At 41.8% G+C, this 71472-nt stretch overlaps 6 protein-coding genes across 6 annotated transcripts in view; 3 read left to right on the plus strand and 3 right to left on the minus strand.

Annotated features, from left to right (window-relative positions):
• scaf4a (SR-related CTD-associated factor 4a) overlaps window positions 1–10713 on the minus strand; it is a gene marked incomplete at its 3' end in the record, with an annotated part of 21178 nt that extends 10465 nt beyond the window's left edge. The window contains exons 1-6 of the mRNA XM_083793856.1: window positions 10578–10713; window positions 5439–5522; window positions 5224–5268; window positions 2323–2484; window positions 2078–2216; window positions 1773–1909 (exon numbers count right to left, since the gene is read on the minus strand). Coding sequence (XP_083649982.1) covers window positions 1773–1909; window positions 2078–2216; window positions 2323–2484; window positions 5224–5268; window positions 5439–5522; window positions 10578–10607 — 597 coding nt within the window. The 5' untranslated portion in view covers window positions 10608–10713. The remainder of the gene's footprint in view (window positions 1–1772; window positions 1910–2077; window positions 2217–2322; window positions 2485–5223; window positions 5269–5438; window positions 5523–10577) is intronic.
• A 3558-nt stretch (window positions 10714–14271) lies between these two features.
• hunk (hormonally up-regulated Neu-associated kinase) lies at window positions 14272–29134 on the plus strand. The gene is made up of 9 exons (XM_083769196.1): window positions 14272–14851; window positions 17737–18029; window positions 19597–19652; window positions 20191–20326; window positions 20812–20939; window positions 22876–23002; window positions 23814–23982; window positions 24575–24728; window positions 26845–29134. Exons 1-9 carry the CDS (start codon window positions 14630–14632, stop codon window positions 27627–27629), a joined length of 2070 nt encoding a protein of 689 aa, XP_083625322.1. The 5' UTR covers window positions 14272–14629; the 3' UTR covers window positions 27630–29134.
• Window positions 29135–34793: 5659 nt separating this feature from the next.
• mis18a (MIS18 kinetochore protein A) lies at window positions 34794–47853 on the minus strand. Its single transcript, XM_083773072.1, has 5 exons — window positions 47434–47853; window positions 45028–45094; window positions 43911–44033; window positions 43338–43437; window positions 34794–35382 (listed from the first exon to the last, which is right to left on the minus strand). The coding sequence occupies exons 1-5, from the start codon at window positions 47675–47677 to the stop codon at window positions 35320–35322; spliced, it is 597 nt and encodes a 198-aa protein (XP_083629198.1). The 5' UTR covers window positions 47678–47853; the 3' UTR covers window positions 34794–35319.
• Window positions 47854–48214: 361 nt separating this feature from the next.
• haus1 (HAUS augmin-like complex, subunit 1) lies at window positions 48215–53114 on the plus strand. Its single transcript, XM_083763166.1, has 9 exons — window positions 48215–48331; window positions 48533–48707; window positions 49799–49934; window positions 50463–50597; window positions 50921–51044; window positions 51457–51522; window positions 51733–51804; window positions 51893–51940; window positions 52668–53114. Exons 1-9 carry the CDS (start codon window positions 48311–48313, stop codon window positions 52716–52718), a joined length of 828 nt encoding a protein of 275 aa, XP_083619292.1. The 5' UTR covers window positions 48215–48310; the 3' UTR covers window positions 52719–53114.
• Window positions 53115–54966: 1852 nt separating this feature from the next.
• Window positions 54967–62061, plus strand: eva1c (eva-1 homolog C (C. elegans)). Its single transcript, XM_083771839.1, has 8 exons — window positions 54967–55564; window positions 56058–56260; window positions 56792–56915; window positions 57593–57739; window positions 58757–58900; window positions 59791–59868; window positions 60051–60155; window positions 60532–62061. Exons 1-8 carry the CDS (start codon window positions 55447–55449, stop codon window positions 60924–60926), a joined length of 1314 nt encoding a protein of 437 aa, XP_083627965.1. The 5' UTR covers window positions 54967–55446; the 3' UTR covers window positions 60927–62061.
• A 1146-nt stretch (window positions 62062–63207) lies between these two features.
• cfap298 (cilia and flagella associated protein 298) lies at window positions 63208–66785 on the minus strand. Its single transcript, XM_083771862.1, has 8 exons — window positions 66647–66785; window positions 66103–66270; window positions 65489–65656; window positions 65108–65175; window positions 64829–64987; window positions 64176–64307; window positions 63938–64033; window positions 63208–63788 (listed from the first exon to the last, which is right to left on the minus strand). The coding sequence occupies exons 2-8, from the start codon at window positions 66239–66241 to the stop codon at window positions 63678–63680; spliced, it is 873 nt and encodes a 290-aa protein (XP_083627988.1). The 5' UTR covers window positions 66242–66270; window positions 66647–66785; the 3' UTR covers window positions 63208–63677.
• Window positions 66786–71472: the final 4687 nt, after the last annotated feature.

Below are 71472 nucleotides of genomic sequence, written 5' to 3' on the forward strand. Positions count from 1 at the left end.
CCTGGTTCAAGCCCTGGCTTTGTGTCCTTGAGCCAGACAATGAACCTCTAACTGCTTCTGATGACAGTGGTACCTTATGGGAACCCCTCTTTCATTGGTGTTGCCCAGGTTGCGCCTTAACAACCTGAAATTGACAAAAACTATGCCTAACCCTAACCTCACAGAAATTATGCCTATTGCCTAACCCCAACCACAAAACCCTGTCCAACAGGAAAAGATACTGTCCCGGTACCATATATGGTTTGCTCCACCATCGGTGTTTAAATGTGTGAGTGAATGGGTGAATGTAACTCACATTGTAAAGCACTTTGGATAAGGCAACAACGCTGAAATGCGATGAAGTCCAATATTGGCATAATGAACATTGATGTGGTAATAAATCAAAAGGACACAGCATTTGTGGTATGAGAGTAAGGATATTTTATTAGCCCTCTATAGTATCACTGTCACTGATGTTTGCGTTTGTTATTATGAACCCTGTGCATTCTAGCAACATTTGAACAGCATATTTATTACTACAATTAATACATAGTTTCTACATACCAAAACAAAAATGTAAAAAAGAAATCCAAAATAAGGCTATGTACTATGTGGCCTAGGTGTATCCCCTTAATCATATTTTAAAGAGTTGAGTATTGAAGATGCATGTTTTTGAATATACATCTAAGACAGATTACATACAGTATGTCATGATACGTCAGGCCTGTGGCTGTGCCTAAATCAAATCAAATCTGCCATTTATTTTATAATGAACTGTTTAACTGATGAGACTGAACAGTCAACCACTGAGAACCACTAAGAACCACTAAGAATACACTAGCGTCGTCCACAGGCTTAATTAGGATCATATTGCAAATCCAAGCAGGCATGTTGGGTTCAAATGTCAAATGTGGACAGACGTGGATAAATCTAATCATTTTGTTGAAAAAGTGCAACAACACTCTTGGATGCACTTACCATAATACGCAAGGTAAAGAACATCCTGACACACTTCTATATTTGAAATTTCATTAACATTATGGCCTACAAATTGCATGTCCAAAATAGGGGTTGTCAAGGTGAAAGTTAAAGTTAAAAATACCACATTTTTAAGCTATCTTCGTCATATCAAATGGGGGACCATGGCTTAATGCATATAAAACTGTGAGTCCTTGAAATGAAAAAGGTTGAGTATTACTGCTTCAAGTCCCAGGGATCCACAGGTGTGGTGCGATTTATTACAAGTATATTCACACACAGTATGCATAGCCTTTTGCGTTCAGTGTTTTCTTTTTTTTATATTTAAGTTTTTATATTTTATTTCATAATGATGTGATCACCTGAATGATTTTAGTCACCAACTGCGCCTCTGAAGCGTGATTTGCATTTAGAGGTTTTTTCCAGCAATTATGTCAGCTTTTAATAGGGCATAGCAGTGGCTATCCTGGTGAATCATGACCATAAAACATTTGATTCTGTGAAAACTAAAATTAATATCTAGTACTTTTATGATAAACTATATTTAATAAATACCCTTTGTTTTGTGTTTTTTCCACATAATTAAATGTTTTAGTCCTGATTCACCAGGATCCTGGATTGCTTGATTCTAGGCTTAAAATAATTGATATAAATATTTTTGGAAATCTTTTGGAAATGATGGAACTGCTATGCCCTAAATTACTAAAGAAATAACTGAACAATAACATTTCAACAGATTCAAACACAGCATGCAGAGAAATTGATATAAACATGAGTCCAAATACGTGTGTGCACGCACACACACACAAACACACCTGCTGTCCCTGTGAGGACTGGAAGAGTTGAGCCACCGCAGCAAAGGCCTCAGAGGTCTCCAGCTGAGGGACGGCAGAGACTGTAGAGTTTGCCGTTACCGCAGCAACTGGCTCTTTGTCTGGAGATGTGGGAGAACCTGACAGGACAAGGACACAGCCGTTAACAGCCCCGACTATAACCCTGGCCACTAGCATATACCTCGACCTACTCCCCAAACCTAACCTTTACCCGTTCCTAAACATAACCCTAAACTAAATATCTGACAGTAAGACAGACCCTTGTAGGGAAATACAGAAAACTTTACCTGGCTCATCTGTGGGTTCGTAGGGTGCAGATTCAGAAGCACTGCTGGAGGCTGCGGCCATGTCCAGAAGAGGCTGAATCACTTCAATCTTGAACACACCATTCTTCTGCCATAGGTTCAAAACCCGCACAATCTTACTCTACAGAGAGGAAAGGGGAGAGACAGAGAGAGATACTGTATAGAAACTATAGACTAGAGGTAGACAGACGGATACAGTATTCGTCCTTACTGACACTTTCTCTTACCCGGTCTTCCATGGGACAAAGACAGAGATTTTCAAAGGTTCCAGTGATGTTTTTGGTGAACCTCGGGCCAAACACATCCTTGTCGGATCCAAACTGGTGTCGGGACTGTCGGACGATGGAGTCGACAACATAGAGGCCTGCCACCTTGTACTCAGGCTTACACTGGAGAGACCAGGAGGAGAGAGGGCAGGGCACCACATCAGCTATTAGAGCTCAGAGCTAGGATGCCATGCCTGACATGAGTGACATCACAACATCTTACTTAGTGGATATCTTAACTAGTGATCGACCGATAATCGGCCACGGCCGATTATCGGCTTCGATATTCATGATTTTAATTAATATCGGTATCGGTGCTAAAAACAAATAATCGAAAAAAAACGGCCGATTATTATATTTCTCATAAATGCGCAAACATGGTGAAACAACCACTTTCATTGAAAATCCGGTAGAGTACGGTTGTAAGGAAATGTATAGCTGCGTGTCCTCTCCCAGTGCTCCATCCCCGGAGGAGTAGACACGGCTTAGCTCCACTCTACACTCTACAGACTGACGTCTCCTCTCTCTCTCACAGTCTCACACACACACACACACACACACACACACACACACACACGGAGTCAGAGAGAGAAAGGATTATAGGCTACTAACCTTGTAACCATAAAAAGCTTTGCTGTTTTCATCTTCAATTAACCAAAATAAAATCCACACGTGAGAGGACAGTCACAGAGAGCAGTGGTAGAACTACGTTAGCCAAGCTAGCTGCTGCCTGCTAACGCTGCAAAACAACAGCTGTAACAAGTTTTATTGATTGCCTGTTGTGTGTGTGTCCGTGTCCGTGTGTGTGTGTCCGTGTCCGTGTGTCCATGTCCGTGTCCGTGTGTGCGTGTGTGTGTGTCCGTGTGCGTGTGCGTGTGTGTGTGCGCGCGCGCGCGCGCGTGTGTGCGCGCGCGTCAGCCAACTGAAGGACAACGTTTTTTTCCCCCATCCTGACCAGCCTAATATGATTATTGCATGTTGGCTATAATTAGTTGCCAATAATTTTATTGTTGGCCAGTGTTTTGAGACATAGTCTTTTATTGCTATGAAATGAATGGTAAAAACAAATTCTACATGCATTAAAAAAGTGGCCAGTGATCTTGAAAGTGGCAAACAAGGTCACATGGCTTTGGAGAGTTTGGGCAGCAGATCTACAAGCTCTCAACATGTCATGCTGCAATGTGTTGTGGGCTTGTAGATCACCAATTTTGATAAACTAGTAGTGCCTCTACAGCCCATTGGGCACTGACCTACTTGGAACGATGCAAGTTGGAAATGAATGCCCCACCCAGTAATTATGTCTGTCTCCCTTTTATGCCCATATATGGAGTTATTTGTAAGGCATGCCCAAATAGGGAGTATAGGGAGCCAGCTTGTGGAGTTCTGTCTTCTGTGTCAGGCATGCCCAAATATGGAGTGCTGTGAGGTCAGAACAGGCCAGCTCCATATATGGATGCTGGGCATGGGCCCGGTCTAGAGCCCGGGCAGGGGCCTTTTTGGGGCGGTTCTGGACAATTACACACACACACACACACACTTGGTGCATTCATAGATAAATATATAGATAGATACATACATAGATACGCAGATAAGCAGATATGCTGCTACAGTACATGCAATTAAAAAAAAAAGCTGCATTTGATGGAAGTGTTACTGAAACGATGTTGGTGCTTCTTGCACTTCCTTTTTTATAAGCGATAAATATCAATAATGCATTTCAAGGAATTTTTGTGTTGGAATTTATGTTACTGTAAAAACTTTTTTTTTTACTTAAATAATCGGCTCATAATCGGCTATCGGCTTTTTGATTTGTCCACTAATCGGTGATCGGAAATATCGGCCAAAAACCATATCGGTCGATCACTAATCTTAACCCATTTAGGCCTGACGTCGAAATAAAATAAAAAGTCTTCTGAAAGAATACATATTCAAAGATTTGTGCCGCATTTTCACGTTTTTTCAAAAATAGCAGACCTACAAGCTATGAGCTTGTGTAGATCTGCTATTTTCCAATAGCTAAAGTATAACATAACGCTTAGTTAAAACACCAAAAGGGGTTCCCACCCAGAATGGGTTAATTGTTATGAGACTTCCAAATTATAACATAGATACTGTTTTTCACAATATTAGAATTTCCAGCATTTAAAATTATCTTTTGCCCTTAGCGGATATGGTAATTCAATGCCCATTACTTGGTCGTTCAAACAATCTCCATACAGCCGGTCACTCTGATTGCACTTTAATGATCAGTGCCTTACTATGCATGCATACTAGGGATGGGTCCTATTAAACGATTATCGTTGATAGGACCCGAAATCGATTATGAAAATTAATAATCGATAATCGGTTTTTTTTTTTAATGAAAATCTGTTGGAAAGGCAATATTGTCATCCAAACAGGACAGGGCTATAGGCCTACCAAAGTGTGCCTGGGATGTGTCTGTGTAGCTGCATGACTGAGAGGAGTGTGAGTGGAGATTGATTCCAATCAAGATACAGGTTTGGAGGATTTAGCAGGTGTTGGGAATTTACCTAATCAGGCCTAGGTTGGGGTTGCTATGGTGATCAATTGGATCAACAGTGGTCCAGGGACCACCAGTGGTCCTCATTTAAAAGATAGAGTTAGTAACCAAATGGACCCTTATTAACTCTCAAGAGTTACAATTATTATTAATCAACTACATCAGGGGTTCCCAAACTTTTTTTGTAGGGTTCATAAAATAAAAAAATATTAAAACCCAAATCAAATTGTCACGATTAATGGAATTCCTGCCAAACGGCTTCTGCTGAGGAAACCCGACATCCAGAAATGTGGAATGAGGAGTGAAGTATGGAAATATAATTTTGAGATCGTGCTCCTCACCTTTTTGACAAACTTTTCGACAATCTGGACCACATGCTTGTACAGCTGAAAAAGATAACACAAGGTAAACGGAAATAATAAAATAATAAAAGGAAATAAATCTGAACAAACTGTGTGCTAAAAATCAATACACCACCAGGTGAAGAACTTTAATGAATGATATGCTACATACTTAAAACTGCTGTGATGCAAAACAATGCCAAACTCATTCTTACTTTCATAGCTTTTATGGCTGATTTGGTGATGGAGATCATTTTAGCCCGAGAGATTGGTGGCTTGGAATCCATCAATGAGAAGAGCTACAGAGGACAGGAGATAGAACAACAGTGTGAGACGAGTTCTACTGGCAGCAGTAGTGCTGCCAACGAATATTCCATATTCAAATGAATATTCGAATGTAAAAAATAAAATCAAATATTTTAAATTAAGATTCAAATAAAAAAAATGAAATTGCTGTGTGAATTCTGGCGAGACTCTGTGCCACGTAAACTAAAACATTATACAAAAAATAGGCTATTAAGATAATTATGAATCATTCATTTGATCTCGCAAGACTCTTTCTCAGCACCAACAGCGGCCCATACAGGACCGGACCATGTAGATAAAGAAAGAGAAAGTTTTCCAGCATATTATTCTGCAATATTCATATTAAAATCATATACATTCGACATCATTCGAAAATTGTTTGAATACATCTGGTGTTTTAATATTCAATAATATTTTAATATTCAAATGTAATTTTTGGCCAATTCTGGCAGCACTAGGCAGCAGTGTTACTCCCAGGTTCACTGTGCTGGCAAGGTAATGTCTGTCTCATCTTTCTTTTAACATTTACGCCAATAAATCATGCTGTGTCATTTGCTCAGCCTCTGAGTTGGTCCTGCAATCGTATTTTATTTTATGAAACCCTCATGCAATGTTGTGCATTATCCATACTACAGTTCTTTCTTTTTTTACATAGAAATAGATAGTAGCAATGTCCCCAACTACGCTGTGTTCAGACCTGAATAGTTAGAGCGGCACAATTACATACAAAGTCAATGCAGAGATGAGAAGTAGCGTGAATTGGGCATGGCACAAACTGGGCGGCGCGAACGAAGCGAACGTAACCCGGGAAATGTTTTGGCTGTTTGGTTTTATTCATACAGTTCCTAGTTCCAACTGAACTGACCACCGGGACTCAGCAACGGTGGAAAAAACTACCGGTATATATTACAAACCCTTTCCAAAACTCAAAATGCTCAAAAATGATAAGAATGAAGAAAACTTTTTTCCAGACATTACACACACAAGAAAATCTAATCCCTCCTAGCCCCGTCCCAGCCTTACGGCCTATTCATAGTCTGGATTTACGGTGGTGAGGTGACCACCGCTCCGGTGGTGAGCTGACCACCGGAGCGGTGGTGAGTAAAAACAGAGAGAAGGGCTGGAGCGGTGGCGGTGGTTTGCTCTTCACCGCGGCTCGTGACGTCATGATGTAGTACTAGTTTGGTGGTCACCTAACCACCGAAAATCCAGACTATGTATGAGCCTTTACTCATCTGCGAAGAGAAAAGCCTGGTCACAACCTAAGGCAGAGAGTGTATAGCGGGAAGTGTCGGGCCAGAAACATCCGTCAGATTCCCTCCGGATACGATATTTTTCGATTAATCACAACACTTGTTTCATTCAAGGAGAATGTAAACAGATTTGTAAAGCGTCAATGTCATTTCCTTGAGCGCTACCTTCACCGAAATCACACTACTTCCACCTATACAGTGACAAAATATTACCAAATTAAGTATTACCAAATGTCAGGTGTAAAATAATATTGCAATATACAGTACAATAACATATTCAACATTTTGCTCTCCGGGCTATGTTGAGATGACAGTCTTCGCCATCTGCTGATATCAATTCAGTGATGCTAGTGGCTAATAAATGTCAGTGTTGTCAATGACAATGGCTGATATCAGCCATTGACGTCAGTGGCTGTCTGGCTGATATCAATTCAGTGATGTTAGTGGTTGACATGGCCAATCCGTTTTAGTGGTTAGTATGAAACATTTCAATTTATTCTTCGAGAAACAACATTCTTGGATATTTGGATGGAGAAAAAACCCACCGCATGCGCGCCCAAGGTCACTTGTGTCACTTGCAACACAAGTGACGCGCTGTGAGCTTGTATATCTGCCATTTCTTTAAATAACCAACGCTAAAATCCAAAATGATAAACGCTTTCTCTGTTTTAAAGGGTTATGTGATGTCACCTGGCATTTGTAAAAAAAACATTTCAGCCTGTGTGCTGAGGGAGACATTTTGGTAGCTGAACAATGTTCAAAACCTAAAGACATTGATTGAAATATGTATTACTATTAACATTTTGCAGAATTACAGTACATTTCAAGCACAAACTCAATACAAAGACTGTTAACTGCAAGTGGACGACTCAATTAAGCATTACACAAGGGTCCACCTTGTTCAATTCATCAAAACATTTAGAGACGTACAAAATTAGACACTTCTGTATAGTCAAAGAACAGAACAGGAATTCATCATAAAGGAGGTAAAAAGGGAAAAGAAACATATACAGTGAGGGGAAAAAGGGGTGGGGGGGGATTCAGATTTTACGGGGGCCAGTTTCGAATTGCAGCCGTCCGTAGGTGCACGTTGAGAGCGGTTTTGAAGGAGTCAAGGGATTCGCATGTCTTAATGACTGTTGGTAGGGCGTTCCACATTTTGGTGGCATAGGAACGAAAATAATTTAGTCCCTTGTTTGTTTGTGCCGAATCTAGGTTGTACATGGTTCGTTGCACTCCCTCTGGTGTTGTGGGTGTGGACTTCGTTAACATTTAAGGAAGTATCTAGACAGGTACATGGGTATCTTGGTGGTGTATCGAATCTTGTGGACCAGACCCATTGCAAGATGCTGTACTCTGTCCTCGACCCTAAGCCATTCCAGCCTGTCAAAGTGGGCAGGGGTTCGGTGGGTGAGGCCAAGTAGGACCCTGACCAGTTTGTTTTGGGAAGTCTGGAGCCTAGTTTTAAGGGCCTTTGAGGTGCTGTGGTACCAGGAGGTACCACAACTTTCTAAACGAAGGACCAAAATCTTATATGTCTGTAATTTAAGACATAAATGGCTTGTGTAGATCTACAATCCCTATTTATGTTAACTTCCTACCTATTCCAAATATTTCATATTCAAATTAAATACAATATTATTACATTTTGAATTGCAAAACTGTCAATATGTTAGTGTTAGTGTACTGTACATGTGTTATGCCTTTTTAAATTTATTTAAATGTATATGGCTTCATTTTTCAAGTGTATACTGTATATTTGTACGTTTTTAAATGTTCTGATAAATTGAAAATGGAGGACCCTGATGTAAACAAGTCAACACTTTTTTGGTTTGCAGCAGTTTTTGTATCGACTTGTGCTTTCATTTGAAATGTACCATTCTACATAGTACATACTTAGCCCTCCAAGCAGAACCCAATGCTACTGAAGTTTCTGACATTTGTTCGACCCAGTGCATGGGGTCCTGTTGCATCACTACCATGCCACCTGGTACGCGGCCATTCATAATAAAACATAAACAACATGTTTAGCGCCTGTCTGCGCTCTTTGACGACATTTTTTCGTGTGAGCGTTTCTGAATATGTGAAGTATAAGTACCCATACATGCCGCTGCGAATATCTCCTGTGGCGCGGAAGCCGTTAAGTATTTAAACTTTGTTTGACCGATTTGGTCGCTTTGATTCTTCTCTTCCTTCCTTGTTTATTGACACCTCATTGTACCGCCTATCTGGCTAGCTAGTGGCGCTATAGCTATGACAGAGCAGATCAGAGGCAGGGACGTAGCCGCACAAGCCAACCGCACACCGGGAGGCGGTACAATAAACGGTAAACAAACAAGAAGAAATAAAGCGACCAAATCGGTCAAACAAAAAAATACTTAACGGCTTCCGCGCCACAGGAGATATTCGCAGCGGAATGTATAGGTACTTAAAGTTCACGAATTCAGAATAACTCAAAGAAAAAAAGGCCGTCAGACGCCGCAGATACGGTCTTAGAGAGAATATGAATGTCCGCGTTCCGGAATTCCCATACGAAAATATAGTCATGAACAGGGACCCTACATAAAACTCATCAAAATTTCAGAAAAGCTTTATGTAGGGTCCCGAAAGGGGCTAGTACATACTGTGAATAAAATGTTCAATCAATCATACATAGATTTTCCACCACATCGAGTGGTACTTTTGCAGGTGAACTCAGGTTATGGCACATCATAGGTCAACTAACAGCTTCCAGCAGAAACAGAATGAGTTCATAAAAGCACTGAATATAACAACTATACCAGACCTCTCGTGTTAGATGGCTGTGTGTCGTGTTAGTGGGTGGTCAGTATAAACCATTTCAATTAGCCTAATCTTTGAGATACATTATTCTGGATATTTTCAAAACGTGCACTGTAGATGTTTCACAGAGAAACCCACCCCTCGCGCGCTCACTCACTCTCTCACACTCACACACACACACACACACACACACACACACGTTTAAATCTGAGCGTGTAAAGATGTCCCTCTTGGAATCTTATCAGGTCAATCACTCAGAATTTTGCTGCAGATCATTATGGCAGTTCTGTATGTAGAAATGCAGGGGCGATTTGTGTGGAATTAAAGGCTGAATTTGTTTATTATCTACCTGCCAATGTTGTGACACAACCACCACGCTATGTATCATTAGCACATAAACTTCATGCTATGTAGGTAACAAGGACAGCACAAATAAAGCTCATTCCTTTTGGGTTATATCGTTTGTTTAATAAGTTCCACATTAATTAATGGTACTGGCCAGCACGAAAGCAAACTTTCATTTTGCAAATTAAAATGTACAAGTCTGACTAACTGGCTAGGCCCTACAAACACTCAACTGCCAAGTGTGTTACACAGCCATTGGTCTCCATTAAATTATTCAACACCAGAGGTCACCGTTTCTGCACTTTCGGCAAATGCATAAAAATGATCACAATGGCCAAAGACCTACACATTGACAATAAAGGCAACCTTTTTTCAAATACATCAGATAATGTGACCAGACTAAATAATCCTCGTAAGACTCTTCTTTTTCAAATAATTAAGTTAAAAAAAAACTACATAGAGCTGGGCTTCACCCGAATAACTCTCGACCAAAGGACTGCATAACCACCACGACCACTGGTCACATAATTCGATAGGTTACCGATGTGGCTGTGACACCCGCCCTTTCTCGTGATGCTGCTCTACAATGCTAACAGACTCCTCTATGCATGATCATCCCGACAAGACTCGAAGTACATGAACTGTGAGCCCCGTACAGAGGCACCTTACCTCATGGTTGAATGCGTTGACGGCATCCATGATGCCCCACGATGTGAGGCTTTCCCTAAACAACCAGTTGCCCGATCAAAGCGATGTTTATTTGGGGCAGATCTGGTACAACATGTCCGCTTCAAATGGCTAACGCTAGGTAGCCTAGCCTGGTAGCTGTCGGGAGTCGGTACGGCGAATGTTGGTCATTCTTTTCCCCTTGTATAGTTATTGAAGGATGCATCATCATGCATGCATCACCCATCCACAACGATCATCAACAAAACAAATGTCCCTATCTCCAAGAGATAGAGAATAGTGAATACGATGTAATTTGCGCAAGAAACTGTAAAATTATGTTGCATTAGTACTAAAATGACTGGTCTCAAATTATGATTTTATCATCATCATCAGCCTCATATCAGTCATATGTGCCCTCTCCCTACGAGGGAACATACTGGGGCTACATCATCATCATCATCACTTTTATTTATTCTCGGAAATACTGTTTAAACTGTTCTGCTTGAAATTGTCTACAGGAAGCGTCTTGTTGTTGTTGTTGTTATTATTATTATTGATTTCAAGGGGCATTATTGACAATTGACAGATTGCTAAAATGTTACCTTTAAGGCAAAAAAGTACCCAATACGACCGCGGGCAGCCGGGCAGGGAGCAAAGCATGATGGGATGGGATTGAGTGTTCTAACATGTCGTCGCTAGGAGGCATACAGCTCTGCTGCTGCATTATAAACTTTAGAAGTAAATTAGTGAAACTGCCAAAACGTATATTATAGTAGCAACTATAATAATCTGTGAGTATTATGTGTATCTTGGTAAACATATTGTTTTATCTACCCCTACAAAGAACTGCCAAAAACTGGTTATTAAAATAAATATGGTTTTAAATCAGGTTGATCTGGAATCAATATTAAATATTAACAATATAATTTCTAGGTTGATTTGAATTTGAAGGGTACCACTCTACCACTCCAAACTCCAAAGCATCCTCACCCTGGTCGAGTGGAGCCCAATGACAAGTCCTGGACAACCTTTGCTGAGTGTTTCCTGGACCATGAATTTAATTTCTTCATAAATGTATTTACTTCACACAAAGCAGAATTACAATTTGAGTTTGAGTATTCTGTTAAAAAGTCATGTTGACTTACATTGCACAATGAAACAGGCCCTCAACCCTGCCCACTTTGACAGGCTGGAATGGCTTAGGGTTGACGACAGAGTACAGCATCTTTCAATGGGTCTGGTCCACAATATTCGCTACAACACCACCAAGATACCCATGTATCTGTCTAAATACTTCCTTAATGTCAACGAAGTCCGACTCCTCACCCACAACACCAGAGGGAGTTCAACAAACCGCAACCCAGATTCGGCACAAACAATGGACTAAATTCATTTCGCTCCTATGCCGCCAAAATGTGGAATGCCCTACCAACAGTCATTAAGACATGTGAATCCCTTGACTCCTCCAAAACTGCTCTCAAAGAGCACCTACGGGCGACTGCAATTCGAAACTGGCCCCTGTAAAATCTGAATCCCCCACCCACCCCTTTTCCCCCTCACTGTACTGTATATTTCTTTACCCTTTTTACCTCTATGATGATTTCCTGTTTTGACTATATAGTTGTGTATATTCATACGTCTCTTGATGTTTTGATGAATTGAAAATGGTGGACATTGATACATTGTTGATTAAAAAAAGCTTCTAATATATTATTTATGCCCCAAAATCTATAAATCTCAAACTATAAGGCAACAGGCCGGTTCCACGTGCTGCACAAGGTGCCCTTTTTTCACTTGAGCACCAGCCCCTCTAAAAGTCTGTGCACTCCACTGATGACAGGCAGTTACTGCTGTCAAAATATGACCCCCCCAGTCAAAATACTCTTGAAGGACAGCTGGGGCCTTATAAGATGAATACAAAAGTAATATCAACATCTTAATAGTGTCCAATACTTAGATAGGGAGGGGGGTGAAATTATGACAGGCAATTACTGGTCAAAATATGACCCCCCCCCAGTCAAAAAACACTTGAAGGACAGCTGGGGCCTTATAAGATGAATACAAAAGTAATATCAACTTCTCTTCTCTTCTTACGGTACTGTAACAGGTGGTTTGGGATCTTAATACTGCCCAATGCTTAGTTAGGGAGCTGGTGAAATTATGACAGGCAGTTACTGCCGTCAAAATATGTTCCCCCAGTCAAAAATCTTGTGCTTTCTAAGGTGTGATTTGGAGCCCTACATTTTAATACAAAAGTAAAATCAACATCTTAATACTGTCCAATACTTAGTTAGGGAGGGGGGTGAAATTATGTCAAAATATGACCCCCCCCCCCCCCCCCAGTCAAAAATCACTTGAAGGACAGCTGGGGCATTAGAAGATGAATACAAAAGTAATAGTAATATAGGCAAGAGCCTTAGATAGATGGCTCTCGTGTAGGCTACATAATATGCCAATAGATGGTGCTAAAGGCTGCTTTTATTTTTGGCTCCCTAACTGTCTAGTTTTATGTGTAAGCTACTGTACGTGCAAAGCAAGGTAGCGGTAGCCTGAACATGTGCATGCTGTGTGCATGCCATGTTTGCAGGCTATGTTAAACAATGGATTACATTCTCCTTCCAGAAACATGATTAAGATTCCGTTCTGTATATCAGGTGTGTGCGATCTGAATGATGCATATTTGTCAATACCCAAAAAGATAAATCTATATATTAAATTAATTTGTCAAATTCAGCACCACCTGTTCAATGAATTGTCCACAGGTAACCTAGCTGAGGTAGCATCCGATAATTGAGCACCATCGCAATTAGAGCTTGTATTAATAAAATATAAACTGTTTTAAAGTAGCCTAGATACAAGTATTTATTTAATTATCTTAATTGAAAGGCATCCATGTCGCAGCAGGTGTCCGCGGCCAGAACCTAATTTATCCCATTGTGACAATGACAACACATTAATGACACTGACACATATGCCTATGTCAAGTAAAGTTTCATTACAGTAGGCCTACTTTGAGTTAAAACAGGTTTTAAATCAGAAAACAAATCAATTTAATTTACAATCACAATTGTATGATATACCATTTGGGCAAAACAGCGAGTAGCAAAATCATAACGGCTAAATGAAACGGCTGCATGAACTCCATGCAGTCAAAAATACTCAACAAGCGACAGCAATTAAGTTTAATGGTTAAATAATGAATATTAATTTAATGTCATTAGATTATTCAATTTCAATCTCTATTCTATACGGGAGTAGGCCTAGGCTACGTCCGATTTAGACCATTTAACCAGCCAGCCACTAAAGTTTCTTAAAAATTGCGACATTTGCAAACGGCTTTTTAATGAAGTAACTAATTAATTGATTGATTAATGAATCAATCAATCAATCAATCAATGAAGTAATTAATTAATTCATCAATTAATAATATATTATATTATTATATAAAATCTCTGGATTGACTCAAGTCAGTCTCACTGCAAATATCGCAGTCTTTGTTCTGCGCTGTGAGGGGTTCGAGGCTTCGAGCGCACTGTGGCGAGACGCGAGGCTCCGCCCGGCGGCGCCCATTGGATGAGAATCCACGCCGTGCTCTCACAACAAGAACGCCCATTCTAGACGACCGGGAAAGACGCTTCAAACTGAGAAAACACGCTGCCGTGTCTCTACATTACTCAGTAGATGGCCATGTGTGAGGACTGAGAAAAGGAACGCTGAGTCCTGACTGAGAAAAGCATTTGATTCTCTTTCATGCATTTAAGAAAGGTTACGTCACCTTGGACTGTTGCTAGGGGTTTCGTTTTTCCTCTGTTAATTGAAAGCTTATAAAAGGCAGTTGTGCACTAATTAAGTGTTAATATATCCAGATCGGGGTCTGCTGCTGCTGAGTGCGCTCACTACATTCTTTGGGATAACAGGTGGCGCTCTCCGGTTTCCATTTAGTGGCATACTGGACATAGTCACATAGGCTTCTTTAGATGACCGTTATTCACCGACAGACACGTTGTATTTGAGACCCAGCACCCTGCAGAAGTTGACAACGACACAGCAAGATGGTGGTTGACAGTAACCGTTTAAATGAGAATAAAGCTCCAACCCAGGAAACCGCCGGGAAAGAGAACGTTATCCCGGCGTCGCTCGGCAGCCCGGCCGCGGACATCCTGAGGAACTTTTATCACACGAAACGGGTCGGGAACTATCTGATCGGAAGGAAGCTGGGAGAGGGATCATTTGCTAAAGTTAGAGAAGGTCTTCATTCACTAACGGGAGAAAAGGTACGTTTTGGAAGATGCTTGTGTGTTTCACATAATTAACGCATATAGGCTATTATAGACTTTTGACATTTACGTTTATAGAGGGGGGGAAAATGATATCTATTTTTATGGCTACTGCAGCCTATCCTTAGGTGTTTTTATACACCTTTACAGGCGGACTACTAAACGTGTAGGCTACTATTTACAGTTCCACCACACGTTATCGTTTTTAATATTGTGGAGAAATACCCACGATAATGACAGCTGTTTAAACCTGCGTAACAGCACAGCAGACTGAGGAGAGGCGTGTTCTCAGTGCGGTCCTAAAACGACATACCTTGACAGTCAACTATACTGTCAGCCTCAGAGAAAGTGATGCACATAACTGATATTGAGAATCATATTAATGAGCTCATATGGAGTCACCAGATGTTGGACTATAAGCACAGCGGGCCGATGCTATTTTCCAGCCAAGTTCTGACAATATTTACTGTGTGTATGTGCGTGCGCGCATGCATGGCTGCATCACGGGTGATGTATGCATGCTCGTGAGCACTCCACGCACGCGCACCTTTTCTGAACGTTTGCTTTGTCTGGCTCCTGGCTGGCGGTGATCTCACTACTCGTGCGCGCGCATGCTTGTGATAGGTGAAGGAGGGAAATTGCCTGGCCTATGCGAACGCAGAGCTGATGCTTGCATATGAAACCATGTCTTTGATAAATGGGCTCCCAGCTCATTAGGATTCAGTGGGGCTTTGATATGGACCACCATCGGCCACTGGCTGCCTTTGTCTTGCCCTAGGCTTTCTTTTTGAGGGGCAGCCAGAGGGATTTGCATATGGGAAAAACAAGCACCCCATTTTGCAATGGGCCCTATATATTTAGTGTGAATGGCCATATGCATTATGTGTGAATGGCTATCTATTTACATCCACGTGTGTTATCGCCCATGTGTTTTCTCACTGTGCATAGGCTATACGTGACATGAAATTCTGATTGAATTAATTCAGGATTAGCTCACCCCCTAGCCCCCCCCCCCCACTACCTCTCACACACACACACACACACACACACACCCCACAATATGCCTTTCACTGTTGCTGTGAGCAGAAAAGAAAGCACTCCTCTTCTCCGCTCTCTTCCTTCCAGCCCTGGCTCTCTTTGTTGCGGGATGATGCAAACACAAGCAATCACATGATGGCAATGCACACACACATGGCTGTGACTCTCCCCTCTGTCTCTCTCTGTGGGTGACAGACTGAGACACCACGAGGTGCGGCAGCCATGCTGCCCAGAGAGAGAGAGGCAGCAAGTTCATTCAGACAGACTGCATGCGTTGGGATGGGATGGGAGGTCAGCGGCAGGGTAAATTATGGTTTCCTGATCATTTTTTACCATCCTTCTAAATCTAAAGACAGGGCAGAGAGGTCAACAGGAGGTGTGTGTATCAGTTTGTGGGTGCTGGTGGGATGTGAGGGGGGGGGGGGGGGGGGGTCCACTGGAGAGCCCGGGGTCATTGTTTGTAATACAGACTAGTTTTGATGTCTGTAACCCACTTTCCCCTCTGTGCCCCAATCCCACCCCCCGCTTTGTCTGTCTGATGGGATGAGGATAAACAACAGAGGCCCCCTGGGGGGTGAGGACCCCCTCCCCCTCCAGACCCCCATCCCCCATATCCCCTATAGCTTACTGTACATACTTCTCTGTGCCCCATCCCCCTACACGCAGAGCACCCCTGGCATAAACATTGGTCATATATTGTGACCGGCTCAGTGCGCACACACACACACACACACACACACAGACAGACACACAGCCCATGTGCGTTAATGGCCGATCATAAAACGTGTCAGAGGTGTGTGTGAAATGAATTATTGGAGATGAGAGGAGAAGAAGGACGAAAGTAAAGTCAGGGGAAGGACAGAGAGGAGAGAAGAGAGACCCTGTCCCCCGTCCCCATCTATAGTCTGACCCTTCCGATTGACCTCCACTGCGCCTTAATGGCTGCATGTTGATTGGTTCTGTGGGTGATGTCTTTTACTGTCGTCGTGGGCTTGCGTCGGGGTGATTTGTGAGGCGGCGTGTCAGGACAGCAGCGTGCTCTACGCATGTTAAATCAGAGGTGGGGAGAAGGTGGGTATGTATTTGTCCTCTGTGGATGGCAGCCAGGCAATAAAGGCTAATTTATACTCAACAAAAGTGACATTGTATTTCCATTTGAGAGAAGTGTCATTGACACGGTTGGAAACGCAGGTGGATGGCTCTGCGTTGAGAGAACTCCTACAGTGTTGACCCACCTGCCATCTTCCAGAATCAACTCTTTGCGTACATTTGTCGCTGCCCCCCCCCAAGTGTGTTTTCCTTTAAGTGGTTTATGGCAACTATGTGGCAATAGGGGGCGGGTATTAACCGTCCATTTGGCATGGCCCCTCCATGAGAGATAGGGTAACATTTGCCTTTACCCAGTTTATGGTGGCTTTACTCTGAGCAAACACACATACACACGCCTCCCCAAACCATGTGAAAGCGGCTGCTCCACATTGGTAGCAGCTGTGAGAAAGGGAGAGGCCCGAGTCGACTCATATAGCCGCCACTGGAGACCAGCTACGCCATCACCTGTTTGGCTAGAGAGAACACAAAACCACTACTTTCTCTCTCTCGCTCTGCCCCCCCCCCCCCCCCCCCCCCCCTCACATATTTCTCATTTAAGCTGCAGCAGTGTTATATTCTCCATGGATATTAACAATATCCCATCTCACAGAGGTCATATGTCAAACTGCCAGTGCCTGCTGATCTGAGCTCCATCTAACTCAGAGCTCCATCTAATGAAACCCCCTCTCTTCCCTTCTCCTCTGCTCCCCTACCATCCCAATTCCCTGCTCCTCCTCTCTACACTCCTCCTCCAGGTTGCGGTGAAGGTAATTGACAAGCGAAAGGCCAAGAAGGACTCGTACGTGACCAAGAATTTGCGTCGGGAGGGCCATATCCAACAGATGATTCGCCACCCCAACATCACCCAGCTCCTGGACATCCTGGAGACCGAAAATAGCTACTACCTAGTGATGGAGCTGTGTCCCGGCGGGAACCTCATGAACCGCATCTACGACAAGAAGCGCCTGGACGAGCGCGAGACGCAGAAGTATGTCCGCCAGCTGGTGATGGCTGTGGAGCACTTGCACAGGGCCGGAGTGGTGCACAGGTGAGAGTGACTCAAAACATCCAGTGTGGACGTACAGTATGTGTACACACACACACACACACACACACACACACACACACACACACACACACACACACACACACACACACACACACACACAGGAGCACACATGTACACACAGGAAGACACATACACGTGCATACAGGAACGAACATGCACGCACACACACACGTTACACATAATGTGTACACAAACAATGGAATTAATTTGAATGTCTCGACAAAGGACAGACATATGCCAATGATAACTTAAGACTTAATACAGCTTTGTGCTGTTTGTAGGTTAAAGCTTATTGCAAGATCTTATGGGCAGCCGCAGACATGATCCTGACCTCTTTCACAAAGTGTGGGTTAAACCCATGTTGTGCACATTACAATACATCTGTGATTAACCGAAACCGAAATTTACTCAATGATAACACTGGAACAAAGAGTTTATTATTATTATAAATCTAATTTTCTTTTGAGAACCACTGCAATTCTTTTATTACCACCCAGTATGTATTGGAGAATTAGACTACAGTGGCTTACCATCCGCAAGTACAACTTTAAGTTTTGGCTGTCATTCTAATTATTTTCTTATCTAACAAACACTTTGCCCATACTCTCATCATTGAAAACATTCAACCTTTGCCTAATACATTTTCATTTTATGAATGGTGTATTCAATTAAAAAATATTTATTTATGTCCTCTTCACCGTTTTACTTAAACTCATTTTATGGTGAAAAGTTCAAATTAAAGGAGAACTGCAGGAAAATGAGACTGACAAATACTGGGCAGGGCTGGCAAATGCTCTGATAATAGTAGTGAATTTGTGACATTTAATTTGTGAGATTTCTGTGAGAAACAGCCATGGACGACTGGCAGAGCTGCACAATGAGACTGACGGAAGTTTCTTCATACATTTTAATAATTAATTTGGTTTGTGCAGGCAGTCAGGGACTACTTTCTTGTAAAAAAAATATGATTTATAATTTAGTTTTTTAAAGACTAACAATAATTCACTCCAGACCAGTTATCATTGTTTTTTCAATTCTCCCCTTCTGCCCGACCAGACCAAAAGTTACCATTTTAGGGTTTTGAAAATGCCGCCGTACGCTAGGCATAAACATAGAAAGAGTTATGCGTTTTAAAGCGAAACCGAAACGTATTAGTGTGGCTATATAGCGCCAATCAAATTTCGGATGAAAACAATGATCATTCAAAAGCGTCTGTTCCCAGAAACTTTCTATTCTTCGTAACTCTTGGAACACATTTGTATGGAATTTGTATGTGAGATGGCCTATGGATGACTGTGAAACAGGATTTATATAAGACCGGAGAGACAAGCATTGACACAAACAATAGAACCTGAAATCAGTCAGTGTGACCCACATTGAAAGGGTGTGTGTGTGAAATTTTGACCCCATCCCAGTTTTGTCGGGTGTTGTTATGTTATCCATCCCTTTTGTGTGTTCGCTGATGACCGGTTTGATAAGTGATCTAATGTAAACCGTGTATCTGTGTAGGGACTGACATCTCTCTCTTTTCTCCTTTTCTCCCCAGGGATCTAAAGATTGAGAACCTTTTGTTGGATGAGCAGGACAACATAAAGCTTATAGGTAACTTGATAACACTCACCCATTGTCCAACTGAGCTTGTTCTTATTTTTTTCCCCCTCACTTGAATGATAGTTGACACTGACAACAAAGACTCCGATTCAACCAGCATAGAACAAATATATGAATATTTATATAAAAGAACATTAGAACACATACGGTAGCGACATTAAAATCTAGAGCGACCCCCGCTGTTGGTTTAATGTGGGTGGTTCTATATGCATTGTATAAGGCAACTGAACAAACTCAACATTGGTGTTACGGGTGCATTTCTGTAGTAAAATGACCACTCCAGATTGTGCTTGTGTTGCTCCACATGTGTTGACGGTGTTGAGGGCAATTAGTCATCCTGTCAAAACCTAATGAGGTCTCACCTCAGAGTGAAGTGTGCTCTTGTTTGTGGGTTTGTCTTTATGGTAAGGGTGTCCCTCTCAATTTATGAGCTGAAGTGTGATGCAGTGGGGTGAGGGGGGGGGGGGGGGGCAAGGTACCTGAGGGTTATAAAACACACGCTCATCGATGACCTTTACCCCTCTTTCAGATTTTGGCCTGAGTAACTGTGCCGGTATCCTGGGCTACTCCGACCCTTTTAGCACGCAGTGTGGGAGCCCGGCATATGCCGCCCCAGAACTGCTTTCCAGGAAGAAGTACGGACCCAAGGTGGATGTCTGGTCCATGTGAGTTTACCGCCTCTTTATAGCGCAATACATCTCGGAATGTTTGTCATAAACTTGAGTGTTATTTTAACTGTGAGAGTTTCGAGCTGTCAAGTTTCACAGTGATGCTGCTTCATTTAAGGTTTTAGTTTAGTTTAGTTTAGATTTAATTATAATTTAAATAATATGATGGAAAAAAACTAATACAGTGAGTAAATGTAGACCAAGCAAGGATAAAAAAAGGACAGACAACAAGACAATAGAGAACAAAAAAAAAAGACAACAAAGGACAAACAAACAAGCAAAACATTTGATCACATATAAACACCTCCATTAAGTTAATGGGGGGTTGTTGTAGAACGGTGAGAGGGGAAATTCAAGTAAATGGAAAAATATCATTTAAAGCGAAAAAGTATAACAATATATACTTACAGTACTTGATTGTATCCTAATGTAACATTTGTGTGTGTGTGTGTGTGTGTGTGTGTGTGTGTTTGGTCCTTCAGAGGGGTAAATATGTACGCCATGCTGACTGGAACTCTCCCCTTCACCGTGGAGCCCTTCAGTCTACGAGCCCTTCATCAGAAGATGGTGGATAAGGAGATGAACCCTCTTCCTCCTTCTCTCTGTACAGGTAGGCGCCGTGCACACACACACACACACACACACACACACACACACACACACACACACACACACACACACACACACACACGTTGAATTTGTTTCTTCATTATTGTGGTCTGTGGTTACATTAAAGACAAAAGTAAACACTCCAGTTACCCTCCAGGTCAAACGATAGAAGACAATACCACGTGAGGAGTTTAATTTGCATATAAGGCAAACACAGTAGAAGGCATGTTCAGATAGCAGTGTCGTTGTACAGCTGCAGGCTGAGTTCAGTTTAGTCCCTGAAACTATTGTACGACAAAGTCTTCAGCCTTGTCTGTGGCTGTAAACAGGCAGCAGATTGCTCCTTGGTGACTCATGAAGGCAGACCTTGTTTGTTGCCTTATTATAGACAGTCCCGTGCCTTTTTGTCTGCCCAGCTGGTTAGCTGTAAACATCTTTGCTATAAGACCTCTCACTGGATCAACAACAGTGCCTCGTTCCACTCCAGACGTTTGGTTCTGGAGCGTGGTTAAATAAATACGCCTTGCTCAAAGTGTGGTTCTGGAGGAGCTTGGAAATGTGCACACACTCAAAAACAGAACTTTCACGTGTTATGCAGTTAGAGTGACACCTCAAACCTCACCAATTAAACTATGAACGGAATGTTTTCTCGGTGTGTCTTTTTGTTCTCTGTCGTATGTTGCCGTTTGATGGTCATGATTAGCGTTCATCAATATTTTATTAATATAATATAAGTTATACGTAAGTTGTTCTGACTCTTGATTACCACCATAACAGGTTCAGGCAAGCATAAAAGTAGGTAAAATGTTGGTTCTTACTTGGTACTTTAGGATTGAGGTTGGATTTAGATAACACTGAGGAGGTATCGTTTCTTTAGATTGAAGGATCAAAAGGTAGAACAAAAGCTGATTAGAGGTGGTGAAATAGATTTGTTGAGAAACCAGATGGGAAGATGATAGTCAATTTTGAACTTGTTTGGGCATCTGTGCAATGACAATGAGTAACCTACAATAAAAAATTCACAATTGGTTGATCGTTAAGAACCGGTTATCTCAGTTTGAGGGTTATTCTTTGTAGCAAGGCTGTGTTGATGAAAGTAAAATAATTTTACAGTTGAAAATGTGTTATTTTCAGTTGAACATGCACAAATTGTAAGTCTGTGCCGTAGCTATTATGCAAAGAAGACATAAGCAAATAGTTGAGCTCAAGTTTGCTAGAATTATAGTTGATATAACTCAAACATCATTATCATAGATACTGTTTGTTTGTTGGCAAGTTGATTTCACATACCATAGTAGTGCACTGCATTAATGCAGCACCCCAGCAGAAACTCAGACCACCAAAGTAGTCATGTCATCCATGCTTTCTTGGACCGAACAACTACGCTCATTAATCAACCACCACTTGCGTGCCATCAGAATGCCATTCTTTGTTTAATGCTGTGCTTTGGCTGTGTGTTACACGCTTCGCCTTCACAACTGTCTCTAAATGCAAATTAGGAAAGGAGGTGGTGAAGAAATGTTTTTCCTTTTAACTGTTGAAAGACTTGCGTCTGTTGTTATAACACAGACTTGAACTGGGGACGTGGTATGTGATCAGTGCACTACTGGTGTGCAGCCTAATGCCTAATTCATAATTCATCCCACGGTGGTGTTGACTGTCAAAACTAATTGATGTTCAAGTGGGACACACGACACATGTTATCTTTCAGGGTTAGTCACATCTGAGCGGTGAGCGAGACAAAGGCAAGATAAACTTAAACGTTCACCAGCATAGGCCAGTACAGATGATTCTGTGGAGTGGTTTGCTCTATTGAGTCGAATGGTTTCGTGCTTTCTGGCAATTTTAAGTTTCCTATCTTTGAATAGACTAAGTCACTAAGAATGTAAGTAAGAAAGAGTATGAAAACATATCCTCTCTGTCTCTCTTCATCCCAGCTGCCATCTGTTTGCTGAAGAAACTGCTGGAGCCTGATCCCGCCAAGCGGCCCAACATTCACCAGGTGATGGCTGATTCCTGGCTACAGCTGGCCAACAAAAATACCGGACATCCCTACCTTAACAGGTGAGCCCACCATCTCCTGCACATGATCATACACACGTAGGCATGTCAAATTCAAGAATAGAACGTATGCGCATGCATACAGTGAGTGGCAAAGTGAGTTTAACGTCGTTTAATGCAATCAGATAGGACTTCTGTTTGGATGTATGCACGGTCAAGGCCAGAAAGTAGTTTTTTGCCACTCAGTAGGCAATAGGCATTCCCGCATAACTTACGGGTATGATTAATGATGTCACGCGCATACCCTCTATCTATATTCAAGGTGGAAACTTCAATGGGAATTAATTAAAAGGAAATAATGGAAATAAAATTGAAATATTGTGGTCATGTGCATGTAATTAATAATAAATGTAATAAATCACGTCATTAATAAATCCAACAATTTGAAAAATATGAACCCATTACATACAGTGTGAAATGTGGCATCATGTGGTGTTAACAATATAATAAATAAATGTTTTACAATAAAGAATTAATGGGAAAAGATGAATTACTAGAATATTTATCACATTTCCAAAAAGTTGACACAAAAAATTATGATTAACATAAGAGGCAAATATACCGGTATATGCGTATAATTAATTGCAGAGATGGGTCATATTGAAAAAAGAAAAAATATATATATATTCAAATGTACTTTTTTAAATTAAAATTAAAAAATGTTTACGTAAAACAAGTAACGGTAATAGCCAATCTACAATCTCACATGTAGTGATGTCGTAGATAGACTATTTTCGCTATTTGTTGTAGGTAAAGTAATATTCTAATTATTATGTGATAATAATACCCCGGCCTCTGTTTTTTCCTGTACCAGGATCCACATCGAGGAGATCAACCACACAGTGTTGCTCCATATGACAGAGAGGATGGGTTACAAACACAGTGAGGTGTTGAGTGCTGTCCTCACCAACCGCGCCTGTCACACACTCGCTGTCTACTTCCTCCTCAACAACAAGATGAAGAGGCTGTCCAAGGAATACAGAGTAGGTGAACCTTTGTGTTAAAGGGGTGTTACATTTCAACTTTAAAAAAACACTTCTGGGGTTATTTTTAACATCTACCCGTGCTTTTGTGTGCACCTCAGACAGTTTTCAAGGTGCTTGATTCAATATTTAGATATTCTTTATTCATGTTATCAGACACGTCCCCCTCATATTGAACTTAATCTCCATTTTAACCAAAACCCACATCACTGGTTCTAGTGACCGATATTGTCCTTCTAATGCGAGCCACCTTTTTTCAATGAGTCTAACATGGTCAAAATGGACTTTAAAGTTCAATGTATAGGAGGGGGTGCGTTTTCTCTTATTCTATTAAAAAAAGGCATATATGATTTATGTGTGGCTGTAAACAAAGATATTGGAAAAGAGCATTCATTATTTCTATAATATGATGCCATCAAGGAAGACATAGCAACACATAATCTCACAGGAAACAGCATTAGAAGCACAATATCATGAAGCTTAATGGGAAAAAGGGGACAGAAAAATGCTCAGGTTTTTCTACTTTAGACGGTTTTATTATATTATGTTTATACATCTGTTGTAATCTTTTCCCCCCTTCTTTTTGTTTCAGGAGATGCAGTATCAAGAGAAAAAGGCAGAGAAAAATGAGTACTTCCAAACGCAGTGGAGGAAACACGTGGACAAGATCACCATCCCACCCAAGCAGACACCCGTCTACCTGGCGGTCAGCAAAGGGCCCAGCAAGGAGAAGAAACACAGGACAGGTGAGGAACCACCAGTGTCAGAGCTGTAAGCAGCAGCCTGAACAGAAAGCATTCACTCCCAACCATGCTGATATCAGGGTACACGATTCATACTCCTATTTTAGAGCCGAATAAAAGTCTGTAGAGCCAACAGTGTGACGTCATTTGAGGTTCGGGGGGGGGGGCGGGTACCGTCCTAAAGCCGCTTCATCATTTCGGCACTACAGCGCCGAAACAGTGGTAAAATAGGAGTATAAATCGGCCCTTACTGTCCTGTAACAGAAGAGGTTTCCTTTGCTTTCCAAACAACTTTAAAAGTATTAACACAGTACAAAACATTTTAATACAATTTGGGTTAGGGTTAGCGTTAAAAGGGCACTGGTCAGTCCGCTGCCCCCCCCAGGTTGGCAGAGGAAGTGTAGCGCCCAGGATTACATTAGATAATTGACACTGGGTGAAAAAAGTGGGTTGCAAAATCGTGGGATAAAAATTATATATATATAAAAAAGGGCACTTGTGTGGCGCAGGGGTACCTGTCCACCACTGCAGAGTCTAGGCCTCTAGGGGTTAAAACCCCTAGAGGCCTAGACCACGGCCTAAACCACGCTGCATCCGGCTTGGCTGATTGTCTATGAACACAATTGGCCGTGTTCAGGGGAGGGAATCCTCCCAGTGGGGGCTCCTCACTGGTAGGTGAACCAGTATAGGGTACAATATCAGTGGAAATGTGTGGCATGGGTTAATTGGCATTAATTAGTTAAATTGTAAGTAAAAAAAAAGGTAAAACATTATTTAAGAGAATAGAAAATGAGAATAAGCTAAAATAAAATAGACTTCTGTACCTGAACCCCAACCAGCCTTGCATACTCATTCAACTAGCTTTTACACTCAAAGAAACATGAGTACAGTACTCATGTTGTTTTGAATGTGAAAGCTAGTTAAATGTTTGTCAATTGATTGACAATATGATTACAGGTTGAGCCATCTTTCCATGGCATCATCTGACTGCATTCATTGCTATGAAGCCCATAAGCCATGCTTGACGTGGCATGTTATAAATTGCAGGCATGTCCTCACAAATTAAACCAAGACAGAAACACATTCCCCAAGATTGGCATTTTAGATCATGTGACCTCGTTACACAATCTATCTGTGACTGGCACATCTTGTGTTTCACAATGTTCACTATGCAATGGCAACTGTCACGATCAGAGTCAGAGGTGTGTAGGACCCAAGCGCAGGACAAATGCAGAGGATGAGGCAGACACAAGGCAGGTCGAGTGCACGGTGGTTTATTAAACAAAAACCAGAGGTACAGGAACAAACACGAGGAAACTAGGGATAACTAGGAGCAAGAAATAACACTGGGACTAGGAATATACAAGGAACCACGAGGAGCTAGAATACACTGACAACAATTTACGAACCAAAAAAGAACTGAAAACACAAGGGCATACTTATAGACATGGGATAACTAGACACAGGTGAACAAAACTCTAAATCAAGACATGGATTGGCTGGGGGACTAAGAGGACACAGGTGGAAAACAAAGACTAATCACAATACATGGTTAGACAAGGCAGGTACAGAACTACAGGGGCAGACAGGATGGCACAAAACAATACTACAAAATAAAAGGTACACAAGAAAACATAACATGTCACGGACCGTGACAGGTAACCACAAAATTGAGGCATTAACCGCAGGTGGGAGTGGAATCTTTGCAATGGTACACAAGAACAATAGGAGCTTGTGCTAGCGTGATAAGAGCTTTACCTTTCATTCAGATCAAATGATTGTGTGCAAGCAGACATTTTAATTTAATGAAGTTGTTACATCTGTCTGCTTGCATAATCCAATTACTGACGATTGCAAGAATGCAAATAGACAATGTTAAGGGGGAAAAAAGAGAAAGGTTTACTATTCTCTGGTATCTATCTGAGGATCATGTGTCCTGCTATTTTAAACTTGAGAATAATATGACTGCCCCAGGAATAATGGCAAACATTAGGGTTGTGAGGAGCTGCAATCGCCAAACCATGTTTCATAACAAATGTGAAATATGATGATATGGACATGTGAGTGTCAGAGATTTCTCAAGACTAACATTTTGGCGATCATTCCCCCTCACTCTCAGGTCTTTTGCGTGCTTTAACTGGCGGCCATCGTAACTCCCCGCTGGCGCCCCCTGGCACCGTGGCTTCATCCTCCATGGAGTACCTGGAGATCCACCCTCTCTTCCCTAACACGCCGCAGCAACGGAGGCGCTTGGCGACCCTCCCACAAGTCAACACCAGCCCGGAGCACAACATGCCCGCCCCTCCAGCACCGTCCCCCATCGGCATGCACTCCTTCGGCTCCCTGTCCAAAGCAGAGCAAATAGACGACACCCCGCCCACGCCGTGGTACAAGCTCACCAACGGGACTTTCTCACCGCCTCGCCACGTCTCCGCCTTCCATCCGGACTCGTCTTATCTGAAGAAGGCCACCATCCCCAGCCCGCCCGTCCTCATTGTCAACCCCCAGCCCAAGAAGAGCACGTCGAGTGATTGGTGCTCTGACACTAGCGGTAGTCCGCCCAGTACTGTGGGGAGCCCTCCCAGGACTTCGGCCTTCAGCCCCCCCAAAGCCAAGTCGGCCTTGGCCTTCAGCCCCCCCAAAGCCAAGTCGGCCTTCCACCCCCTCAACCCCACCTCTGCGTTCAAACCTCCTTCCACTGGGAGCAGCAGTGATCCAGACAGCCCCACGCACCGCAGTAAGTTTCCGTCCATGGGCATCGGACAGCTCCTAAAGAAGAAGGTCCAGATGTTGCAGCCGTTCAGCTTCCGAGCAGAGCAGGTGGTGGAAGAAGTGGTGTCCCCTCCGCCCTACCCCATGCAGACCCTCCTTTGTGCCTCAGGTGCACTGAAGACCCTCTGCTGAGGAGTCCAACGGACAAAAGAGAGTACGTGAGACTGGTTTTGAGTCCACTCCGAACGTTCTATGTAAAGTTGGAGTGGTCTTTCCGAGTGGCCTTCTGAACTGTGAACTGTTCCTTTATTTGTATGAGAAATGACATGGATTTTGCAACAACTTAAAATGAATGCTTATCTGTTAAAGAAATTACTGACACTTAAGAAGATGAGATTTGAAACTGAGCCCTGGGTTTTGACTAAACCCCACTGTATCCCTGATTCCCTAGTGGACGGGGGACATTGTGTAAAATAGGCCTTGAGTGCGAGGTGTACATACTGTACTACACTCACAGGTAACATGCACAGTACACACCAAGAACACTGTATCACAGATTACGCGAGGGATACCCCCTCTTATATAATACTGCTATAACTGCCGTAGACGTATTCACACCAGTCAAGGGACCAATTTAGGTGTATTATCAATTACCATAGATGTGAAGGCTTTTCATACCGACCAACTGCCAACCACTATACTGTATATCCTCAATGCTGTAACTTGTGTAAAAGAAAAACAAAAAACAAAATGTTCACTGCACTATATTCTATAAACCAAATCCTAGAAGAACACCAGGGTCTGTGCTCCTCTGCTTGTTATCTCACTGCATTGTGTGTGTACATTAAAGGTCCAGGCAGTTGATGGTGACAGGGCTTGTGTGGATCTTTCCACATAGCGTGCAGTGTTTGAGCATATAGCGCCTTTAAATTCACAGACAAGACACGAAATAGAACAAAATAGAAGTAGTTGCCATTTAACACATATGTAGTTACTCTTGTGCACCTCCTTCATGGAGAAATGAGTCACGTTCACCTCAATAAATCATAGCGTCCACTTGTATGTTGTGCTACCTCAATGACCCACAGCTTGTTGCATAGAATGTAACTAAAGTGTCAATGTTTTGGCCATGTCCTGCTCAAAGCAAGGCATTGCGTGTCCATGGAGAGACGATGACGTCGAAGCCTTATTCATCTTAGCAACCTTGCCAGTTGCTAAGATCATGGCAGTGGAGAGAGTGTCATTTTAACATCCATTAAAAGAAAAACCGCATCATTCATTATATTGTCTTAATGGCGTAGTTTGTGCAATAGTCCTAAGTGTTAACTGGAAACGCATCGTATTTGCCAAGAACTTGCAAGTGAGTTGGGGTGGGCTGGGCAGGATCGTGATGTGAAGTTTGTAACTGTAAATATGATTCCATTCTACTTCTCTCCAGTGGTGTCTGTATCAAGGAAAGTGTCCACTCAAAAGAAAAAAAAGAAAGCATTTTCACTTCATTAGCTGTCATAAGACTATTGAGGCTTCCACGTGCACACAAGGCTGCTCACTGTTATGATAGAAGCTCTTTCTGTCAAACTTAATCCTTGCATGCACATTTTTAGGTATTGACATTTATTGTCAACATTTGAATTAATTTTTTTCTTCTTTTTTTTGGTTGATACTGAGATTGATACAGACTCGGGGGGGATCTTTTGTAAGCTTTTCTAATGGGTGTTTTTTTTGTCTGAGTGTCCAGAGATTTTATGCTGTATAAAATATTTTAAATATTTATACCGAACCCATTATGTGTCTGTCTGCTCTTTTAGTCTCACCTGCTCACTGTCTGGTTTCAAACCTATGCTGTGTGTGTGTGTGTGTGTGTGTGTGTGTGTGTGTCTGTCACAAAAGTAAATGCACGAATGTGCACGAATACACTGCTTCCAATTTTAAATATATATATATATATTTTTAATGAAAATATACAAACATTTCACTAATTAAACAAGAGTAGCGGGACCTTGTGAGGATCAGACTTGTGTGGCTACAGGAGTACAGGGTGGTTCCAGTGCCATGTATACAGTCAGCCTCACCCTAATGTGCCAACATGCCACTTTCATTCCATTCACATTCCATATAAATTATACATTTCTCAGGGGACACCTGTGGTGGTAATGTAACACTTGCAAGTTGCAACAGCTGAATGACCCTTTGCCACTGACACATATCCACACATCTAATCTACCATCCACTGAGCTGTGCCCCCCAGTTGCAATCATAAACCTCTTGGTGAAACCACCCTGACTAGACAAAGGGGGGGGGGGGTCCCCAAAGCTGCAGGGCAAAAACACACACACACACACACACGGCTCAGCTTAGCGTGGCTAAGCCGATAAGAGCCAAGGGAAAAGAGTGTCTCTAAAATGTGGTACAGACAGAGCTCTTTGTTTACCAAAGGAAGGAGGACAGTTAGCCTAAAATCCCCAGCAGCTAAATTGAGACAAACAGACCATGACAAGGAAACCTATGGCTTAACCACAGCTCAGAGCAAAAGGCCAACACACACACACACACACACACACACACACCACCACGACATACAGGTTAAACTTCCCAAACTTTACATGTGTAATGATTGCAAACTACAGTACAAACCAGACAAGTTTGGGCATCAACAAAAGCAAAAACGTATGTTTTTTTAAATAAAAGCCGTATTAGCTTCCAATCTTCGCTGATCTCCTGTAAGCTCAAGAGAAAGCTGTGGAATCTAAACGTTTCCTTTCAAAAGTTCAAAACCTTCGATGACACAGAGCTGCAAGAAAACCAGATGTTTAAAGTAACAAGGTGGTGGGCACACAACCACATAATTGTGATGTCACATTATGGTGCTAAATGAAGCTGGAATACTAAAAGATAATACTTTTCAAATATTCTGAGAACAATATATATTTTAATCACTCCCAACATGCATATAGGCCTACAAGTAACTGGAATGGAAATGAACGATGAACGGAAATATGGATGTATTGTGTACATTCATGTGATGTGAGCTGTAGAATTTGACATTTTATTTTTAAAATGTTTAATATAAAAATATCTATAAAGTTGGCCCCATCAGAATATCTTCAGACGTTACTGGCAGCATTGTTTATTTTTCATAATTATGCACCATAGTGTATGGATGCCCTTTTTCATGAGAACAAAATGATGCCACTACCATATGGTATGAAAAATAAAGGTTTAAGTTAAGGGCAGTATAACATTTGTTTTCAGACTACAATTTAAAGAGTATATAGGAAGTATAAATCAATTAAATACTATTTCAAGAAATAACTTGTTTCACAGTTTCTGAGACTGGGTGAGTGGACAGTTTCAGGGATAGGAATCACAAGTATTATGAATGCTCATGGCCATTCACTGTTCAACACCACGAGGGAAAACAAAGAGAAATGTAATTATAAGTACATTTTTGATATGGAGAGAGGAAGCAGACATCAGACACATGTTATACAGGTCTCAAAGCTCATGGACCTGAAGGATGTGGGTAGTACAATACAGCAACAGGTTCAACCATCAGTGTGCCGCAGGTCGGAAACACAACACAGCCACTATGCTCACCTTTAACACCAGGCCAAACTGACCACTTACTTACTGTTGAGCCACCTCTATTATTATTTTTTTTTTTTTTGGCTTTCGCCTTTTATTTAATATTTTTTATGGAGGGAAAGACAGTAGGCTGACAGGAAATGGGGGGGAAGACATGCAGTAAAGGCCGTCGGGATCGGGAGTCGAACCCGCGGCACACTGCCAGACTGGATTACCAGCCAAGGTGCCTGGACCGCTGAGCCATGGCCCAGGCCAGCCAGCCACCTCTATTTCTGTCAGTCTGTTCAGCTTTACATCCAAACAACATTAATCCTGTTTGCAGTCCTCCTGTCACACAGACATGCATGCGCACAAGACCTGCGTGCGCACACGCACACGCGCACACACACACACACACACACACACGGTGTCGTGTGTTGCTGACAACAGGGCAAGTCTGTGTCTGAGAGAAACTATTAAGCCCATGTCACGTCACATTGTAACACGTAAACAGATCTCTTCTATTAAAAAATGGCAGCTATGATATGCCCAAAATAGGGATGCCAGGGTCCAAGAGGATGTGTAAGTATTGTTTTTCTCTGATTCACAAACGGGGTAGGGAGGAAGCAGGTGGTTTTCAGACTACCAGGCTGACTTGCAACCCACTCACAAAGACATGAGGAGGAAACAGCCAAGCAGATGTTTCTAATCAACTAGAAGGCTTTGGATGGTCATAGGGGATTTGGGTTGTTGTGTCTGACAGACTGACCGACTACACTAAATACAATTAGACCACTGACACACTTGCAGGTGATTAATGAATTTGGGAGGCTTTAGATTAACAGATATTCTTAGACATATATCCAATTGTTATCGGCACAGAAAATGCCCAGCATTATTAGGAATGAGGATGATCTGAGAACCACTGATAGCCTATGATACTGAACTCTGAGCTCATTTAGGGAAATTAAAAAGGTGCCAGATGAGTTGGACTGACCTACTGTCTGTCTGGCCAATGTGGCACATAGACAGGATTTTGTTGTGATTCTTGGTCTGTAAAGGAGATTCCGTTTCTGCAAGCCAGAAAAGATCAACCATTGGAATAGCCAAGCTATAGCTGAGGTGTTCATATTAATCATCAAGTCAACAAGATTGATTTAACAATACAGCTAACGATTATATTTATTAACTAATGAGATGAAATGACAATGTTGCCAATAAACATAAATCAAAAGAAGCCCCAAACCATGAATAATGATCAAATATATATACAGTATGTGTGTGTGTCATTCCACGAAACCGGTACGTTTTTGCCATTTACTTTTTTTTATTTTATTTGACCGAAAGGTTTACTTTTGAATAGCCCACAATATTAAGGACATCTTTAACTACCGGAAAAACATTTTCCCATCTCAGGCATTCACTTCATATTTCTTTATATAATAATATAATAACGGCGTTGAAAATGATATTGATATAATGATATTTTACTTTTCATGGAATGACTCGTATATAAAAATTATGCTTGTGAGAAAGGAAACGCGCATGTGGAAAATGACTATTTAAAGCACAAACATAAGCACCTGGCACTGGTTCTGTATGAGCAATTGGTGGGGTGGGGTTCCTTTTTCAGAACAGATTGTGTACCTACAGTATAATATATATATATATATATATATATATATAAACTGTCCATGGTGAAAGAGAAAAGTGTATATATATATATATATATATATATATATTTATTCCGTTTTTGTTTTTATTATTTTTAATCATTTTTTTTTCAACATTGATGAAAGTAAACAAACTGACCATGGAAGAGAAACATTAAATAGCAAAAATATTTAATGATGAAACTGGATAAGGGTGAAGTCACATCGAACTTTGGTTCCGTCAATGCTTCTGCCAGTGCTTTCAATGGTAACGGAGCGGTACAGTATGTTACCAGTTAGTTGCGGAAACCAGCTGCATTCCCATTGAAAGGCACTGGCAGAATCCACCCTCAAAGGCAGGATTATTAACAGAATTAGATTTATTTCTATTTTATTTTTATGACAAAAACATTCTTCAGTCACACATTCTGAGAAATTCTGCCTGGTGTCCCTATAGCCCAGACACCAAACTCAGATTTCTGAACACAATATAGCTCTGCTGTCCTCAAAAAATAAACAAAAAGAAAGAAAGAAAAAAATAAACATAATAATTTTCTAAGTTTGAAAACAGGTGGCACTCCCAGAGATATTTTCCTCTCAAAAACAAGACCAGCAATCCAATCAAAGAGCAGAGCTCAGCCAATCACATGCGAGTGTCTGTGGCAACAGCAGCGTCAGCCCGACCTGCCATTGGCCAGGTGCTCCGATACAGGAAAGGCTGTAATTGGCTGATTGTGAGCCGTGGCTTCATTGCCTCCATGGCAACATTGCTTCCTTATTGCTTAGGGAGGTGGAAGGAGGCAGAAAGGGGAGGAGACTCACTCAGACACCATCTCTGCATAATTCATCCTTTGTCCCTGAGCGCTGGTAGAATGTGAGTGTAGATGTATTGAGCGGTGTGTATGTGCATGAGCCCCTCTTGTGTGTGTCTGTCTTGCTTTAGGTGAGTGGTAATGAAGGGTTGACGAGGGAGGGGTGAATGGGGTGAAACCGCTGCAATAATTGCACGTAGAAGTGCAATGCATACAGCATACAACACTGTCTATATAATGTTTATTTAAGTATGTATAAGACCAACCCTCAATGGGTTCAGACTTATGGTCAGTCAATCACAGCATTGCTGACTTGGCATTAGGGACAGAGCTTATACCATTCAAGCCTTCATGATTTAACTGGACAGGTAAATAAACAGGGACATTATTTCTTCCTGAATGAGTCGGATAGAGAAGCAATAACAATAAACATCTGGCCAGCCTTCCAACCAGCCAGCCATTTAGCCATCAGGTAATCCGCTAAAGGAGAACAGCAAGATCTGCTTACCCCACAACGACCACCACAACAACAACATACAACAAAAACCATGTGTTGTACTTGTTTCTCTCTCTCTCTCCCTGCACTTGATGGATGAGATAATGAGATGCAGAGAGGGAGGTGGAGAAAACATACAACACACAGACACAGACACAGACACAGACAGACACACACACACACACACACACACACACACACACACACACACACACACACACACACACACACACACACACACACACACACACACACACACACACACACACACACACACACACAGAGATTAGAGGATCACACTGAAAAGAGAGGTGTAGGGAGGGAAGGAAACAAGGAGGGGGGCATCCGTTAGGAGGGGGGCGGGGGGTAACACATGTTGACAGGCATGCTGGGCTCGCTAGTCGCTATAGCGAGCCGGCTGGCTGATTCCTTCAGTGGCGAACAGGATGACGAAATGGCAACAGGCGCTCAGCAGCACACGCTCTCAGTTGCCATCGCAACCTGCCCTTGGATACAGCATGCTGGTTGGCCGTTTCCCACTGTTGTTGTTATGGAGAAGCTGATGAAACCTCGTGGGTTGAGGGAGGGCGACTCATAGCCGTGGCGTGGAGCAGAATTTTCTTTTTTTTGGTTCCCGCCCTGGGTAGAAAGTGTTGCTGTGCACATCGGGGGTTAAGTTGATAAACAAACGCCCCGGCTACTGCACATCGATAACCTCTCATGACCCCAAAGTCCTAAACATATTAATGACTATAAAATGAATTCAAAGAATCTATCTAAAACGGTAAAATAAACAAATGGACACAGTATTTTGCAATTTGTTTTGGTTTATCAGAGCAGTTCATAAAATCAGTTCATGAAATACAAAAAAAGCCAATTATGATAAACGGTAACTGTTGATTGATTATTATGAATAATAATTACAAAACACAGGGTGGATCTAAACAAAGGATGCCTACAACCAAACCACAAACATTCCTGAAAGGCTGGTTGCTCAAGGAAACGGACAAAGGGGGAGGAGGTAAACGAGTGGCTCAGATCAATACATCATTGTGCTGAGTGTGCAGACAGATTCAATCCAATACAACACCGTGCACATAGCTGACACAGTGCACGCCATGCCCACACACATTCACTAAATTGTTGTGAACCACTGGAGCCGAGGTGACAGGTTTGATTGATTACAGGAGCCCTCGGTCTTTGTTTTAGCTGCATCTGATCGTAACAAAGGAATTGAAGCTATGTGAACGTGCGCGCGCACACGCTCTTGTGCACGGTGCGGGTACAAACTGTTACCGGAACACCAAGATATTAAGGAAATATGTCCACCGTTTTTGTGTGCTCATAACACACACTCACTACTTCAGGCTGCTCTCGATCTTCGTCAGCCTGTTTGCCATGTTCACCATCAGACATTTCATCTGGGAGAGAGAGAGAGAGAGAGGGAGAGAGAGAGAGGGAGAGATTAGAAACGGGTTGAAATGAGTAGAGAACGGATGGGGGAGACATGGGAAAGGACGCGATGAGGAGGAAGGTGCGAGAATGAGAAGGTATAGAGAGCGCGCATGATGGGATGGGTACAAAAGCAGAGGCTGGGGAATCAGTGAAGGAAGTGAAAAATGAGGATGTCTACAAGGAACCGGCCAGGGAAGGGCAGAGGGAGAGTAATAAATTTAAAGAGAAACCAGACAGGTGGGAGAAATGAGGTGGGTAGAGGAAGGGAGGTAGAGAGGAAGAGGGGAAAGGAGGGAAGAAAAGGAGGAGAATGGAGAATTAAGAGGAGGAGAGGAGGGCGTGTAGAAAATCTAATGAAATACAGAGGGGTGGTGGCTGGGCCGAGGACAGAGGGACGAACATGGGAGTGGGTGGGGGACGATCGAAGAGACAGGTCGTTTTGTGTACAAGGTGGAAATTCTAAACAAGTGTCTACGAGAGCAGACAGAATACATTAACCGAGGCTGGCAGAGGTGAAGGGCTCCGTCTCCTGGACGTAGCTGTGACCAGACAAAGACTCTCGTTACTCCTCCAGGAGAGGACTCTTTGTATGTTATGTCATGGTAATGTTGTTAAAGATAAGAATCAGCCTCACTGGAGAGGCTTCTTTAGGCTTATTGTTTCTGCTTTTGAGGATGGCAACAGGGCCAAGCATTTAAGCGTGTAATTTTATTTTCCCTCACAGCCAGCTTCCACAATTGACGAGTAATATTGACATCTGAGCAATATTAATTGTAATACAAATAATACATTTAATTTAGAAGAACCCTTTCTAACTGACAATGAACAACAGGTAAATATTAGATGCAAACTAGAAAGGTTGCTCTACGTGTCGTGGACCACATACGCATCTCTGCCAGCGGCAGGCGGCATACTCGGGACTGTGTAAGTTGTGGGTTACAGCAGTCTGCAGAACCTGAGAAAGCTGCAGAGGGAAATAGCTTTTCTATGACATATGGTTCAAGTTTTCACATTAGTGGTGCACCCTCAGAAGTGAAATTGCTTTTGGCTCTGTGAGTCTGCGATGTTTAGTGATCCTGTAATGCGTGATTTAAATTTGGGGTTGATCAAACCCCCCCCCCCCCCCCTCCCTCCCTCTCTCTCTCTCTCTCTCTCTCTCTCTCTCTCATTAGCAGAAAACAGTGCTCTCTCCGTTTCTGGCACAACAGCGCCCCTACTGGTACTAATAGTCACATAGGTTAACACACATACATAGTCACATAGGTTAACACGGACATTGCTGTTCCTTGGAGTGGTTGCACCACTAAAAAAAAAATGGTATGGAATATCGTATGATACCTGTTTATTGCATGACGGGGGTGCAGTACTTAGTTCAGACAGTTTTTTGTTTAGACTAGTCATTGGTTAGACGAGTCATTAGTCCTACACTACAACCTATCTCAAACCCTCACCCTAAACCTAACCTCCCACGGGGCAGCACACCTAAACCTAACCTCAACACATGTCTAACCAACTAGTCTAAACTAAGTCTGCACCCCGTTTTGAGCAAGTAGTAGCAATAAGTGTTTTTTGCAGAATTTGCAAAATGGAGGAAAATATAGGTAAACAGAAATGGGCATGGCCTATATAATGAGTTGTGTCATGAAGCAAGGTATGATATAGTTATATTATATGGCATACATACAGTTACTCCGGTGCCCACCCTTTGTTAACTTGAGAGCTCATATCAAAATGACCAGCTCAACAAGATCTACCAACCTGAAAATAGTTTAAATATGTACCTGAGGGTGCTTTAGAATAGCGGTGCTGGCATTACATATAAGACAAATGCACTTGGAATGGGAAATAGAGGGGGAGAAATGGAATAGGTAGGGTTTTTTGTATTTCATTTAGAATGCTACCGATTGCACAGCAACACTGAAAACATAATGTTGCATTGTGGATTTGAGCTGACAGGCGCTTTTTTATATCAATCAATCAAGTCACCTTTAATTCAAGTGGCAGATGCCAAGAATTGTCTTTTATATATTTAATTTAAATATTCTTTAGGGGCATGTGATCTACCTGCACAGACTTTGTGATCTGCTGGTAGATCGTGATCTACCTTTTGGGCACCCCTGGTCCATCCAGGGTTTCCAGTTTCCACACATTTTTACCAATAAATCTTCAAAACTTTTCCAAAATATTTAACCCGTTTCCCAGACCTAGCAATCATTCACACATTTTGAGCTTCTTACTCCAGTGTGCAATGCCCAAAGACAGGCAATGTGGCAAAAAAGTGTAAGCAATAAATATCAAATATAGAATGAAAGATGGTGTACTTGAAGAAAGGGGGAATAAACCAGTTAAGTTTGGACATCCAATCCTGTCATCACAGGAGCAGGACAGTGGTCAACAGAGGTAAGTAGTCATTTTCATCAGGACCTGACAAAGATTTACCATTATTCTGTTCTCTTAACCTTCTATATAAAACTCATATCAACTGATCCATTGAAACTTATGTATGAGCAAGTAGACACATGCAATTATGGACACATTTCCAAATAATGATGACACAACCAGGGAATCTGGTACACTTTCCCTTCTTGAGATTCAAACTCCTTTTCTGTGAAAGTTCTTGACTTCTGAATTCAGAGTAACTGACAACATTGACGCGCCATCATGAATGATGCATCCAATTGCACTAGTCTGTCCCGTCCTCTCTGACTGGATGAAATTGGTGACCTGGACCTCTATCTAGTGACCCGACAATGTATTTTACTGAAGAGCTGGAGACATGTGGTGACCCATGTTACTGAAAAAAAAACCACCTTCACTAATCAAGATCATCCCTGTAGCTGTAGTTGTTGCTGCCCTAGTTAACAAACACCTTGGGGCAATTCTCAAAAAATTATGACATTACAGGCTGTCAATGAACAGGCCTGACACAAACATCATTACTGTAATATTTTGTTCCTGATCCGGTCACAAGGCATTCACGATCTCACTAGGTTGTGCCAGAGGTCTCTTTTCAAATCTGAGATTAACCAGTGTGGGATCATGGTGAGATTAAGCTAAAGCCTGCTGCAGCGACAGTCAATAAACAAGGTTAAAGATGTGCATTTAACATATGGCCTGTATGCTAATGAAACAGAATATGGGCTAAGCACATTCATTCAACCATTCAGTTACTTCATATCCCTTTGTTTAGATGCACACAGCTTGGCTATGGTCATTTGTGACATAGGGTATATTTATTACTGCTGGAGTATGTATAAACATAACATTTTATTTTGTCCAATTTGTATGGTAGAGTATGTGACACTGACTGGTGATTGTACTTAAAGGACAACTTTAGTTTTTTTCAACCATGGTTCATGTTTTAGGTTGTTATTAGAGAAAGTAAAAGATGAGGATTTTAGCGGTTTTTGACAGGGGGGCGGGGCATTCGAGCATGGGGCTAAATATGCATTTCTTTACAAAATATTATGGTGATTTAATTTTTTATTATTTACTATAGTCCTAATAAACCCCAGGAAATTACATCTGGCCACAAAAGATCACAGGATCTACTGAATGTAAAGGTAGTCTCGGGGAAGCCACACTGTGTGTCATAGGCTCAATATGTCAGTTTGACACATTCAGTAGATCTTGTGATCTTTTGTGGCCAGATGTAATTTATTCGGGTTTAGTAGGACTAGAGTAAATAATAAAAAAAAAAAAATCGCTATAACATTTTGTAAAATAATACATATTTAGCCCCATGCTCGAATGCCCCCGCCCCCCCTGTCAAAAACTGCTAAAATCCCTAAAACGAAAGAAAGCAGCAAAAGAAGAAATATTTACACTCATCTTTTACTTTCTCTAACAACAACCTAAAACATGAACCTTGGTTGAAAAAAACTAAAGTTGTCCTTTAAGCAGCGTGTAGATTGCTTGAGTTTAGTTTAGAACATTATAAACACAAATGCACATTGTGTGAAGGTTGGAAACACTCAGTGGTGGAAGGTAACCAAGTACTGTCCTCAAGTACAATTTTTAGGTATTTGTACTTTACTACTTTCCAATTTCCAATACTTCTACTTCACTACATCTCAGTCACAAATATTGTACTTTTACTCCACTACTAATTATTTGAAAACTTTAGTTACTAATTACTTTGTATACATTTTGGCCATTTGAAAATAGCCAATCTGCACTATGCGTCACGATGCAACACATTGTGAGCTTGTAGATCAGCTATTTTCAAAAGATTTGTATACATTTGAAGATGTGAAATGATCACATTCAGCATAATGAGTACTTTGACTTTTTGTACTTTAAGCACATTTTGATGCCAACACATATACTTTTACTCAAGTACATTTTGAATTCAGGACTTTTACCTGTAACAGACTAAACAGAGTATTTCTATATTGCAATATTGGTACTTCAACACCACATAAGTATAAAACAATTGAGTACATTTTGCACCACTGGAAACACTGCTGCTTTAACCCTGACCCGAGTGTCCCCTTCACTGTGATCGGAGAGATACACCCAGCCTGTGTCACTAGGACATAAATCACAGTATGGTATCTCTGGTTATATCTGTTCTGTATGCCGGTTCAGTATGCATTTAAATAGAGAGGTGACCTCATGCTGTGACATCACGCTGGCGTGATGCCGGATTAGGTGGTGATCTCATGCCAGAAGTCATATCCTTTTTCTAACAATGCTCCTTCATTTATGGCCCCATCTGTGCCGCGCCACGTCATTTGTCAGACTCGCCAATGCCGTCACCTCCTACTGATCAATTTCATTTTGTGGACTTATTGTTTCAACTGCTTAATTAAAGGTGCTGTGATAAGTTTTGTTATAGGGTTAAAGCTCTGTATTTTGATAGTAATCATTGAAATTGAGTGTATGTTCAGTAACAGGGACTCCCTGTCTATTCAGCTCTTTGGTAAACACAATTTTTTTTTTCATGTGGGTCACGAATTTCATCCAATTAGCAGAGAGAACCCATTCACCAGCTTCAATTTAATTTGTTTATCCCTGTATCCTGTATGAGTCCTCTCTACTGTTTCAGTGATTTTCAACCCATTTCAGATCAAGGCCCATTATTTAATCTGCATTTGAGCCACGGACCGTCATTTTATGAGATTTAGCCTCTCAGACCAAAGACTAAGCATATTTTGTAGTCGTTAGTTGAGATTTTGACAACTCAATACATGCTGTATTATGTGGTACTATTAGGAGAGGACAGGCGTTGATGAAAATAACAATTACCTTTTGTAATACAGATGTTTAACAATAATTTAACTCTTTACCTCTCAAGAGGTGAAGATCTATAAGCTTCTATTTGGTTACACTGTCCATCATTTAGCTGGGGACCACCTGGAACCCCCTCAAGGACCACTGGTGGTCCCCGGTCCACTGGTTGAAAACCACTGTCCTGTTTGGATGAAAATTGGTAACCAATCTTAAAATGAATTGTGTTTAGTGTTTACTGTAGAGACGGGGAGACCTCTGTTACTGAACAAAGGTTATCGCAATGACTGCTATGGGAATATATTTGTTATAAAAGAAAATAAGTTGCGCAACTCATAGCTACGATGGCATCAACTTTATTTGAATACCAACGTTTCGACAATTAAAATGCTTTCTTCAGGGTATGACCCTGAAGAAAGTTATAGTGTTTCATTTTATTTGTCGAAAGTTGTGCGACTTCTTTTCTTTTATAACACCTCCCAACTATTGGTGGGTGCTCCGCCTCAAACCCCATTGTTTGTCCAATTATAGATCTATTTAAAAATAAATATCACTTACAGCGCCTTTAAACATATTCAATCTAGTACAGTGATGTTTTGAAATTTGCCCCGGGTCCATGTATGTGTTTGGAACTGTTGGCAGTCTGATTGGGTGATTTAAAAATAATTGTGCACATTGCTTCAGCAGCAGTATTATTATTAATAACACTGCTGCTGAAGCTTACTATAGACTGAGTTGTGTCATAAATGGGAACTTATATATAGAGAGAGTCAGATTTGTATTATTATGACATGTTGTTTGTTGTAGCATTTATATAATCATACATTCTTCCATTTGAATGAAAGTTTCAGGGATACTTTTCAGGCATATGGTAGAGATAGTGTTTTGATTGGCCTAATGGTTAATTGTTGACTTTGATCTATTTATGTGTTGAGCTACACCCTTTTCAAGTTCCTTGGTCAATATTTTCAAAAGTAAATAAAGGACATCAACTAGATGCATGTACAATTTTGATAAGCTTGGTTCATTAGTAACCAATAGAACATTTGATAGCAATTGGACTGAAAATCTAATCAGATGGACTTTATAGTCTTAAGACAAATGTGTAACGTGAGGATAGATTCTGTCTGTATTTTTTTTTACTAAATCAGGCTCACAGAGTTATGACTTTTCACATTTCTTTTATTTTTTTAACCATTAATTATAGCACCCTCATCAGGCTTATTGGGGTCATTTGTTGTGCGAGTATAACTTTCAGCCATTGGTGAAAATTGCATGTCTCTATCATTTACCATATCTCAGGAATTAGCAAAAATGCAGCAGGAGAATTAAAGTAAATACAAAAACAATAGGGTTTCAGCCATTGGCGCTCAATCCCTTAAATAGTCAAGAAGATCTAATATAAATCCAAGAAAAGACTAATCATCACAAATCATTACAGACTTTCAGGCATAAAGAGAGATTATTCCATATTACCACCCATTAACTAAATTATGATTTAAAAAGGCATTCATTGTAATATGTTGTATCTTTCTTTCTTTCTTCTTATAGTCATATAACCTAATAATATCAAATATTGGTGGGTCATGTGTCATTTCATATGTCATTTCATAAGGTACAGTCAACATCTTCATAAGTAGGTCAGACAAACATGGCACATTTACCGGCTGAAATCATAATCCAACAGACCTCATGATCAAAACATGTTTTTCCCCTTCTAACAAAGATTCCTTAACATGCCTCCTATCACAGCTATTGTTCCTGTTGCTCAAGTATGGAGGGGGTTGCCTAGCATCACCACCTACTGGCCAATTAAGGGTATTGCAGGTATTTTTTCCCTCACATTGATAAACAAAGAACTTGTGTTCGAATAACTTGCGGAATCACTGTGCTATTTCAAGGAGGACTTACCCTTTGTATTCTAATAATACAATAGACAAAACATTACAGTTTTAACACCCTCCTCATATTAATTATAATAATAGTAAAAAATAAATATATTATATATATATTATTATTATTTTCATAATTCATTTTAAGCATGTAAAGAGCATGTAACAATGTATTTCTAATACACCTAGGTATCTAATCTAATAACGCAGCATAGCATATTAGAAATAATACAAAATAAAGTAGACATGAGGTCATTCTCAGCCATTGTCTCATGTAAGAGATTGTGTCACTGCTCTGGGGCGTCCCACAAAGCAGGTGATGTCATCAGAAACAGCCAGCATATTGATTGCCAATGAGGAGTGTGCATTGGAGGAATGACACAGTGGAAAATAATGGAATCCAACTTCTCTGGTCAGATACAGTGCTTCTCTAGTCAGATACAGTGCTTCTCTGGTCAGATACAGTGCACTGAAGATACGACTGTACATCTATGAGTGAGTCTCAGGATTGTGTGCATCTCTTCTCATACAGTACAAGACATTTAGAGATATGGTTTAATAAATCACACTCGTGTGAAGTGAGGGGCGCCTTTTATCATGATGAGTGACCATGACATGTATGATGATGAAGTCAGCCACTTACATCATTTGCCATCGACTTTGACATACGGAAGACAATTCGACATAAAATCGTCCATAGACTTGGCCACACACTACGTCACGGGCGGAACACACAAAGTCAGGCGTTGGGAGGTTTATGTGTGTGTGTGTGTGTGAGACATAAAATGAATAGTTACCTGTTTCATCTGCTCTTCTACAGTGATTCTGTCCTCCAAAGTGACCAGCTTCTCTTTGGTCTCTGCTGACACCTGCTGGCTTGCAGATCCCAGAACATAGCTGAAAGAGCCACAGACAATATTGGCTGTTTATATAGAAATATTAAGTAAATAAATATATGTAGTTCTCAAATTACTGCAAAATCAAAATAATTTAATTAGGTATATTACTGATAGTAAGGCTTATGCAAATAAATGGACTACCTGGCTATTACTGGTGCCCTTTTCAATTCTTCCTGCTGGAATGAACAATACACATTTTCCAGCATAGATTTTGTTTATGTGTTTATTCAAACTAGAAGGAACCTCTTATATTTTCCTGTATACACTGAGCTCAGATCAGGTACATAATTAATTGCACATAGAGGAAACACACACAAATTACATTTATTTAAATCTAATTTAAATAAAATAATGCCAAAATGTAATAGAGAATACACATATTTATTTATTCATTTATATCAGCCAACCAATGCTATTGGCCTGACTCAAGATCCCATGGTCCAACAATTGTGTTCAAGGCCAAAGATTTACCTGTCAAGGTCTCCAGCATTTAGAAAAAACTTCGATCTCTTATGGTCGATGCTTTTAGGTGTAGAACGGTAAACTAGTCCAAGCACAGAGTGACAGCCTCGGCAGGAAAGATGAGCGATCTTACTGCAAGTGTAAACATGTGCAGAAAATATTTAAACCAATTCACACAAAGTTTAATGCAGAGTACTAACTCCAGTTATATTTTGTGAGCTAACAAACTAGTTATCTGAGTCTCCCCTCTTATACATTGATTGAAATATGTATTAACAGTTTGCAGAATTACAGAACATTTCAAGCACAACTCAATAGTCAATACAAAGACTGTTAACTGTGAGTGGACGACCCAATAAAGCATTACACTTTACAAGAGGGTCCACCTTTTTCAAATCATCAAAACATTTAGAGACGTACAAATAGACACTTCTATATAGCCAAAACAAGAGAGAACAGGAATTCATCATAAAGGAGGTAAAAAGGGAAAAGAAACATATACAGTGAGGGGGAAAAGGGGTGGGTGGTGGCGTGGGGTTCAGATTTTACGGGGGCCAGTTTCGTTTTGCAGCCATCCGTAGGTGACCTTTGAGAGCGGTTTTGAAGGAGTCAAGGGATTTGCATGTCTTAATGACTGTTGGTAGGGCGTTCCACATTTTGGTGGCATAGAAGCGAAAATAATTTAGTCCCTTGTTTGTGCCGAATCTGGGTTGCACATGGTTTGTAGCACTCCCTCTGTTGTTGTGGGTGTGGAAGGAAGTATTTAGACGGGTACAGTACATGGGTGGTGTATCGAATCTTGTGGACCAGACCCATTGCAAGATGCTGTATTCTGTCGTTGACCCTAAGCCATTCCAGCCTGTCAAAGTGGGCAGGGGTGAGGTGGGTTCGGGGGGTGAGGCCAAGTAGGAGCCTGACCAGTTTGTTTTGGGAAGTCTGGGGCCTTGTTTTAAGGGCCTTTGAGGTGCTGTGGTACGACAAGGTGCATGCATAGTCAAAGAAACCTTGTACGAAGGCTCCTGTTAGGGTCTTCAAGGTTTTTTTGTTGACCAGTGAGGAGATCCTGTAAAAGGAATCTTGTTCTTTAGTTGACTTTTTTTTATTACGTCAGGCAAGATGTACTTACCAACGAGACTGTTTGCTTGGTTCGTACAGGTGACTTTCCTTTTCAATCAAAACATTGTCAGTGACACCTAAATCAAAAACACAAATGACTTGTTAGACTAAACAAAGGCAGCTGGGTTACTTAAAAATTGTGCTTTTGTGCAGATCCAAATTAAAATAATTAAAGTGTGTGTGTATGACTGTATGTGTGTGTGTGTTTCTAGCACCTTAACTAACATCAATAAAATAAATATATCATGCACAGTATACATCTGCCTGCCTGCTGTGTTCATGCACCTTTATACCTTATCTCAGGTAGTACTGTACGTGTATAAGAAAAACATCAAACACATAAAATCTAACATAAATACACAATAGTCTGCGGAAAGAATGCAGCCTCTGCTGACAAATATTTGGGCCAATATTTGATAACCGATTAATTACATGGTTAAATTTGCATTTCTAGTAGTTTTTTCTTACTTACTTTTTACACCCTAATGATGAGCATAATTACCAATATTTTGTACATTATTTGACAGTAATCCAATTGTATGGTCTAAATTATTCAAATATTCAATGAGAATACCAAAAAAGTATAATCTACACCAGGGGTCTGCAACCTTTTTCACGTTCATGTTTTCATTTTCGTGTTAGTCAGTGTGCCATATATAATTATGACACCACATCAAAATGAAATATTCCCAGCTGATTTTGATTGTCCATAGGATACACAACCTTAGAAATGTTTTCTTTCACATCAGGATGTAATGATCATTAAACTCAGAGCAATAACCCACCTATCTCCCAGAATCCCTCCCCAGTCATGAGTGAATGTACACTTAGGATGTAATTTGCAGATGTGAGTGGACTTCATTTAACTGACTAAACTTCTTTTGAACATTTAATATTAAAATAAAAAGTGTCTCTGTCTCACACTTATGCCAGTGTGCCAATGTTGGCACCTGCGCCCAAGGTTGGCTACCCTGATCCACGGTACAGTTTATACTCTTAGTTGCACCCTTAACATCGGCCGTGCCGTGGCTTGGTAGTTGGTATATTTTACACTAGCCTTTAATAGATGTCTTTAATCGAGTCTGACATTTGCTTACATCTATCATAGATATGTAAGCAAATGTCAGACTCGATCAAATATATCTATCCAAGGCTACACATACTGTAGCCCTACAAGCAGAACCCAATGGTACTGAAGTTTCTGACATTTTTGAGACCCAGACCATGGGGTCCTATTCCACCTCCACCCTGCCACCAGGTACGCACACATAAATAAACGTAAACACCTTCGGATACGTCCTTCTGCGCTCTTTGACGGCTTTTGTTCGTTTGATTGCTTCTGAATTTGTGAACTATAAGTACCTATAAATACAGCTGCGAATATCTCCTGTGGTGCGGAAGCCGTTAAGTATTTTTAATCTTTGTTTGACCGATTTAGTCGCTTTGATTCTTATCTTCCTTCCTTGTTTATTGACACCTCATTGTACCGCCTATCTAGCTAGCTAGTGGCTATAGCTATGACAGAGCAGATCAGAGGCAGGAACGTAGCCATGCACAAGCCAACCGCACATCGGGAGGCGGTACAATAAACGGTAAATAAACAAGAAGAATCAAAGCGACCAAATCGGTCAAACAAAGATTAAAAATACTTAATGGCTTCCGCGACACAAGAGAATTCGCAGCGGTATGTATAGGTACTTATAGTTGACACATTCAGAATAACTCAAAAGAAAAGAAGCCGTCAAACGGCGCAGACACGACGTTAACGACGATATTGATGTCCGCGTTCTATCATTTCAATACGAAAACACAGTAACGCACAGGGACCCTACGTAAAGTGACATCCAAATTTCAGAAAAGCTTGGGTTCCGAGAGGGGCTACACATACTGCTGTATACTAGTATTGAATTATTAGAGGCCCCAGAATGGCTGTGATATTACATACTTTTAATATCATACACTTCATGTATTATAGTATACATAGATTTCATGTTTACATTAAACTTACTAGGGCTAGTATTGGCCCATTACAGTGTTAATTATTGTGTTAATCTGAGGAAGTACAAATGTAGCTAGCACTATAGAATGGCTGTGTGATAAATATCATACATTTTTCATGTATAAAATACACATTTCATGTACATATACATAAATTAATGTTATATCACATCCATTCTAGGGATGGTACTAGCCGCAATTTGCAACTCTAGATTTTTTAAATAATGGGATGAATCTAGAGTTGCAATACCCTCCATTGACTCCCCATTCCCTAGGCTAGGGTACAAACCAAGGTACAAACAACATAAACTATGGTGCCAGTGCCACAAGCAATATTGACCTGTAAGTAAGGTTCCACTTGCTAAAATGTGTATTATACAAGTATGCTCTCAGTCTCAAGAGTTATGAACATACTCACGGTTCAAAACGATCTGACTCTGGTCCTCATCTGCTCCAGCCCAGGACAGAGAGTCACCAATGGGCAACTTGCACTTATCACAGAAGAACACGACGGGACTGTCCGGATCCTTGTCATCTAATGCAAGCTTAGAGAGCCCTGTGTTCAGTGTGTGTTTAGACAACTCTTCAGCGACAGAAAATGTCTTATAAGGCCCCTCACACTCGGAATCTGATTCACTGAGGAAAGAACTTAAAGAAGCCATGTCTGCGTTGTTTGTTTTTAAGTTCGGCGGGTGACTGTTTGCAGTGTAGAATAGGAAGAGGCGGGGATAACGTACATGTTACACCGAACCTAGTGACCTAACAAATAACATGACTGACCGTACAAGTCGCTGTTAAACGGCATGGTTCGGTTTTCGAGTACATTTGAGTCTGTCAGTCAGAACATAACAGTTTATATAGCACTTTTTCCTATAGTATTTTTCTACCTCATTGTTTTAGTATAAAATGACGTTACTCACCCTTTTTACAGACTATGTTACACACAGCCTATCCATTGCGCTCGACTTTTACCCAAGATGTATTTACTCATGTTAAATACTACTAGATATAGGCTATACTGGGCTGGGACCTGGGTGCTGGACACATGGCTGGACTGCCTGGACATCACTTACGACAGGCCTACAGTATGCCCAGTAGCAGCAGAAGACGCAGGGTTAGCTAGGTTTACAATTTCGTTGTAACACCGGAATAAAACTTCTTCCCCGGTTTCCGGATGTGACGTTTTGACATTAGCTGACAGCTACGGGAAGCGAGCATGGATGTATAAATAAGGGCGCCAGAAAACACAACACAATATTTATTACAAGTCGGAGCAGTTTGTCTTTCTCGACGCCATGTGTGAAAAGTTGAACAAGGTAATGGAATTCGCATTTTCTTTTATTTTATATCGGATTATATTATTGTGAGCGAAGGATGCTGTACATACTGCTACACACAACCATGTTACAGTGTACAGTAATTTATCATTTTGTCGCTAACATCCATAAATACGAGTCACTATTGCAGACTGTTCAATAACGTGTGTGTGTGGTGTGGTGTGGTGTGGTGTGGGTCAGGTGAACCAGTGGCTCAGGTGTGTGTTTGGAGAGCAGTATGTACCTCCATTTGAGGTCAATACAAGGACAGTGGACATACTGTACCAGCTTGCAGAGGGCAGCAAAGCACGATGCAGTGCCACCACTCATCTTATTAATGACCTCAACCACAAAGCATTAGAGTACCAGGCTGATGGTAAGTAACTCCACATTAGTTTGTAAACTCTGCTCCTATACTCTGCTATACTATTCTATTAGTCTTGGCCTAAACTAAGTTACGGTTGGGTCGTTAAAATGAAAACCAGTAGCACTCTGGTCGAAAAGAACCCTTTGTCTAGTTAGTAGACTGGAACAACATAACATTGTAAAAGAGAAATACGTGTCGTGTACTAGAAGCATTCACGTAAAATGTCCTACAGCAAGACTAGCCCTAGAATGTCTGTGATCATTCATATACTATCGTAAATTCTGTATACACAGCCATAGATCGATTGCACCCGCTCCTGGTTGCAATGAAACATGCGCAGCATAAATGTGATGAAATGTATTTGTACTCACCCAATAAATAATTCCAAAGACGTGGAGTGAGATAGTGTCCTCTAGTTTCACATCCATGTAAAGTTTCTGGCAGAAAACGTTTGTTTAGTCAAATATCTCCACGTTTTAACGAGCTGCACACGGACTACATTTTCTCGGGGCGAGAGGCCCAGCTGGAATGACCGATGGACCGAATTTAACAAAACTTCCTTTTGAGAAGCACAAACGTCATCACCAATTGACATGGGAAACACAATGTTTGGGGCACACAATTGGCAGGTGCGTTGCGATAGATGCTGGGTACTTAATCACACCACCTGCCAATTGTGTGCCCCAAACTGTTTCCCTGATGACGTTTGTGCTGATCAGAGGAAGTTTTGATAAATTCAGTTCAGCTGCCATTCCGGGCCCCTTTGACCAGAGAGAAAGCTGTTCGGGTGCAGTTTGTGGAAAAAGTGTAGATATTTGACTAAACAAACCTTTTATGCCAGAACTTTCACATGGATATGAAAGTTGAGGACCATATCTGACTCCCAAGTCTGGAATTAATTATTTATTTAGTACACACAGAGTGCCGACCACATTTGTGCCGCCGCAACTAAGTCTATGGAAGTGTTCTATGGCTCTGGTATGTGAAATACTTGCAATGTATATGTAACAACAGAGACATTCTAGGGCTACAGCATGACGCACTGAATGACCCTAATATATTTGCCTGCCTAAATTAACTGCTTTGCTTATCTTTCTCAGCTGCTCATCTGGAGGATGTTCTTCTACTGGGGGTGGGGCTGACTAGTGCAAGTTTGTCAAAGTCTGCAGCCGACTATGTGTCTGCTTTAGTGGACAGTGCAATGGTACTTGGAATTCAAGACACATCACTGAGCAGGTAGGCTGTTGCAGTCGGTAGACCAGTGCACCTCTGTTTTCTTACACATTTGTAAGAGCAATCGTGTTAGTGCTGCATGATTCTTGCTCAAATGTGAATCTCGATTTTCCTCAACAAGAATTGAGTTCCCGATTCTTTCCATGAAAATAACAAAAAACATAAGAGTAACTAAAATGAATTGGACAGCCAACTAGTGCTCAGAGTGCTTTGACTAATCGATTAATTGTGCAGCACTAAATCGTGTTGCACAATTATTATAGGCCACACTAGAAGAAACACATTTGAGGGTTATCCGACAGTCATGCTTGTTGGATAATAATCAGGGTGAGAAGAATAATTTGATTTGACTAAAGCAAATTAGATTACTAGTCAGATGACACGCACATGGTATATACAGACAACCTAGTGTATATATATGTTGCAGTACGATCGTAATTACACCAGTCACATTGCTGCTGATGTGAGATTTGTTTTGACATGATGCACAAATCTGTGCCACTTCTAACAGCTGAGCTGTGTCTTCTGCAGTTTTATCCCAGCAATAAATCACCAAACCAATGAGCTTCTGAAAGCAGAGAAGGACGACAGGAGATTGAACCGGGAGCTCAAGAGCCTCAACAAGAGACTGGGTGGCACTGTGGTTCTGCGAAAGAACTTGGAGGAGTAAGAAAATGTATTAAGGTCTCATAAGGTGCAGTTGTACTCTGAGGCGAATATAACTGTCATGGGTGCCCCCATGGGTAAAAGTGTCTTCATGTTGATCTTTATACTTTCAAACCTTTGCTTTTCATCCATGCTTTCACAAGTTTTGCAAAACAAATGTATGTATGGCCACAAATTTTAAAATCATATTGTGATCACTTTTTACCCCCTGCATTGTGCAGTCATACTTCAGACCTTCATTAAAGCAGATCACTCATGTACTTGACATGAAACTAATGTACTTGACATGAAACTAATGTGTCCAATCTATTACCAAATGACAGGGACATTGGTAAAGCAGCCCTAGCGCAGCAGGTTGCAAGTGCTATAGCAGAGGAGCGACTGCTCACCATGGATTTTGTTAAAAAGAAGACTCAAGAGCTGAAGTTCAGGAAAAAGAGGGCTGGGGTATGTATTGCTTATATTTTGTTTGTGTATGACTTTAACTTTGAAATCATAATGACCCCATTGTTCAGATTCTGAAGTTGCTATAATAGCTGGACGACTTGAACAATGTTGTGCTCATCAATATTAATATTATAATATTTCCCATGGCCATGAGGCGAACCTGACACAGTTGTATTTATTGTATAACAATCAACCTTTTACATTGAAAAATGTATTAAAGGAAAAACAAAGGGATTGACAGGTTTTTAGGTTAAAGCTTTTTATATTTACTGCGTTCCCAGATTTTCATCACCTGGTTGAGGGTTTAAAGACAGGAGGTGTCATTTGTTTCCTTAAATGTGTGCCTGTAAAGCCCTGTAAAAATGAGAGAAATTAACCTTAACCAGCAGTTTGTTTTCTTTCAACAATGCAGGATCTGCTGTCATCCAGGAACATGGAGGAGACACTTAAGCATGAGGCGATGATAGAGCTCTCAGAGGTAACCAATTGGAGGGGCAGGCGGAAGGTTAAAAGAAGATAATATATATATATAATATTTTAAAACATGGCATGTATCTCTTCTGTTATGTGAAGTCCTAACGGTAGGTATGCACATGAATTAATTAAATAAAACTGAGATGCATGAATAATAGTCAGGTTTTAGCATGCCCAGCATCGATACTAATTTCTCTTTCTCTGTACTCTGCAGGAGGTCATGAACTTAAAAAAGGAAATTGATCCCTTGAAGAAGAAATTGGAACCATATATTGATTTGAGTCCAGTATGTTATTCAACTATCTTGATTCCAGTGTGCTTGCTTTAGATTTATTTGTATATAAAATTGCTGAAAGTGTTTCTACCTCCAACAGAATCCATCTCTTGCTCAAGTGAAAGTAGAAGAGGCAAAAAGAGAACTGGTGAGTATATGCCAATCTATTGCCTATTTTCAGTGAAGAGCTTTTGTTTACTAGAGGTGAAAAGGAGGGTGGCTATAATGGAGCCCCCGGGACTCCAGTCAACTAAGTATAGGGCTTAAGTGGTTAACATAAAGAAGCAGAAATGTAGGGCCAATGTGGGTGGCCAGGCTGCAGCTGCACCGTCTTGGATGCATGGTTAGAGTAAGTTATAATGGTACACAAAACCCCTGTTTAAGAAAAAGTTTTAATAGCTAGTAGTTGTTTCGCTGATTTATTTAGCCTAATATTATAGTAATCTGTATGCGTGCACGCACATTCAGTGTGCAGACTGTGCACATGCGTGTTTGTTCAGTGCAAGCCTGTTTTTAGATCAGCATGAGTGGGGTCACAATACGTGGCAAAGTATTATTTTCTCGGGGGGGGGGGGGGGGGGGGGGGGGGGGGTCACCAGCCAAAATGGTTGAGAATCACTGTCCTAAACTACGGGTAGGGCAAATTTGACGATTAATGACAATAAAATAATGAATCGGGATTAACGTTATGTGTTGACTTTGACAGCCCCATTGGATAGATGGCATATATACACACAGCACATTATACAGGAGTTAAAGTTTGACCATTACATTTTGAATAATTGAATGTACATCTTTCCAGAATGTTTTAATGTCCAAAATAAGTGAATAAGAGCACCCATGTTAAATTGCTCTTATTTTGCTCCCTATTACAGGCTGCTATCGATGCTCGGATTGAGATGAACGTGGAACATTTGTACAAGTAGAAATAGAAATGATCATATTGTTAATAAAATGATTTGATTTAGAAATGTTCATGTATTGTTAATAATTAAGAAAGTTGTTATTCATTATAACATTGTGGAGGATTTTGGTACAGTACATCTTCTAGCTTCAGCACTTGCTCTATTATATTTTTGGTTATTTCCTATGTATACTTGGCATACAGGGAAGCCTATTTCATTTTGACAGAATTATGAATCAGAGAAAAACTTGTTTTCTGATGAATGATTAATGCAAGACACAATTTGATTCGGAAATAGGCTTTGCGATACATTTCCAGAGCCAATCTTAATCTTATTTTGTTATCATTCATTAGATGATCAAAACAGGGTGTTTGTTTACAATGGTTGATTGTGTTCTCCTACTTCCTGTTTATGAAAAGCGTAATTAAAGCGTCATTAATTTTAATCAGATGTTATGTCTCTGTTCTTGAAATGGTTCCAAACTGGAAATATCTATACCATCTTTATTCACATGTTTCTTTGCACACACCATAATTGCTTTGTGTTTAGATGCAATTATCTGCCTATCCCAAGTGTTTACGTAGGTCCTGCACAGTGACGGGTTCCATGGACAGCCTAGTTCAGAATATGCTAACCCATAATATAAGTAGCTAAATATAAAAACATTAGCCTATTAACTGATGGAGTCGGATGGGTAAGAAATAATAATAATCAAAATATTTTTTGACAGAATTAAAATGTCCCTTATGTAAAATTTGGTCACAAAGTACTACCACAACTAAAACATTTATCAGAATAAAATGGGTTGGGGTTACATTTTATTAATCGTTTTCAACCCCTAGTGACATTGTAACTAAGCATTGCCAGCACAATGTTATGGAAACATTTGAACTGATCAGATTTGCATTCTGAAAAAGTAAAGAGTAGATCGAGACTTCAACTAGATTGGATGATTTTGTGGTACATTCAAAAGCTTCTACTTGGATGGATACTTCATAGTATTTCAAGTGATTGTAATTATTTTATCTTGCACCTGAATCCGATTGGGCTGGATTTTTTTACAAAATCTTTTATAACCCCTAATGTCTTGTGAGCAATGTGTCTACTGAAGTCAATAGCTTAGGCAAACACAAATCTCAACATGCATTTTCCTCTGATGGAAATAATTTACTGGCACAGACCCGAACAATTTCACTTTCTCGGCCCATAAGAGTTTTTTTAAAACTACTCCCTTGGTGCCTAAAGCTAGTATAGAGAATGAAACCTTCCAGGGGCCCTGTGCTGCAGTTTGTATTCAGAATATCGCCCCTCAGTTCCTTTCCTATTGCCAGTCTCTTCCAGTGGATCAGTACTGGGAGATTGACCTTGCTGTCAGTTGACTGTTGTACTCCTTCTGTGGAGTTTGACATGTAGATTGACTGGCTAGTGGTTACCATGGTGTGGGGCCTGTGGGCCCTGGGTGCAGGCATGACAGTAGCCTAGTAGCCTAGGCCTACTCATTAGCTGCATATATTTATATTTTAAGTAAAGTTCGTAAATGTTTCAATACTGTTCAGCTAGTAAGTACTAGATAGCTGCATGCATGCACGGCTGTGCAATACACAGTATTAATGTTGCACCATTAGTGTGTTCACGAATAAGCACTGCATGGCTATTCAGTGGCCCAGGACCCATTATTGGGTCTTGAGAAAATATTTTAAAAGGGTCAGAGTCTCAGAGAGAGAAAGTGGGATTTTCCTGAGGGTAACGAAGACGAAGAGAGAGAACTTTATTTATTTAACTTTATTGAGCCAATTTGAGGTCCAACTAAGTGTGAAACCTGTTCAGAATCAATAGTCAAATTAATTTAATGTGGTAGGGTAATGGGTTTCATCATAAAGCGTCCAAGTAGGCCCATAGCCTACCTAACTGTCAAACTGTACATAAAATAAATTCTAGTCTTTTGGAAGAATAATCACCGAGACATTATTATCGCCAGAATGAGAAAGGAAGGAAGGAAGGGATAAAGGGCAATATTTTACAAAAACGTAATGGGGAAGTGAAAGAATGGAGAGGGGAATAACACTTTGGAAATAATCCAAAAGGTAAACACGTTCCGTGGGAAAAAGTTGGCCAGCATTGCCTCACACGACACGACTGAGAGCCGACTGGACCAACCTCCCTTAAAAATCGACGTATGTGCCACGCCCACATCATAATTCCCACTCAGCTGTTAGGCTACTTTAACTTGCTTGCACATTCCACTCGTATCCATTCACAAATCCGTGATTGAAACAATTCGACTCGCGCGAGAAGGATTAGGAGTTATCTATCTACACGTGTCGGATTCAAGCGTATCGTCTGTCTGTTTGGAACAAGTTGTTGCGCAGATTCTATTTCTATAGGCTCCTCTGTTGTCGCCTACTAAAGTGCGCACTACTGTAGAGACTACTAAAAAGAGACTGAACATTCTGTTTGACGCAGTAAATGGTGCTGTTTCTGCACAGTAGGATGTTTTAGAGCCTATATAGGGACAGATAAGTAAAAAAGGTTATATTGACAGGCTTCTTTTGGGAAAGAATAAGATGCGCCTGATATTCAAAACTACTTTTCTGGATTCTTGCTGTTGCTTATTTTGGCACCAAGGTCCAAGTTGTATGAAGCTCCTGTAGCCAGTCGTGAAGTGTGTGGTGGTGTGTGTGTGTGTGTGTGTGTGTGTGTGTGTGTGTGTGTGTGTGTGTGTGTGTGTGCGCGCGCGCGCGCCCCTAACATGATCTCACAGAGAGGGAATTCAAACTATGGACTGGAGTGCTGTCGCGTCATTTGCCTCCTGTACCTCATACCGCTGCTGTGCGTCAGACGCCTCAATGGACTGGCAGACTTCTCAAGTAAGACATGACAATGACGAAAATTATTGATGTCGATATTCGATAAATAGCCGCTGCCTAGAAGAAGAAGATTATGTAAAGTATGTATGATAAGAGTATAAATAATATAGCCATGACATTGATGATGATGGAGAATTATAGAATAGGCCTATGTATTTAGTAGTACTATAATTAACCCTAGTAGGCCTATACTGTGTCTGTGGCTATTCAAAATGTTTTGTGCTAGGGTTTTGTGGGTGGGTGAGGTAGTAGCTCTGGTCCATAGCCCTAATGCTTCATTTTGCCTTGCATTAGCAGAATTAAGCATTAGGGCTATGGACCGGAGCTGGGGGGGGGGGGGGGGGTTGCTTGACATGAAATAGTTTTGAGAACCAGTGCTTGGCTTAGATGATGTTTATGATGATGGAAATTATATATGGTGTTGATATTGATGATGGTCACTACACCACCTAGAGTAGATGATAACCGTATCATTATTATGTCAACGGAACAGACTACCTGTCCAGGATCATCACCGGCCATTCGGTGCTTGCATGCGACGGACAGCCACTACGTCTTCACTGTCCACGTCACTCCACCATCTCCATCCAGTCTGCCTTCTACGGCAGCGGCAGCACTCTGCTGTGCGGCGCGACGCACACTGACACACCTGTCAGGCCCAAGAACCACAGCTGCTCAGCTTTCACTGCCCTGCAGGTGTGTTTTTATGTGCCTGTGATTCAGCACTTTCACTCACACTACTAGTCCAGTGATTTCCAACGTTGCAGGGCAGGGGTTTCTCAAACCTTTTAATTTCAAGGACTCCCATAACTGTGGGAGTGTACAAAATACTGTACACCCTCTGAGTTACATGTAAAAGTGTCCATTTGGAACCCCCTAAAGGAACCCTTAGGGTCCTGGACTTCACCACTTCTCCTTATCACCTATACGTTCATTGAATTCCTTGTTACTCTATTTGTCTAATCAGGGACTTGTTTGACCTGGGCTGAGTTAAACACCTCTAGGCTCTATTCCGATCCGATTGTGCTTTTAGCACTTTGAGATAGGCTACCGCTACAACATACATGTTGCAAAGTAAAATCCTGAATGTTAACTGCATGAGAGTTCATTTTTACCACTCTGACGATCACAATTGTAGATTTGACAGGCCTTTCTTTCCCTGCTGATTTGATCTGTAAAGCCTTTTATACTGAGTGACTGTTCATGTTCTTGTTCATGGCTGGTCAGAAGCTGCTGTCTGAATGCCAGAGCCACAGAGACTGTCAGCTGCCTGTCAATCACCTGCTGTTTGGGAAGGACCCCTGTCCTGGGACCACCAAGTACCTCCATGTGGACTATAAGTGTAAACCCAGTGAGTTCTGTACAGACTAACCCCACCTGTCCCTGACTTTTACTTTCAACAATAGCTCACTGATGAGCGTGGAATGTGTGTGTGTGTGTGTGTGTGTGTGTGTGTGTGTGTGTGTGTGTGTGTGTGTGCGCACTCACACACTCATGTGCGTCTGGTTTCCCAACCTTATTATTAGCTTTAGCACAGTCAGTAGGGGATTAAGAGGGGAGGTCTTCCGCTCCAGGGCCCACCACGGTTATGGGGCTACTAGGAGGACCACCTACTTGCTGTAGTTTTGATATTTGCTTATATTTATGATCAAATAGTGACTAATACTGTAGCAACACATGACAAAATGTAACATATAAAACATGCCTTTTATGCATAGAACAGCTACTGAAATCGCTTTACATATCTTGCTTAAAGGTCAAATAAGTTAATCAAATGAATAGCCACAGTAAGACATCTGCACACAGCTGTACTGTAGCTCCGAAAAAAGTGCATTGTACAGTAATCACTAATCAATCAGGCACACAACGTTTCGGCCATGCAACCTGACTAACACTGAAGATTTGACTATGTGGACAGTATTTTGTTGTTTATACTGCCATGTGAGCCACGAGTGCTCACTTAAAGTCTACCTCATCACTGTGCCTTCTGTCCTCATTGTACTCTGTCCTCATTGTGCCCTGACTCAGCGGAGCACAGAAGACATGTGGCGTGCGATGGAGAGAGCCTGGCCCTGCGCTGCAAGCCCCACAAGGTGCTGAACATCTACGCAGCTGTCTATGGCAGGGGTCCAGACCAGACCCACACTTGCCCCTCCTTACAAAAGACGCCGTTTGGTGAGCAGAGATTTCCCGAATGTAGCCAAGCATGCATGTGACCTTTACACACACACACGCACGCACACATATATTTATATAGTGCCTTTATCCAAGGCACTTTACAGAGATTGTATACTTTACATTCCCCCATTCAAACACACATTCACACACCGATGCCAGAGGAAACCATGCAAGGTACCAACCTGCACATCGGGAGCAATTAGGGGTTCAGAGTCTTGCTCAATTCGACACTAACTCTGGGGGAGCCCGGGTTTGAACTGGGAACCTTGTTCCATCTGGTCACTCTACCCTAGGGCTTTAAGCAACTAGTCGACTATTCAACTAGTCGACTAGTATATCCACTAGACTAGTCAACCTTTTTGGTACTAGTTGACTAGTTGATAAGACGTTTCTTTCACGATTTTGTAGGCCTCAAGTTATAGTCACCAATGTACACCAATGTCGCTCCAAATGATGTGACGTAGCGCTGCACTAGGGGGGAGAGGAGGGGCCGGGGGTGACGGACAGATCGATGAGATCCAATCAGGGCGTGCGCAAATCTCAGCCGCGACCCGCCCCTCTAGACCAGAAACCTAACACGTTAGCTCAGGCTACTAGTCGACTAGTAAACTAGGCAACTAGTCAACTAGTAAAAATGACTAGAAGTGAATGCCCAGCTACTCTACCCCTGAGCCACTGCCGTAGGATGGTTTCTAATGTTCTGCTTTCTCTCTGTAGTAGAAGAGGCTGAACAAACAGCCAAAAAGGACACGCACATCTATATACCTATATAGGCTAGGCTTCATCAAAATGAAGTCACAAATGAAGAAATTAAAAAAATCTGCACACCATTTTATGCTCCCAAAATATCTTTACTGAAGTGGTAACATTTCGCCCTTCCTGTTTTGAAGGTCTGAGGAAGGGCTGCGGTCCGAAACGTTACCGCTTCAGTAAAGATATAATTGGGAGCATAAAATAGTGTGCAGATGTTTTTTTTTTAATTTCTTCTGCTTTCTCTCTGTTCATCTCTTTCAGAGTGTTTTAACCATGAGGCAGTACACACTGTGACACAGTCATGCTACGGAAAACAGAGGTGTCTCATCGCTGTCGGCAACCATACGTTCAAGGACCCCTGCTTCCCAGGAACCAGGAAGTACCTCACTGTGCTCTATGCCTGTGGTAGGTGTCTTCCTGACTGGGGCTGGGATTCTAGACCCTCATTTATGTTATAGGAGGACTTGTGCTTGTTTTGTGTTATGTAAACTCTTTTCCAATATAAAGTGTCCTTGGGTTCTTAAGTGTAATGATGATAATCCACTCACTGCTAGGTTTTGGTTAGCAACATGATGTTTTTTGGTTAACACTGTCTGGCTGCAGTGCTAATCACTGGCAACCACGTTGCACACGCTGTCAGGCTGGATTATCATCCTAGGTGCCTGGACTGCTAGGCCAGCCCAGACCATGGCTACAGACTTTTAAGGCACTCTACCTCACATTGTAGTCACTACACCCATAGCCCTGATATAGTCAGGATATAGATGAATCCATGGAGCAGTGCCCTGCAGGCCAGGTGTAGGCAATCAATGCTGAGGTGTGCTTAATGTGACACCTCAAATATGGCTGTGCCCAGTGGCTTTGTCTATACCTCTGGGGTACAGTACTTAATTGTGTTAGTGTTCTATTCAGGTTCCCTATCAAGTGATCTGAGACGAAAAAAATAAACTCTGATCTCAGCTTGGAGAATCAGGGAGAACTTCCTGCCAAACTTCCTATAATTGGCCCAAATGCCAACGAGGCCATCGAGCGACAATGTTAGCGGTCATCAATTGTTTCAGATTTGACTTCAGTCCAGTGGTGGCACAATTCTTCTGACGCATAAAGTTGGCTGAATATATTGAGCACACAGAACAGAACAGAACAATGTTGTTTAGCCTTGTAGACCCAGACATTGTTGTTCCGAATATGTAATTGTGCTGTGATCTTTGAGATTGGAGAGCCTTGCAGGTTAGGTGTGGTTGCCCTGATGGAATGTCATTAGTGGAGTCTCTCTCTCTCTCCCTACCAACTAGTGCCAGGGACCCTGCTCAAAGAGGTAGATCTGGCCCTTCTCGGGTCCCCCTCACCTCCCACACTGGACATAGAAGAAGGTAATATCATGATCATCACGTCTTTCACTGCAGCCACAGTTAAGAGTTTCATTCCAAAACCAGATGTTCACTATTTGAATATGTTGGCATTCATTGCTGGCAGTTTATTGCCCTATGACTTGAAGAAGTATTGACAGATGAGAAAATGCCTCCCTTCAAGTTTGCCCTCTCCTTCCTGTCAGTTCCTCCAACAGATTTGGAGCGGCCTTTTCCCAAAGGCTCTCGCCTACCAGACAACTCAGGAGCAATGATGAGCAACTCTCTCATTACCTATGCTTATATCAAAGGTAGGCAATCTAACATGCACAAGTACAATGTTTATGTATAAGCTAGTATATTAGAAGTTTTCTTGCAATATAAGTTATAACCACGGCTAGTGAAAAATGCTTTGCAGAGTTCGGCTATACTGTACTGTGCTCATATATACACTTGCAAAAATATCACACATTAGTGCAAATCTAATGCAAAATCTGCAAATTAGGTAAACTGTGCATTGGCTATATATACCAGGGGTTCCCAAACCTTTCCATGCCAAGGGCTTCCATGTAGTCATAGCCTCTTGCTGCATCGTCCCCTTTGCGAAATGGCAGTTTGTAAATGTTGCTCTTTTGTCTACATTTGAAAACCTGTGTTATACAGTAAGTTGTCCTCTCTGCTCTGCAGAGCATCCAGAGATGGCTGCACTGTTGTTCACCTCTAGCGTGGGTGTCGGCCTACTGCTTACCCTGCTGGCTGTATCCGTCAGAGTGACCTGCAGGGGGCGCCTACTCAGAGACAGCACAACCACAGCAAAGTCCCCCCACCAACCCAGCCAGGATGAGGAGGAGGAGGAGGAGGAGGAGGACGATGAAGACGATGAAGAAGAGGGAACAGGCAGCTCTTTGATCTCGGCAGCAGACAGGAAGTCAGGGTATGACTGGGAGGAAGTGACATACGTGACTGAGGCAGCAGAGCGTGCAGAGAGGATTGAACGTAGGGAAATGGTAATACAGGAGATCTGGATGAATGCCTACTACATGAACGGCACATCCTGTGGCACATCCTGTGGACTACACTGATCTGTGACCTGCTGACGTCGCTCAGAACGGCACATCCTGTGGACTACACTGGTCTGTGACCTGCTGACGTCGCTCAGTGCCGTGAAAGGTGTTGCGGAGATTCACCAAAGACACATCGATTAAAAATGTGCAGAAATTTGGAAAAAAAGAGACGATTGATTCAAGTTCAAGTGTGTGCCGACTTGCTTGTTTACATAATTATCTTAAAAGTTGCTTGGAATTTTGTATGATTGAACAGGATTTTATGCTGTAAAAGCATAGTGACTGGTCAAATGACCATACGTCTAACCATGTCTTTAATTATTATAAAGAGCAGTTACAGAAGTGCAAATTCCTGGTGGGACTAGTAGTAATGACTATAGGGACAACAGTGATTGTTACATTTTTATGATTACTAATTTCACATTTATATGGGTTTTGTTTTGTTTTTTCTACCAAAAAAAGCAAAGAATATTCATATTTATTTCAGGAATAAACATGTCACATGATTTTGTGAGCTTGATAGATCAGCTATATTTGTTTTTGAGGTATCAAGCTGTATTTATTTTTAAATGAACACTGAGGATTTGACAGTGTTAATCCCACTAAATATCCTATATAATTTGTGATTCCTGCATGCCATGCCAAGCAGAATGTTTTCCCATGCAGTGGGTTGAAGCCAGCAACAACAGTTCCTGACTGGAACACACACAGGAACAAGTCTTCCCTGCTGAGGAAAAAGCACTGTCATGTGTTCTCCTGAACTGACGTCCTCCTCAACAACATGCTGGAGAACATGCACACTGTGTACTCTAGAACGTCCCCCAGAGGGGGAGAGGGTTCCGCTATGTGGCAACATCCTGCCTAAGAGCAGCATAGGGTTTCATTCGTGCTGCTGCCAAGGATGGATGCTTGGGAGGGGCACAAAGAAAGGAAAGGTGTAGCATCCCGACTCCTCACCCAACTACACATGTAAGTTGCCAAATGGACCCTCCCAGGTCAACTTTGTTGAACCACACTTGATTCCAAGCGACGGCATCAACAAGATACATAGATACACATGTACACAGTTTTAAGCACATTCATCAAAGTATGACTTTACTGGTGATCTCACAAAATGTGATCTTTTATTTTATACTTCACTTCTTTGCACAGCTTAAATAAAAACACGTTTACACTGTGAATGTTTGGAAATAATTTAACAAGGGATACACCTGAGGTTATGTGTCTACCATATGTTCAGATTCATGTGCAGACTGTGGCTGAACTGTTTATGTACAGTCTGACTATAATTGAACACATGCAGTGAAAGGTTATGAGAGGAATCTGCCAAACACTTAAATGGGCAAGAAACAACATTAACGCACTAGATGTCGGACTTGGTTAGTCAATTCCCCCTTCTGTCTATAAGGTAGTCTTAGGGGAACAAGTACATTAGCCAGAGCAATGAACAGAACACACATGTATATTGGTGGTCATCACTCATCATCTTACAAAGCTAAAATCATTCTGTCGTCAATATGACCTTTAAGTCAAAAAGCAGTGCACTGTTTTGAGGCAGGATGGTCTAATCATGTGATCCCAACACTAAACCAGATGATCTCACTAATTATTTCCTTCTTCTGTGATTAAAAGTATGTTAATCAGTAAAACCAGCTGTTTTTAATGCTTGTTTGAAATGAAAGGCACCCTGTGTACTCTTGGCTCTCCGCGTCATGTGATCTGACATCACTAGTGTTACCTGCACAACAGATTGATGCATAGCTGATGCATGAGACTTGTTAACTGATGCAAGCTCGCAATTCATTTCCAATGGGAGTCACATGGTTTGACACAACATTTTTGTTGTATGAGGGGGTCAGTTGAAACACAGCCGAAAGCCGTGCAACAAAAATGTTGTGTCAAACCATGTGCCTTCCATTGGAAATGCAATGGGGCGGCCATGACACTTACCCTTTGTTTACATCATGTTGTATGCTAGATGCGAAGGTGTGAGTGAGGCCTCAGCGTGCACACGTGTGTTGTGTTCATTCCAGTGGCGTAACTGGGCCCCAGTGCAGATATCTTGTGTGGGCCTCCCAAAATATTATTGTGGCATGGGGGGGGGGGGGGGGGGGGGGTTGTGATGCGATCTGATATATAAATATTAATTAAATCTGTATGTATGTTTACATCAATTTGCATGTTTCACTTTCAATCAATCTGTAGGACTGCAGGGCTGCAGCCTGGCTATCAGAAATTACTTTGGACAAACTTTAGTTAAACTTGCAGAGTGACAGATTACTTTACCTGGGTTATCTTCTGATAGTGCTGACTGCTGACATGACATAATAATCCCATGATTCCCATCTAGTGTTTCATTAGCGCGACGGAACGCGACAAAATAGTCTACAGCTGAGCTTGTTGTGCTGCTGACAGGCACAGGCAGAGCGCCATGAACACAGTATACACACCATAGAGGCATAGATAGACTGTGAAACAAGGTGGTAAAGATAACAAGGAGAGGACAGTGATGTCACTGTTATGCAACAGGGAAGTATTATGGACTTGAAGCTGTTTATAAACCAGTCAGTCAGTGACATCGCTGGCTAATCCTTGGTGTTACTCTTCCTGCGACCGATAGCCCCTGAAACCAGGCTTGCCTTTCACCGTCGTCTCGTCCTGACTCTTTTTCTTCTCTTCTTCTTCCCCCTTCATGGGCCCCTAGGGGGCGCTGGGCCCCGGTGCACCGCACTGGCTGCACTGCCTTATGCTACGCCCCTGGTTCATCCGCTACCTAGGCCCCCATTTGATGTTATTGAGACCCTGGAACTGTCTTTTCAGAGCCTGTCTGTCCGACCACTGCGAATCCAGATGGCTGTCATCGTCGGCGTCCTCAAGTTTCTGGAACATAAAAGTGTCACCAACTTTCAGAACCACATTTGCCACAACCAGGAGTATGGATTTGTAAAAGACTACTCTGCAGTCCACATTGCATTTCAACCGGTGTAATGTTTCAGTGAACATGTTGCTTGGTCCTGCCCTGCCCTCACCTTCAGATCCTCCTGTCTCCTGTACTGGTGCATCATCATTTGTTTCTGCTGCTCTTCTGTGATCAGAGGCTCTCTCGCAGGCGCCCCCTGGCCACTCTGAAAGGAACAGCCGCACATACGGTACATGTCAATATACACTACAGACTACAGTATGTATCACACAATACCTCAAACAGACAAATTAACTGTATTATGACTAAAGGCAGTTAACATTCATTTAGGCTGTAAGAGGCCTCACCTTTTGGATTTTAACAACAATCTTGGTCTTCTCATTTTTGCCAATGTAGTCTTGTAGCTTTTTCCCTCTCTGCATCTCTTTGGCAGCCCACCATAGCTGACACTCATCCTCTGTGATCACCTGCAGAGCAGCCTGGAGAAGGAGACAATAATGGGAGGAGTAGAGATTGATGGATTGAGAGAGAATGACTGGCAGAGAGAGAGAGATTTTGTGAGCTTGATGGATCAGCTAAATTTGTTTTTGAGGTGTCAAGCTGTATTTTCTTTTAAATTAACACTGATTTTACATGTTACCCACTAAATATCCCATATAATTTGTGATTCCTGCATGCTATGCAGTGTTTTCCCATGCAGTGGGTTGAACCTAGCCTGGCTAATAAACCAGACCGAATCAGCCGTTGGGAAAAATAATTGCATCCCGCGACAGTGTTGTGTGATATTAGTCTGGCTTATTAGCCAGGCTAGGTTGAACCCAGCAACAACTGTTCCTGACTGGAACACACACAGGAACAATCCCTGCTGAATAAAATGGATCAGACCACAATAGTGTTTTAGTAAAGCTACATTCATAATGCCTTTCCTGGAGCTAATACATAATTAGACCTATTTGATCCCCATGAGAAAACATTGATGAAACATTGTTGAGCCATTTACCTGAGTCCCTGAAAGGTCTTCCTGGTTCTCAAACTCCATCCTGATTGGGTCGTGGGGAGGCAGACCCATGGGGTAAACAATCATGACTGCACCCCTCAGCAGGTCTAAGGCTTCCTTCACCACCTCCATGGTGCTGCACACATTGGCCTGCACTTGTTTCTGAAGAACAAAATAAAGCAATATGAAAGCTCTGGAGCTGTGAGTGTGTGTTTTATGTTATAAAACACTGAATATATAACTGGGGGCAACTGCTACTTCCACAATAAACGCAAAACTTACTTTTGAGATCAGTGCCCTTGACTCTTCCATTGTCTTCAACAGTACCTCTTTCATCTTCTCGTTTGGAGCTGTTAGAAAGTAGGCGGACATTTTTATTGTGAGATGCTCATATGGATAGCATGTACTGTCTGACACTCTTCAAAATCACATTCCCTCTTTCAATAACCGAAAACATGCAATATGATATTGTATGCATTATACAACACTATTTCAGAATAATTACAGTCCCCGCAGAAATAATTATAAAGCTCACAACACGTTACATCACTATGCATTGTGAGCTTGTACGTTAACAATTTTCACTGTTTTAAAAAGTATTCAGCCATTTCAAAATAGAATGTCAATTTGGGCATCCCTGATATGAAAATGTATTTGCCTTACCATGTCCATTCCTCCGCCCCATCTCGTCCTTCCTCAACACTGGCCCTCCACTGGGGACACACTTGTCTTCCCACTCGTCTCTCAGTCTCAGATCCACAATCTGGTCATCGGTCAAGCCCTGCATGTTGGGAGGGAGTGTGATGCCATGGTCCGCCAGCTCTGGGATCTCTGAGAGAGTTTCAATGAAAAGACGCAAACGGTTGATGATTTCTATGACATTCTGTGATGTACAGGATGTGACTTGGACCCTCACAACAAGTGTGTGGTGTGTGAACAGACCCTTAGCGACAGTGCAGTGACTGGCTCCCAACCTTTTCTCTTTTCTACAGGGCCCACATGAAAATCTTGAAAGTGGGCCGCAATTGCCATACAAATACAGGTTGAATTGAATATAAATGTACCTTAATAGAACAGTATATTTAAACAGTAAACTCCACCGTGTTCATTTATCAATTTGACTGAGTGTATATGGAACCAAATGGAACTGTAAGGGTCAGTCAGTCTGATTTTACAGTGCACTAGGCAGACTATGCGTTGTCTGGTATTTTGGGGGGTGACTAAAAACATTACATGAACCCAGCAGTGCTCCCCAGCATGATCTCACCAGCTTTTACCTGAACATATCCTGTCCACTTTGAGTCTCCCGTTGTAAATGGCTGAGATCTGTTGGATGAGGGTGTCCAATAGGACTTCCACCGTGGTGTTGAACAGAAACTGACTTTCATCTCCTCGCTTCAGATGCAATTGCACCATTTTGGTGCAAGGAGCCTGGTGTTTACTCCCTGAAATATGAGATTAATAAAGGTGGAAACATAAGGATCGGTTTGTAATCGGTTTAATTTTTAGAGTAAAGCTTCTCTTCGGTCAGTGGTATCCATAGCAACGTCATCAAACACTGCATGGACGCTTCCAGAAACAGCTAACTTTGATCGCTGTTGCACCGAAACTCGAATACCGTGACTGTAACAATAATATTAATACCGGTAATACATAATTATAACAGAGCAACAAGTCACATTATGTAATAGCTTACCAATTTAGGTATAATAACGCCACACCAATAACACTGGTACAGTATGTTTGTTGACATCGTTTCTACATTATTGACGCCTGTTCGTCTCAACACTATTCTGTATTTACTTGAAAATAGTAACATACCTGCCACGTAAAACTGCAATTAATAGGTTGGGTCCACTTCAGTGATATAAAACACGCAGTTCTTCCTCTTACCAACACATTGATAGTAACTAACAACAAGAATAACCTCAAGTCAAATTAGCATCCTCCTACTCCTAGCCTCGTTCCCACAGACCCACAGTCACAGCCTAGGCGAAGAGAAAGTGGTGAACGCACATGCGCAGCGAACCTAGTCGGAACACTATCGTTTCTGATTGGTGGAGGCGCTGCCCGTTGTAACCATGGTAGCGCCGCAGCGCGTTATTTAAGTTGGGCCAGAGTCAGGCTGTTTCCACACTAAAGCCCCGTTCACAAAATAGACTGTAAAAAAAAGGTTTTAGCACGTAGTCGTAGAAGCTGGGTGGGCGTGTCTCAACTTGACCGTGACGTAGCCCCGACCTCGCTGTGAGGCGCCGCGTTGCCATGGTTTGTCAACAAGACACGTCACGTTAAACTGCCATGCAGTTTTAACGTGACGTGTCTTGTTGATGGAGTTCGATGTTACCATGGTTTCCACTTCGTTTTTGTTGATTTTGATTCACTTAAAAGGGCAAGTGACAGGATACCATAACTCATTGTGAAATCAGCAGCTGCATGTTAGAGTTTTACAATAGCACCCTACTGTACTTAAACTACAAAGTGAGCAGAATGATCGAATCAAAAGCCCACAAGTTGGAGAACAGCACAGATTGTCCTTCTGGTTCCATTGAAGAAGGGGAGAAAGGAGAAACAGCAGGGTTCCTGAGATGGGTGAAGAAACGTTTGTTCAAAGTGCAGAACAGCCCCGATCCAGTAACGCTACTGCGTTTCTCCAGAGTGGAGGACATCATCAGCACAGACACCCATGGGTCCAGTGAGGTGGAGGAGGGCAGAAGAACGACAGCAGGCTACCAAGTGAACAGATCGATGATCAAATCAAAATCGTACAAGTTGGAGAACAGCACAGATCATCCTTCTCCTGGTGCCAGTGAAGATGGGGTTACAGGAGAAACAAGGGGATTCCTAAGAAGGCTGAAAAAACGTTTGTTCAAAGTGCAGAACAGCCCCGATCCAGTAACGCTACTGCGTTTCTCCAGAGTGGAGGACATCAGCACAGACACCCATGGGTCCTGTGACTACAAAGTGAACAGCAGGAAGGAGAAGAAGAGTTTCTTTGGAGCATCAAAGAGTACAAGCGGTTCTTCACTCATCATCAGCGCTCCAGTGCAATCACCTCAAGCCCAGGATGAACCTTTTGCTGAAGATGGCTTCAGCAACATCTGCACTCCACCACCATCTGATACTGAGCAGCCATCCACTGCCACCAACATCATCACAACTGAATCATCCATCCAGGTTGTAGCATTAGTTCATGCTACTGAGCATCCATCGTCCACCGCCATCAGCATCATCATCACACCTGAATCCAGTGAGGGAAAGCCAGCAGTAGTTCAAACAGACCATTGGGAAGAGGGTGCTGATGGAAAAGACAAACTGATTGAAAGTCTCCTCACGCAAGAAGAGATGAACGAGATGACGGCGACAACAAAGAACAACAACAAGGTCCTGAAAATGGAAGGAGAGAAGAATGGGGTGTTCAAGAAGAGAAGAACATGCCCCAAGTCTCTGCCCAGAATGGTGGATGAACCCTGGGCTGGAGATGCAGGGAACTCAGGGAACACTTCAGAAGATGATTCAAACCTCATCAGCACACCACCTCAGGCCCAGCTTGAACCTGGGCCTGAGGATGAACCTGCTCCACCACAACTAGTCCAGGAGATTGGACCTGCTCCAATCTCGTCACCTCAGTCACAGGATGGACCTCATGCTGCTGAAGATGCAGGGACCTTCAGCACCTCAGAGGGAACTCCTAAAAAGAAGAAGAAAACCTGGAAAGTAGTGAAGGAAAGAATCAGGGACACTTTTGCTAGATGCATCATCACACCTGAATCCAGCAAGGTGAGTCCAGCATCAACACATTCAGACGAATGGTACGAGGCAGAGATACGACAGATACTACAACTAGATGAGTTGGAACGCCAAGCATCTCAACAAGCCCAGGAGAATGGATCTCCTTCACCACCTCAGTCACAAGTAGAGGTACCCTGGTTGGAGGAACCCTGGTATGTCCAAATTCATCAAAAGTTGGTCAAAGGTTGTCAAAGCATCTATGACGCTCAAGATATGGCATTTTTGGGCCTTTTTGGAGATTTTTTAACCGTAAAAGAGTATCTATGCAGAAAAACAGCAACAAACGAACCGCATCTTTCAGAGGCTGTAATAGAAGCATGAGAATGCTTCGCCCCGTAAAAACTGACTAGCATCTCTCCCAGCCTGGTATCCTATCCCAACAAGTCTCATGTTTTCATGTGTCTTTATACCTCTCTCCCAAGCCAGGCACCCAGGGGTCCCATGAACAAGAAACAATAGGTGTGGCAATGTGTAGCTCTGGGTACACACTGTTTGTACCCCCTCCAACTGTATATATTTTCTCCATTTTCAACAGTTTTTATATTTTGACCCTTGCTTTGACAATGTAAATGTATGTTTTCTCGTGCTAATAAAGCTTCTTTGAGTTTAATTCAACTGAATTGAATTGCTGTATTGTGTATACAGGTGGGGTGTGCCCCCTGAAAGGACGTCAGGCAAATGACAACTTGTGATATGCTTACAATCAATAAATGGTAGATCAATAAATGACAGAAATTGCCATAACACTCCCTCCTCTTGGCACCTTTTGCATACATGAAAATAGTAAGATAAACAAAAAGAAAATTGCAACATAATAGGCCTACAACAATACACAAACATATTACATATCCATACGTTATTGCGCACAATGTAAACAAATAGCCTATAACCGATAATCGAAATTGAAACATACAGTACATGTTAATGTGATAATGTGATGCAGAGTACACGAGAACTCTGCATTGATGCTTGTGTTTTTCTATACATGCTTGTTTTGCTTATTTTAAGCACTTTACAGTGACATAAAGTGTGTGTCACATGGACACCCCCCCCACACACAAACACACACCGGTGGAGTAACAATGTTCTGATTTGAATCTATACAGGTTTTAAGCCCAGTCCTTGCAGGCAGTCCTCTGACCCTTACTAAACAGGGGCAGGGCTACCATTTTATCAAAATCTGTTTAAAACCTTATATGCATCAGGAATTTGACAAATATATGAAACCTTTATTCATTCTCGAAAAGAGCACTGAGGTTTACCCTCATTTGCAATCTTTAAGATTTTGAATTTGTGTTTTATACAGCCTATATAAAACACAGAAATGACAAAAGACCACAACAGAAAATGAGTAAGTAAAAAAGAAAACTATTACATAGTGAGGTCATTTTCCCTGTTTGCCTAATTTAAGACTAAAGGCTTACATTGTGAGCTTTTTCAATCATTCCTCCAGGAGTTATCTAAAGCATAAGGTTGCATTTAAGATTGCATTTCCTATAAGTGGGGATTGAACTCACACAACCTTTGACAAGAATCTTCTAATTTTAAGCAATAGGCAGACAGGTACCATGGAAGTATATAAAAAAATCACACCCGTGTGAAGTGAGTGGTGCAACTCCGTGTGGGCGACCCCGGAAGTTCCAGACCCACAGGACCACAGCCAGGGTGCCGGCCCGGTTCCGGCGAGCCGCCCCACGTCTGAAACGGTTGAGAAATGACAGAGTTACCGTGTGGGGGTCCCTCTGCTGTACCCCCTTTTGTACTGTACTGTCACTGTACTGTACTGGCACACCTGAAATCACCACATTTATACAGTTAATATGTGCGTGTGTGTGTGTTAGGTTGCGCAGAGGTGGTGAAAAAAAACCATGCTATTTTCATGCTCATACCCACCCACCCAGCCAGCCAACCAGCCACCCAGCCACCCACACACTGACACACATAGCTCGAGTGGTTGCACCACTGAAAAAGGGATGCACACATATTATGAGCAGAGTTTTGTAACTTGGAGTGTAATTCATCTGTATAGTTTACAAACTTTTAACCATCTCCAAAGCAGCTATCAAAACCCAACCCTACAAATGTAATATACAAATGCAAATAGCTCCATTTAAGATTCAAGGTCATTTTAATGTGTTGGTATGGTATCACAGTTCATTCATGTTTTCTTGGTCCCAGTGATGTACAGTATAATCAGTCCAAACCTTACATAAATAACCTGTCTACATGACAGAGTCCAAATGTATATTTGCAACTATTTATACAGTGTTTGTATTTAAGAGTATAGCAGGTTTGTAGTATTGAGGACCAATGCAAAGTTCAGACAGGCTGAAAGTCAATAAGTCAATTCACTAGTTGGAATGAACACACCATTGTGGAAGGTTTAAAGATTTTATGAATGAATTAATGAAATGATGAGGAGAGTGGGGGGAGCGGGGCGTGGGTTCCGGGGGGGTAACCTGGAGTCTTTGGGGAGGGGGTCGTGTGACGGTCAGCCCGCGGTACACGTGGAGGCGTGATCCCCCCGTGGGAACTGCGAGGAAGGGAGGAGGAGAGAGGGAGGAGGAGATGGAGCAGTGGAGATGCTGCTGGTCCTGTGGTGGTGATGGGGATGGTGGCGGGATACGAAAAGCATAGAGGATGCTGGGTTGTATTGGGCGGGTATAAGTAGGCTCAGGTAGATTGGCGTGGAGGGCGGAGGATGGCGTGAAGGTGTGTTCCTCCGCCTCCTGAACTGTTCCAACTCAATTTATTTTCTTATGACAACTAATCTTTTGGGTCTCGAGACAAAAGGTTTAGGAACCAGTGCTCTCACAACACTAACTGAGATCCAATGCTCTACCTGAGATCATATACTA

The sequence above is a fragment of the Protomyctophum parallelum genome (assembly GCF_964188405.1).
Source record: "Protomyctophum parallelum genome assembly, chromosome: 1".
NCBI classification, from domain to species: Eukaryota; Metazoa; Chordata; class Actinopteri; order Myctophiformes; family Myctophidae; genus Protomyctophum; species Protomyctophum parallelum.

Coding starts and splice junctions, on each gene's coding strand:
- hunk (XM_083769196.1), top strand. CDS start 14,630: ATGGTGGTTGACAGTAACCGTTTAAATGAGAATAAAGCTCCAACCCAG. Junction 14,852..17,736: donor ATTCACTAACGGGAGAAAAG/GTACGTTTTGGA, acceptor CTCCTCCTCCAG/GTTGCGGTGAAGGTAATTGA. Junction 24,729..26,844: donor GGAGAAGAAACACAGGACAG/GTGAGGAACCAC, acceptor CCTCACTCTCAG/GTCTTTTGCGTGCTTTAACT.
- mis18a (XM_083773072.1), bottom strand. CDS start 47,677: ATGGCTTCTTTAAGTTCTTTCCTCAGTGAATCAGATTCCGAGTGTGAG. Junction 44,034..45,027: donor CCAAGCAAACAGTCTCGTTG/GTAAGTACATCT, acceptor TTACACTTGCAG/TAAGATCGCTCATCTTTCCT. Junction 43,438..43,910: donor AATGCTGGAGACCTTGACAG/GTAAATCTTTGG, acceptor TGGCTCTTTCAG/CTATGTTCTGGGATCTGCAA.
- haus1 (XM_083763166.1), top strand. CDS start 48,311: ATGTGTGAAAAGTTGAACAAG. Junction 48,708..49,798: donor ATTAGAGTACCAGGCTGATG/GTAAGTAACTCC, acceptor TATCTTTCTCAG/CTGCTCATCTGGAGGATGTT. Junction 51,941..52,667: donor AAGAGGCAAAAAGAGAACTG/GTGAGTATATGC, acceptor TCCCTATTACAG/GCTGCTATCGATGCTCGGAT.
- eva1c (XM_083771839.1), top strand. CDS start 55,447: ATGATCTCACAGAGAGGGAATTCAAACTATGGACTGGAGTGCTGTCGC. Junction 57,740..58,756: donor CTTACAAAAGACGCCGTTTG/GTGAGCAGAGAT, acceptor CATCTCTTTCAG/AGTGTTTTAACCATGAGGCA. Junction 60,156..60,531: donor TACCTATGCTTATATCAAAG/GTAGGCAATCTA, acceptor TCTGCTCTGCAG/AGCATCCAGAGATGGCTGCA.
- cfap298 (XM_083771862.1), bottom strand. CDS start 66,241: ATGGTGCAATTGCATCTGAAGCGAGGAGATGAAAGTCAGTTTCTGTTC. Junction 65,176..65,488: donor GGGGCGGAGGAATGGACATG/GTAAGGCAAATA, acceptor ACTTTCTAACAG/CTCCAAACGAGAAGATGAAA. Junction 64,034..64,175: donor TTGTTGTTAAAATCCAAAAG/GTGAGGCCTCTT, acceptor TGTTCCTTTCAG/AGTGGCCAGGGGGCGCCTGC.